Source organism: Rhopalosiphum padi, chromosome 3 (genome assembly GCF_020882245.1).
Source record: "Rhopalosiphum padi isolate XX-2018 chromosome 3, ASM2088224v1, whole genome shotgun sequence".
NCBI classification, from domain to species: Eukaryota; Metazoa; Arthropoda; class Insecta; order Hemiptera; family Aphididae; genus Rhopalosiphum; species Rhopalosiphum padi.
Genome location: NC_083599.1, coordinates 17,994,518 through 18,066,606, shown reverse-complemented (window position 1 = coordinate 18,066,606; position 72,089 = coordinate 17,994,518). Strand labels below are relative to the sequence as shown.

Genomic DNA, 72,089 nt, shown 5'->3' with positions numbered 1-72,089 from the left:
CCACAGATGTCAACCGTTTTACAATGCCTTTTGCAGCGGCAGCAGGGTTTAGTCTTTTTAGTAGCACTGCATTTGTTTGTTATTTTTTTGAATTTACAACAAACATGACAATTGTTCGATTCTTGACTTTCCGATGATATTTTACAACATTGCAATATTTGATTTTCTTCATGCATTTTGTCACGTATTGGAATGATCTTATCTGATGACCCTTCAATAACAAATGTGAATGTCAAATTGTTATTAAGATGATTATCGTTATCCTTTCGACGAAGACATAGTATATTTTTCAAGTATCCAAATATACCAAGGATATATCTAATAAGTGAGTGATACATACACGCGCAATTCATCTTTTTGATATTCTTTGTTGAATTTTGGTTAATTTCTTTTAAATTTTTAGATTTTTCGCAATTTTTACAACTCATATTATAATTATGATTTAAATCTAATGTGTTTTTATAAACTTTATAGAATTTAGTATGTTATTTTTAAATTTTAATGGTTACCTAGAAACCACTTATAATATTATGATAAAAATAATATTAGAAATTTACTTAAAATCTATTTAAATAAAAAATCAACCCATGTACTGAATAGGTACCATAGCATATTATATTGTATTATTGTTTTATGAAATAAAAATACAGATTTACTATGGGATACATTTATTTTATATGATCGGACAAGTTCCTGTAATCATACAATTCTACATTTTTGTCGATAGTACTCGGTACTGATTAATACGAGTACACTCTAAAAATTTTATGCCTTTATACTACTATACTGTCTATACTAGTATGTTACAACTTTACAAGTAATTTCTGTTAAATATTGCAGTATAGTTTTCACCATTGTTATAGTATAGTGTTTTTTTTTAAACTATGGAAAATTGTCAAATTATACTAATAAATAACCAACACTATACTATATACATTATAGTATTTAAATACAATTAGTTATCACTATAGAGGAAAAAAATATAAATTTAAATGTTTATGCGTTTGGTTTTTGCCAAAATTAACCAACTAACCTTTGGAATTATTGATTTATTAGTTCATTATTGAAGTACTTAGTTTCAATTTTTACAATCTTAAAATTATAAAACTAACATATATATAGAACATTTATTAGGAAATAATCTATTCAGGGTTGCTTGGTTTTTTGATTTGCTGACTTTGTGTGAGATGCATGGCTCTTACGAAATGATTTTTGGAATTATATATCTATATATGATGAAAAGTATTTCAATATTCAAGTTATTTCATTGCTTATGTTATAATTTAATACATTTCGAGAAATAAGGATTTCAGCCTAATTAACTAAAAAGTCTATTTAACCTGTTAAAAATTACAAAACCAAACACTTTAAAAACAAATATATTTTTTTAATTTTTTTTTTTTGCTTTTTGAAAATAATGACAATGCATAGAATGGAGTTCAAACATTATTATTTTAGTCCAGTTGTAATAACATGGCAACTTGAACAGGATTATTATGTGTAATTTAGAATGATAAATTAACTATATATATACAATTTAATATAGTGTCTGAAAATAAAAAACTGCATTAATTACATTTTTTGATTTTAAGGTGGAGATAACCACGGATGTGATAGTGCACCTCCTGGTAGAGGCAAAGATCCTGAAATGGGTGATCATTATTGGAAAAACACGCGTTTCTTTGTTGTTATTTAATAACTGTTTTATAAGAAAAAACATTTTTCTTTCATTACTTCTGAAGTACCAATTATAACTTACCAAAAGCCACAGCAGCACACAATCAATAAATGTAGAAAAATATATATATAATGTATAAGTAGACTTTTACTTGGCCAAGTTATCAATTATTATAAATACACATTGTGTTTTTGAATGTAAACCTTTCAACTTTAATGTAGAAGTGCAACACAAATTATACCTAAACATCCATTCTGTGTATATAATACACTATAGGAATTTCACTGCATTTTCTTTGTTCACAGATTAAGTTAGGTTTTACCTAATTATTAGTACATACTATTTGACTAAGTGTCATACCTACTCAAAAAATTGTTTACTCACCTATAAGGCTATAACCTACGTATAATAATAATATAATTATAATATTTTATAAATTTTTATACTGCCAAGTACTTGTCTAGTGTCTACCCATAATTATAATATATGCCACAAATGACATAAATATACTTCTTTCTGAAGATTTTAATGGCCAAAATATGTATTACTATTAGAGTAATATTCGTTGATATTTTATTCGACTAATTTGTCAATTGTTAAAAAATTATAATTATAATTTAACATAGTGTAGTTTTCCTTTTAATACATTTATGTATTAAATCCATAAATATTATTTATGTATTTCAAAAATTTACCCCATCTGAATAGCGAACAATCTCGGTCACCAAAATTGCGTCCGCCATTCATAGGTTTCAATGTTATAAATGTTATAATTTGGAAAGATTGATTTTAATTTTTTTGGTTTTAATTAAAAATTTTATGACTATTGACTATAGACTTGAAATTTTCAATAAAATATTAATTGAAGCATTAACTATAGTCTATAGATAAGATAAAATTTTCAAAATATTTTATATATTTTTATACTATTTGGAATGTCCAATTTTTTTAATTATTCTCGATTTATACACGTGTGATTTTGACTTAATATTTTGGTTTTTGAGTAAAAAAAAAGATTAATAAAAGATTTCTCATAAGCTGTTCTTACGGAAACCTATAGAAATCTTATTTAAATTTCTAATATTAATGATATACATTATTTAAACGTAATTTTATTGTTATTCCAAAAAAATTATTCATTCAGAGACTTTTCTTGCCACCACGTATATTATTATTTACTTGACAGTTGAGACTTGAGACACTATGACAATTTTAAAATATTTACTATAATAACAACTAATAACAATATAAGATAAAAATAGAAAATATAATATCCTTTCTAACATCGTTATTTAATTGTGTCTATATCGTTAATCGAAATAATGTTATATGTTGACATTTTAAGCTGGTGCACTATTTTAAAATATCAGTTTTGATAAACAATTTGAATGATTATTAAATTAATTGTAAATTGTACTAGATATTGAACCATAAATTTATGTGAATAATAAAATTATTTATATGACTCCTATACTTTATAATTAAGATTTCGATATAGGCGGTTCTAGTATTACCTATATTATAAAAATATCAATAATTTAACGTCATAATTAAAATATTAAAATAATATGCTGGATATATCATCACAATATTATTTAAGTATAAATATTTATATAGACTGTAATAATTAGGGGTGGGATTTTAATGCCCTTAAAAAATGCATTTAAATTATATTAATTATCATACATCAATTATATTACAGTAGTGTATTTTTTTTGTTTTTTTTTTTTTTTTTTATAGTATATTGTACGATGGACGTACTAATTGGTTACTAATTCAGTAATACTTGTATGTTGCATGTATATTATATGGTGTAATAAAAATAATAATATATAATAGGTATATAACGGAGATAATTTTCGGGGAAAAGCCTAGCTATGATAAAATTGTTATCGACGATACTATATGTCTATATATAATTTAATATTCGTATCGTCGGCAGTTTGCCGAATGTCTCTTGTGAATCGCAACAATTTTCGTTAATTTTATGAAAAAATTGTGAAAAATGCTTTATATAAGAATATAAGATTGTTAAAGACTATTGCTAAGATTTAGCAAATGATTTTTGAGTTAATTAAAAAAATCCTAGAATAATACTTGAATCTTGAAATCATTAGTCTAGACCGCGGATTATATGCAGTGAAAATACTTTATTATATGCATGCAAATATGCAGCATAAAATACAGAAATATCCATAGACTATGTCAAAATATGCACTAAAAATTAAATTAAAAAAAATATGAAAAAATTATGATGATGAAATTTATCAACAAAAAATAATTATTATATTACATTTATGTATATTTATTTAGAACTATAGTGTTCGTAGCAGTATATTACTAAATGTCGCTCCAAGTAGTCGGTCCATTGTAAAACTATGGCGCTTTTTATCCAAAATAATTTTAAAATGTTTAAATGCAAAAAATGACCAAAAATGTTCAACATCACAGGACAGTATCTAAACTTAAAATATGTATTTATATATATATACACTAGTATATTACGTAGTACGCAGGGAATCAAAGTTGTACAGAATTTAATTTAATATAATATTACTCATAAAGTCATCAGAGTACTTTCATAATATTATATCTGTCTATAAAAATATTTTTAATACAATAGGTATACCTAGGTACGTCCTACACGTTAGGTTATTTTGTACCGGCCCACTGCACAGTAGCACTGTACCCCAGTCCGCCTATGGTGTACTCTTGTACTTACGACCTACCTAAAATCTCGCAAAACGATTAACATTTACGTAAAATGTAATCGTACAAAATCCATTTGAATTATTAATGAACGCTTTGTCGCTTTGATCAAAATAATATTCTGTGAAATGTTTTATAGCCTTATAAGTTATATGTATGGTATTCTATCACGGGCATTGAAAGATAATAATAAATTATATTGTAATGTAGAATACAGATATTGTATTTCTACGTTGGCATTCAGCAGTTATTATTATTGGGGTTGTCCCAATAATGTACGTCCGCAGCTGCTTGAACCATCTATTAATATTAGCAATATCAGTGTTTTCTTAGTATGGAGATAGACACAGATATATATAATATAATATTATGGCATAATGATAATAATATCATATTTGTAATCTTATCATTGATTTACAAAATAGAAATCAGAGGTTTCAAATTATTATGATATTATTAAACCAAACCTCGGCACTTCGCCACGGCCGGTCGACTACGACGTTTCGCACATCGCACACCAAACGGTTTCTTGACATTCAAAGTATTTAGTTTCATTGTGACTTATGTGACTTGTGAGTTCTGCGTTTTGACTGCAAAAGCAAGTACTTTTATTTTTTTTCTTTCCGTATAATAGGTATTAGTGTATTACTTCAATAGACAATACGTTCCTTTCAATTTAATTTCGCAAGACATTCAAGACAGTTATTGGTAAGTAAAAAAACATAAAAAATAATTAGATAATCTTCATCGTTTAAGTTAATGTTAATAGCATGGTATTATAATAATAAACTGCTTTTAATTATATTATATTTACCATAAAATAGGTATATTTTAAGGTACATACCTAAATATTATATACATACTACATACATAAAAATGTAGGCGTTTAAAATAGTTTTATAGAATTCTAAATGTTATTTAAATATTTCCTAAAATGTATACATGAGTACATAACCTACTCAATTAAAAATATTATATATTCTGTATTGATTAATATAGCAGTACCTATAGTTATATGTGAATAATTATAATTATTTAAAATTAAAAATTAAATAGATATTATGCTTGTATAGTAAACTTGTACATTTTGAATTATCACCCATGATTTATTATCATATTAAATAGTAATAATAAATTTAAATTTAAACCAAAATCAACTACAAAATGCTTTGAAACTAACCAAAGAAACAATTTATGAATCTGATGATGATGAAATAAAATATTTATCATCTGAAACTGATGAAAATGATGATAAACATTTATGGAACACAGAAAATGAAATATCTTTTATAATGCCCTTAATAGCATAATGGGCCATTATATTTAATATTCCTCAAAATGCTTTAAGTAAATTATTATTTATACTAAGACAACAATAATTCAAATATTCAAATAGTTGTGATAATTGACGAATTGCAACTATTTAAAAATAATTCTGTACAGTTTGAGCCGATACTAGCTTACATATATCTTTACAATGATTAAAATAATGTATTGTAAAATATATATTGTGAAAAAGAAAAACCAAAGGATAACAATGATTTTATCAAAGATTTCATTGATGAATCTAAATTTCTAATAGAACACGGTATTCATATTGATAATAAAAATTAAAAAGTATATTATTTCTATTCAAACTATGTGTTGTGTTGCTCGTGAAAATCATCTTAAAAATAAAAAGTCATTCACGGTTTTATTCCTGCTTAAAATGTGAAATTGAAGGAGAATATTTGTGTCAATAGAATTTGTTTCCCCCAAACGCCACCCACAAGATGTTCTTAAGGATAATTTTCATCAATTTTTTGTTAAAAACTCCTTTTTTATCCAATTGTATTTTTAATTAAATATATAATATTTAATAATACCTTTGGTATCAAATTTTTATTCAACTATTATTTTTTGAAAAATGGGCATTTTTTAAAGTTTTCAAAATAAATTAAAATTTCAACAATTTCAACTGCTATTAATATATATATTTTTTAATTCCATAGAATATGTTGAAAAAAAATGTGGTTGCCATTTAAATTTAGAAGTTAATACTCCAAAGCCTAGTACGTAAAATAATGGGTGTGGAAGATATTTTGAAAAGCATTCTTAGGTATAAATTTGTATGGTCATATTCAATCATAATTCATAAATATACATATAGGTATTATATTATGCAATATAATAAAATGTTTATACTATTTTATGATATAATCATTAATTTTTCTTAACGGATAGCTTAGACTAGCATTTGCAAAGGTTATTAATACAATAATGCTGTATCCATCGATACCATATTTATTTATAGATATTAGATATTATACATGATCACACTACACACACACAAACACATATTACATATATATAAACTTATAAGAAATTATAATTAATTATTATAATATACTATTCATATCATAACTGTTATATTTTAATATGTCAACCTTTTATGCCTACTACCTTACAGTATATTTATAAATAAAACATACAAATTTTAAGATAATTACACATTGAATAATACTCGATATAAATTAACGCAAATGTACTTGAGCAGAATTTAGAACTTTATAATCCAAAAAAAAAAATATGTTAATTGTTAAAACTTGGTATTATTTTACGTTTTTATGTAATTGTGTAAATAAACAATAAAATGTCATCTATTTGTATAAGTAACGTTCCCATTATCCAAAAGAATTTATCTGTATAATTTAAGAGTTTGGTTCTATGCCAACCTAATTGTCATGATTATATTTTATAAATGAGCAACAACTAAACATTTAAATGTGATGTTGCAGACCTATAATCTATTAAATTACTTGTAATATATTTATCATATATGTATATTTAAAGAAATATACAATATATTCATTATTATTGTTTTTCCAAAAAATGTCATCAAAATTCATTGAAAACCGTATAATCCATAAATCACTGGACCTCCCGAAAGGTAGGCAAACATATTAACATTAATGTAAAAATAATAAAAAAGATGAATTTTAGAGTGTAAAGGAACCGGAACAATAAAAAAAAAAAATTGATACTATTGAAAAACTATTGCTATTTTGCTGAATACTGAATTTGAATTCATTTATTAATCACAATAACATACCAAATAATATTCTAAAAATCGAAGCTATAAATCTAAAAGTCTATTGGAATGTCATCACTAATCACTGATTATTGTTAACAATTATAATGATTGCTTGTAGATTTACAATAAATACTCATTTTCACTATGTTAAACCTTCATTCTTTACAGTATCAGGCACAACCAAATATTTATTTATGTGAATGTATGGATTGGTTCTCGGTGCAAATAATAAGTTATTCTTAAAATTAAAACATTAAATGCTTAAAAAAGATGCTTGTATAAGAGAAATAACAAGGAAAGTATAATATTAAATTGTTTTTTAGATACAACTTCTTGAGTGTCTTCCTTAAGTGTCCCAATGAAATAAGGTACAAATATTTAAAAAAAAAATAAAACAATATTTTTCTAATTATTTATAGAATTAAATTCTATAAATAGGATATATTTTTTTTTTTTTTAAGCTAGAAAATTGTACAATCTGTAAAATAATTATTTTAAGCACAAGTGATTAAAGAGTTAACATAGAAAAAACAAAATAACATAATATAAAGTAACAAAGTTACAAATCGTAATAAGTTAAATAGGGTATTTAAATTCAGAATTTTTAAATTGTAATATTTTTCATACTCAAAGCCTGTATAAAAATTGAAGTATCATAACAACTCAAAGTACAAACACAGAATATGATTTTAAGTTTATGTATGATATTTCATAATTTACTCCAAAATTAAAGCTTACAACACTAGATTTGTTTTGTTAACAAAAATATCTGTAATAGTTATTTAAATTTTCCCATCTAATGAAAACCAATCATAGAGCGGGATTCATTCATGGGTTTTATTTTGTATGCAGAATGGTAATGTGGTGCTACCTGTTTGTACTAACAGATCGGAATTTTAAAGACACTATTGTATAAAATGGTATTCGGACAATTGACACCCGACGGTTTTGCCGATATCGGACTTTTTGCACACATTTTTAATTTATCATATTCGATGTTAAGAGTCGAAGAGCAACCAGTTACACCCGTTACAGTGGATTTAAACGAGACATTTAGACTAATAGATGAAATAATTAGCGACACAATGTATGGAACTTAAATACATTATACCTATAATTCTTTTTAATTCATAGTATTTGGTGTTTAGACGTGATGAGCAAGTGTCGCCACCATCACGGCAGTAATTAATTTAAAACTAATTAATGCAGCCGGGTATCCGAAATGGAGAACTACATATTATACACGACTCTGTACTCTAACCAACAAAGAATTTATAATGTAAAATATTTCTATTTTTGTACTTATGACATTGAAAATATTTTTTACTAATGAAGACGATGGTGACTATGACAAAGGAATGTCTAAAATATTTTCGCCGGATTTCGACTTTATAAATGTGTTTTTGTTATTGATAACGAGTAATAAATTTAAACTTTTTATTACTAAAATATATACTGTTTTAATTTTATAATATATTATACTTACAATTAATCAGACTGAGTTTAAAAAAAATTTTTTGCTTTGCACATTATCTTCGCTCCAAAGTAACCAGTCCAACGCTTCAACTTGTGACACATATCTCATCATTAACTTCTGTATCTTTACCGTTCCACATGGTTTCAAATATCTGCAATAGCATATACAACGAAACCTGTGGATCTTGGAATGCTCTAATTATATTAAGATGCACATCACGGGATCTAATACTCATATCAAAATCATAGTAGGCGGGTGGACAAAGTTCTCCAAAGAAACATTCAACGATTTAATAAAAAGTATATTAGGTGCTATTATTAAGTTTAAGAAGAATATACTATTACATAATGGATTATAAAAAAAAATTAAGCCAAAATAAACAAAATCGCAATCTCATGTCTGGTTTTCAATACCAAGATGTTTTTTAAAAATTGTAAACTGATAACCTGATCATTAAACCGATATCTATTTATTGTATTTGGAATCTAAAATAAATCAAAATATCTAGTTAAAATACAATAAGAATAATAAAAAATACCAGCCATAATAGTAAAATTAAGTAACAAAAAATTTTAAATATTACAAAAATGATGTATTTTGTTACTTGTATTATTAAAATATTCATTGGATGTAATAAAAATAAAAATAAAACAACATATTAAATTTTCCATTTTTAGAGAATAAATTTTAAGAAAGAAATAGTTCATTAAATGTATTTATATTTACATATTTTGGTAGAAACTATACTTAATAATTGTTGAATTAAAACAATTTATAATTTTATGATATTCAATATTTTTGTTAACTTAATTTTAAGAGATTATAGCAAAAAAAAGTTATCCCACATTTTTATATTGTGTAATTTGTATAGTTTACTTTGGAGATAATATTGACTGCATTAACAATATTACTCGACTTTCTTAAAGAAATCATAGCTTCTAACACACTATGAATATTTGCTGGTTGTGTTGTATTGGTTATCGGTCTTCGATTACTTATATATAACTGTAGAAGCATTTAAATCTCATTCATCATTTTTTCATACATAACTGTCATTTCATCAAGTTGGATTTTATAATTTAAACAAAACCACAATATGTTAAAATTATATAATGAATTTAAAACTGTAAACATATTTTAATAAAAAAAAATGTTACGGTTTTTGACATAAAAAATGATACAGTTTTTCTGCCATGTGGTAAGAATAAGGGATATTTCTAGTAAAATCTTCATATATTTCAATCGTTTGTAGTATTGGTAACCCTATTTATATAAAGAGAATCTGGTAGATATTAAGCTTGGTCAATCATTACCACTGGATCACAATAGTGTTATCCTTCCATTATTTATAAATTACGTCTTTTAAATTCTTATATTGTTGATAATAATAATTTTTTTTAATTATTATTGCTTTTAAAAATGTTAATAATTATAATTTTAAATAAATATAAATAGTACATACAATATCAGTTTTTTGTACAAAAGCATAAACTAACTCTAAATTATCATATACTTACATTGTACAAGCCTGATCAATAATTAGTTTTTGATTTGGGGTATGTATCTAAATTCAGTATAAAAAAAATTACAAAAACTTAAAATTGTTTTAATCATTATTGTTAAGCATACCATCAAGGCACTTAAAAAATATTGTTTAAAGTTGGTTGTTAGTAATTGTGCAACTTGTTCTCTGCATGTTGTCATTACTAAGCCAGAAGTCAAATTTCTAATCATACAATGAGCTGCTTTTGGCAAACGAGATTTGTATAATTATATGGGTCCATACCAAAATCCTAAAAATTAATTTTATATTAAGTTGTTTATCTTATAAAATTAATGAGTAAATATACATTATTGACAATATTTTCTAATGTAGTAGTTTTTACTTTTACATATCTATCCACAACAGGATTTAACCAATCTTTATTTGAACATTCAATGGCATAGGGACATAGGGTACATAATTCCTTAATGCCAGTTGATTAGCAAATGATGGAATCTAAACAATAAAATATATAACTTGTAATAATTCGATCATAGTTAAGTTAACTAATAAATACACGAATATGTTTAATAAGTATAAACCATCAAATAGAATATCAATATTTTTTCAATAAATATTTTTAAAAATGTAATTTTTGTTTAACAGTAAATTTAAAATATTTTAAGATATAAACAATGGACACCGCTTATAAACTCACTTTGAAACCAGCATTAAGTGAGTCTTATAACCGAATAAATCTTATTTTACTACACATCTTGCTTTAATTTAAATGTACTTTAATACATATAAGATATTAAATATTTATTATTGAATAAATTTAAAAATTCTGGTAAAAAGATCATAATACATATTATAAAAATTATTAAAATAGATATGAAGAAAAAAAATTTATAATTTTGGTTTGTTTTGAGTTATAAACTAATATTAAAACCAATTTATTTCTAAATTTTAACCAAAAATGGTTATTTTTTACCTTTTCTTTATTATTAAAAAAATTGAGTTATAAACGAAGTGGTGTACGTACCGTTCCAGACAATTATGAGTCTAATAATATTCTAAATCTTATATCCGTTAGTCTTATAGGTAGGGTCCACTGTATATAACAAAAAGAAAGCTCAGTCTAAAATATCATATTATATATTGTAAATATTTTCTATGTACTAGAAAATACTAACTACTTGAAAATTTATGACAATAACAGACATTATTTGTACTGAATTTTGTATAATAATACAACAATTAACAATAATGTATACTTTTATAATAAATGGAAATGCTTTGATTTTAGTAAAATAATTTTATCTTGTTTGGAGATTAATTTAGCTTAAATTATTAAATATGAATGCAATCGGATCTTGTACATTTTCTGGTGGTACTGAATGTAGTATATATTGTAGTGTATATTATAATTTACTAAGGTATTACTGTATTGAATATTTCATTTGCTATTTAGTTGCACCCCATACTTTTGTGAGCCATTTCCGAGATGGTCCACTTTCCATTTTCATAGCTGGATTTAAAAATATTGTGTCATTTTCAAAAATTCAATTAAATAAATTTCAGCTTTTAGCTAGCTATATTACATTTGTGATTAGATGTAATAAACGGTATAAAATAAACATATATTATTGCCACATTACAAATTATATAATTTAGATAATTAACTATATAAATGCACTAAAGAATGGCCCTTAGCGTTTTACTCAATTTATAGTACTGTGAGTTTGGTAAAGAATTAAAAAGATTCTCGGTCCACAGTAAAGTAGATCATAAAACGACGTTTATTAGTTGCAAAATAAATACTTAATTAATAAATTGTAATAAATATAATTCAAGTAAATAAAATCATAGGGCTCAAATAAAACAACAATTGTATTAATTTTTATTTGTACTAAGAATATCAATAAAGTTAAGGCTCATATGCACAGTTATTATTTTCCCAATCCTCTAGTTCATCATACAGTTTATCTAGTTTAGTTTGTATATGTATTTCGCTTCTAGTAAAAAGATAAATGTTTAAAATGTTCTGTTTTTCATATTTCAGTTTTACAATTTCTTCTAGGTTTAATTCAGTTTCTTTAAATAGTTTCCGAATCTTTCGGTTTATAATTCTTAAATCGTTTTTTTTTTGTTTTGATTTTCATCATTTTTCTGGTATTCGTTGTGTTGTTGCACTAGAATCAATAAATCTTCGATCTCGGATTGTATGCTTCTCATTTGGGGCCATTTCATTTTTTAATTCTGTAAATTAAAGGTAAATATTTATTTTTCTGGTTACATATAAATTAGGATTATCATCAGTAATAAAAAACAGTTATGAAAATTTGAACATAAATAATTACTGTTTATTGAATAATTTATAAAAAATTTATAAATATAATTAATTATATTTTATTAATTTTTAATTTTTTTTTTTTAAATAAACTTTAAGTCTGTAAAAATACTATCATTATACAAAATACATTATATCACTGGGTTTTCTCAAAACCACTAATTAAAAAACATTTAATTTATATTCATTAATAAAACAGAAAATATTTAATTAAAATATACTCATAAAAAAAAAAAAAATGAATTACAAATTATTTATTAACACTTAATGCTATATATACTGACTCTGATACTTATAAAAGTTTCCTTGTTTATTAAAAAATTAAATTTTTCATTATTAAGACAGCCCAAAAAATTAGGGTATAATGAATGGATGTTAAACTCAAAACTGATTCTTTTCATGACTAAATACTAGAACCACATTAAATACTTAATAATTGTATATGATTTCTCAAATTTAGTCGGGATGTAATATAATATTATTATTTAGCATATTATAATGTATACTTTTATAATAAATGGATATGCTTTGATTTTAGTAAAATAATTTTATCTTGTTTGGAGATTAATTTAGCTTAAATTATTAAATATGAATGCAATCGGATCTTGTACATTTTCTGGTGGTACTGAATGTAGTATATATTGTAGTGTATATTATAATTTACTAAGGTATTACTGTATTGAATATTTCATTTGCTATTTAGTTGCACCCCATACTTTTGTGAGCCATTTCCGAGATGGTCCACTTTCCATTTTCATAGCTGGATTTAAAAATATTGTGTCATTTTCAAAAATTCAATTAAATAAATTTCAGCTTTTAGCTAGCTATATTACATTTGTGATTAGATGTAATAAACGGTATAAAATAAACATATATTATTGCCACATTACAAATTATATAATTTAGATAATTAACTATATAAATGCACTAAAGAATGGCCCTTAGCGTTTTACTCAATTTATAGTACTGTGAGTTTGGTAAAGAATTAAAAAGATTCTCGGTCCACAGTAAAGTAGATCATAAAACGACGTTTATTAGTTGCAAAATAAATACTTAATTAATAAATTGTAATAAATATAATTCAAGTAAATAAAATCATAGGGCTCAAATAAAACAACAATTGTATTAATTTTTATTTGTACTAAGAATATCAATAAAGTTAAGGCTCATATGCACAGTTATTATTTTCCCAATCCTCTAGTTCATCATACAGTTTATCTAGTTTAGTTTGTATATGTATTTCGCTTCTAGTAAAAAGATAAATGTTTAAAATGTTCTGTTTTTCATATTTCAGTTTTACAATTTCTTCTAGGTTTAATTCAGTTTCTTTAAATAGTTTCCGAATCTTTCGGTTTATAATTCTTAAATCGTTTTTTTTTTGTTTTGATTTTCATCATTTTTCTGGTATTCGTTGTGTTGTTGCACTAGAATCAATAAATCTTCGATCTCGGATTGTATGCTTCTCATTTGGGGCCATTTCATTTTTTAATTCTGTAAATTAAAGGTAAATATTTATTTTTCTGGTTACATATAAATTAGGATTATCATCAGTAATAAAAAACAGTTATGAAAATTTGAACATAAATAATTACTGTTTATTGAATAATTTATAAAAAATTTATAAATATAATTAATTATATTTTATTAATTTTTAATTTTTTTTTTTTAAATAAACTTTAAGTCTGTAAAAATACTATCATTATACAAAATACATTATATCACTGGGTTTTCTCAAAACCACTAATTAAAAAACATTTAATTTATATTCATTAATAAAACAGAAAATATTTAATTAAAATATACTCATAAAAAAAAAAAAAATGAATTACAAATTATTTATTAACACTTAATGCTATATATACTGACTCTGATACTTATAAAAGTTTCCTTGTTTATTAAAAAATTAAATTTTTCATTATTAAGACAGCCCAAAAAATTAGGGTATAATGAATGGATGTTAAACTCAAAACTGATTCTTTTCATGACTAAATACTAGAACCACATTAAATACTTAATAATTGTATATGATTTCTCAAATTTAGTCGGGATGTAATATAATATTATTATTTAGCATATTATAATGTATACTTTTATAATAAATGGATATGCTTTGATTTTAGTAAAATAATTTTATCTTGTTTGGAGATTAATTTAGCTTAAATTATTAAATATGAATGCAATCGGATCTTGTACATTTTCTGGTGGTACTGAATGTAGTATATATTGTAGTGTATATTATAATTTACTAAGGTATTACTGTATTGAATATTTCATTTGCTATTTAGTTGCACCCCATACTTTTGTGAGCCATTTCCGAGATGGTCCACTTTCCATTTTCATAGCTGGATTTAAAAATATTGTGTCATTTTCAAAAATTCAATTAAATAAATTTCAGCTTTTAGCTAGCTATATTACATTTGTGATTAGATGTAATAAACGGTATAAAATAAACATATATTATTGCCACATTACAAATTATATAATTTAGATAATTAACTATATAAATGCACTAAAGAATGGCCCTTAGCGTTTTACTCAATTTATAGTACTGTGAGTTTGGTAAAGAATTAAAAAGATTCTCGGTCCACAGTAAAGTAGATCATAAAACGACGTTTATTAGTTGCAAAATAAATACTTAATTAATAAATTGTAATAAATATAATTCAAGTAAATAAAATCATAGGGCTCAAATAAAACAACAATTGTATTAATTTTTATTTGTACTAAGAATATCAATAAAGTTAAGGCTCATATGCACAGTTATTATTTTCCCAATCCTCTAGTTCATCATACAGTTTATCTAGTTTAGTTTGTATATGTATTTCGCTTCTAGTAAAAAGATAAATGTTTAAAATGTTCTGTTTTTCATATTTCAGTTTTACAATTTCTTCTAGGTTTAATTCAGTTTCTTTAAATAGTTTCCGAATCTTTCGGTTTATAATTCTTAAATCGTTTTTTTTTTGTTTTGATTTTCATCATTTTTCTGGTATTCGTTGTGTTGTTGCACTAGAATCAATAAATCTTCGATCTCGGATTGTATGCTTCTCATTTGGGGCCATTTCATTTTTTAATTCTGTAAATTAAAGGTAAATATTTATTTTTCTGGTTACATATAAATTAGGATTATCATCAGTAATAAAAAACAGTTATGAAAATTTGAACATAAATAATTACTGTTTATTGAATAATTTATAAAAAATTTATAAATATAATTAATTATATTTTATTAATTTTTAATTTTTTTTTTTTAAATAAACTTTAAGTCTGTAAAAATACTATCATTATACAAAATACATTATATCACTGGGTTTTCTCAAAACCACTAATTAAAAAACATTTAATTTATATTCATTAATAAAACAGAAAATATTTAATTAAAATATACTCATAAAATAAAAATTAATTTTCAAAAATACTAACTATAACTTTTATCAGATAATTTTAATATTCTTTATATGCAATAAAAATCTATAAAATATGCAGATTCATTTCATAAATATACAAACTTATTTTTCACAAACTAATAAACTATATGGAAAAAGTAATAATAAACACACTCCGCGTCAGACACTAGACTTACACATATCTTACGTTATGGGTGGACCCAGGGATGTATTTGTGAGTTCGATCCATAGTTTTTTTTCTCAGTCAAATGTGCCCTTTCAAAATTACAAACTAATAATAATTTCTAAAATGTACACAGAGTCTAAAAATATATAATTATAAATGTAAAAATATATTATAAAGTATAGAAAGATGTGAAGACTGGGTATTGAAGTATAAATATTGTGTATGAAATCGTGCAGTCGGCGCATATCAACAAATAATATACCTAAAAAACATGTGTACCGTACGCAAGGCTTCCTTAGTCTATCCAAAACATACACACGCTGTTGTTTATATAAATATACAAGTAACATTATGCACGGTGAAAATAATTTAGGAAATATTATTGAGTGCTGATGAAAATTTTTAATGTAATACATACTTTGTTATTTTGGATTCTTTTACAATTACGCTGAAATATCGTTTTGAAGATTTCAATAACACTGTTAAAAAATTTTAAGTACTAAATCCAAATAAAACTTAATTTTATATATACTTATATATTAATAATTTAGTAGTGTTTAAGTGGCGGTTTTATGTAATACCCTAAATTCATGAATGCATTCTTACCTATCATAAAAACTAATATTACCGATATTGGTATATAATTATAGTTATAGGTAATATTATAATATCTTAATATCGAATAAACACTGTACTGTACAATGTACTGGTACAATTTATTTATTATATTTTTCAGCTACAACCAGTAAGTTTTCTATTTTTATACTATTTGCAATTGAAGGCTGCAAATATAGTAAAAAGTTAATAAAATATTATAAAAAAGCATTATGTAAACTTATTCTGTAAATTGTAATGTATTATATTATGCACAATATGGACGTTTAGGTATAATTTGCGTTGCACTTTTACATTAAAGTTGAAAGGTTTATATTTAAAAACACAATGTGTATTTATAATAATTGATAACTTGGCCAAGTAAAGTCTACTTATATATATATTTTTTTCGGTATTTATTGGTTGTGTGCATTTTTTTAACTTTCATATTATAAATAGTTTTTACATTGTAATCACCACTTTCTCCTCTATTTGCTGGATGGTGGTGGACCTCTTTGATTTCCACGATAGCTATTCTGTTTACGCGGCTGGCGGTAACGTCTTGGTTGTTCTACTTCATTTTTAGTTTCTTCTTTGTCACCTATACAATATGATTTTAAAAATCACATAAATGAAGGAATTAGTTAAAATAAACGATTATATATATTAATTATTAATGATATAGTACTGGTACATACCACTTGGACTACTATCTCTTTGTCAGGGCCGGCCCTAGTGATTTTTTATACGTAGGCAAAACTCAATTTTGCCGCCCCTGTGGTCTAATCATTTTTCTTCCAAATAAATAGGTGACAATTTTTTTTTCTTAATCATAACTAAAGTAAAACTTTTATAGTGTATACAACTACATAATAGTAGGTATATTTATTAGGTAAAAATAGTAAAATTACACATATTTAAAATAAAATGTTTATTCATTTAACATCAACTTAAAAATTTGATTTTCGTGCTTTTAAAGCTGCAAAATCTTTTACGAGATCATCAATGTCCAAGTCGTCAGCGATTTCATGTTTAATTGAAATTGTTGCTAGTCCTACCAAACGGTCTTGTGAAATTGTTGAACGTAAATAGTTCTTAATAATTTTCAATGTAGAAAAGCTTTTCTCTGCTGAAGCTGCAGTTACTGGTATAGTTAGCAATTTCATCAGTACGATACTCTTGAAAAAATTGTTTAGTTTTGTTCAATTGATAAATTCGATTGTACTAAAAATATGCCTATTATATAACTAACACTATGCGTCGCAATAATAATTATTTGTCGTATATAACCAATTTATATATAATTTATAATTTTGATGATTTTATGTTTTATACATGATTTAAGATATAGTACTATTTTAAATAACTCTCCACTACTGTGATAATTTATGTGATTACTGATAATAAACGTTATACTAATACAAGGTTTATAGATTATAATATACATTATTATATAAAATATGGCAATTCATGTGTATTATGTATTAAAATACGGAACTATCTGGATAGTACTATAGTAGTCGAGATAACAGAATTGAGAGTCGTGGTAGTAGGGATAACAGAATAGTACCGAATTTTTTTTATATATTAATTAGGTAATATTTTCAATTTTTTTCATAACGATGTCAAAAAATGCAGCCTTTTTAAAAAGTGTTCTTAATGCCGCCGTATGCCTGGGCCTACGTCGCCTACGCCTTAAGCCGCCCCTGCTCTTTGTAGGGTATTAGGACGGCGTCCATAAGACCATTGACCATGGTTATTCTTCTTTTTATCAGCTGCATAAGGTGATTCTTTTACTGCATCCCCATTAGGACCAGTAACATTTGCTGCTTCATAACCTGTTTTACTTTGTACAACGTCAAATTCTACGGTTTCTCCAATAGCAAGACTCCGTACAATTTTGTTTGGATTGTTTTTGATTATAGCAGACTACAATAAATTAGAGTATAAATTTGAGAAAACATTTTTATAATAATACTTCAAATTTAATTTTATTAATAATATCATAAAGTTAAAACAATATAGAAAAAAAAACTTAAACCTGATAGCAATACATAGTTTCTAAGTAACTAAAATCAAAATACCATTCATCAATACTTTGATCTAATAAAATTTCTTTTTTTGTTATATAAGAAATCAGTAATTACTAATTAAATGAATTAAATATATTTTGCTATTCAGTATTTTTTGTAAATAACACTAATTTAGATTTAAAGAAAAATAGGTTAGGTAATAGGAGGCGCCTACGTTTATATATCAAGTACATATATTGGTGATTGGCGGGCGGCGAGCAGACAAATACAAACAACAATCATCCCAGGACGCGCGTCGGCAGTAGGGGGATAACTTTATTATCATTACTTAATCAAACTTAAAATATATAATAAATAAATTTACCTTTAGGATCTTTCCAATTCTTTGCAATATACCTACAGTTGCTATAATATACATATAAAATGTTAGTTATAATTAAATTATATTTAATACTAAGAATCTAAAGAAAGTGTTGTTTTAACTTACCCAGTAATGGTGCGTTAGCAATTTAATATTATAACTAGGTAGTTACTGATGACAAATTAGTACATTAGTATAATTAATATTTTCTTTTTTAGCTGGTTATCTAATAAGTTGAGGTTTTGTTGAATAATACATTTTTATAATTATTTTATTACTAAATAAACAATAACTAAAGTATACTATTGTAAAACACACCCGTACCAATAAACTTAACACAAGCTGATACAAATCCTTCACATTGTTCAAGCTTCAAAAAATTCAAAAAGTGAGTTCCGCTTAATGTGATTACTGGTTTATAGAATCAACCGTTTATTAGAATCAAAATTGAAAAGCCCAAACCAGATTTTATGATATTAATGTTAAATTAACCTTTTATTAGAATCACCAAATACCGGGTAATTGAATCATTTTTAAGAACATCCTTATCGTTTTAATAGTATTTCAAACATTCACTAAAAAGAAACAAAAATTGTTTTGAAAAAGTTAAAAGGAGCTATTCAAAAATATATTGAAAACGATACTTTTCAGTTGTTTCAAAAGTTATAGGTACAATGCACATACATTATTATTTATTTAATTTTAAATAATTAAAAATCATGTATATATTATATTATCTGATTATGGATTTTAATTGCAGGCTAATATGAAAATGAAATTAGTAGATTCTCAAGTACAATCAAAAATAGATAGTTTCTTTACTTTATTTTAATTTAATTTTAAACTTACATATAAATATAAACTCATCAGTAAAAAAAAAAAAAATGTTTTATGGAAACAACCGGTTAATAGAATCATAACTATCTGAACCAACGTGATCACATTAAGCGAAACTCACTATAGTACTATTAGTACTATAGCGAGGCAAAAAGTAAAATCGTGATCGTCCGGGATAGTCGAATTGCACTTATTACCTACAAAGAAATGGTCGAATTGCACTTGGATTAAAAAAGGTTATGGTCGAACTGTACTCGGTAAAAAAAAGAGTTAAAATGGAAAAACATGGAAACTTGTTACGAGTCGAACGTGTATAGTGGAAACCCGTTAAAAATATTACGAATCTTATATTTACAAACGCTACGGACTACCTATTTAAGAGCATTAAATATTAGTTCATTAATACCATTAAGATGACGCAGTCATGCAGATAATATTATTGTCGCCAAAAATCGACAAAAGAATTTTACCTAACTGGATAATAAATAGTTATCAATAAACATATAAGATTAATACTTATATTTTATACCGTGTACTATTTAGACTTAAACTACAATTTTATTAGTACACAATTACGTCGCTGTGTAAATATAAATAATTTAAAAATTATTAAAAGCGAATGAGTCCGTGACTTAATTGTGTATCAAAGTTATACATTTTACAAAAAAAAACATGTAAGTGATGGTGTTAAATGGCGTTGTACCCATCGTGGTTGTCTTTCAAAACTATATCCGGATGAATATTCTACAGTTATTTTTCGGCGTGAGTTAATCAGAGACGGATTTACACAATTACCGCCCCTAGGCAAATTATATTTTGCCGCCCCATTAAACTTATTAACGAGAAAACATATTTTTTAGTACTTATTTAACATAACTACTAAAAAATAAATCATTAATACTGATACTAAACAATTAGTAATGTTAATAAACTGTTATAATCAAGTAAATAGTACCAATACAATATTTTTATTAAAATTTAATATATCACCATGTTTTTGAATAAATTTGCTCTACCAATTATATATAATTATTATATAGATATAATTAAGTTCCTTCAACAAACTAACGTGTACAATCAAATTTAAATTATATTATTATAAAAAACAATAGCAAATAATCAAACTTAAAAATTCATACTTTTTATTATACAACATACAAATAATGAGAAAAAATAAACTATTTAATTTGTTTGCGTCTTGCTTTTAGTACGTACGAATATATTATAAAAAAATATTCATAGTGACTGGTTTATAATTAGATTATCGTTCCAATACGAACCGACCATCACCCATATTCGTATAAAATATATCATTTATGTATGTATTGTGCGTGTAGTGAGTACGCAATGTGATCGAACGATCCACGACCGATTATTAATAATTTTTACGAATTAGTAAAAAAAAACAAAATAACAAAATATGTTATCTATGGTTTGTATTTAGATAATAGATATACTTTTTGGCAGTCGTTCGATAATTTACTTGGACGTTTATAGTTTATTGTTATGTATTATAAAATAAAGAAGAAATGTTAATTATATTAACAAAAATAATATGTTATACTTAAATATTAAACATTTTTATTTCCCATCCTTCAAAGGTAATCAGTAATCACCCTACATTAGAAAATCAAAAAAAACCTAGTATACTTAATAAAATATTGGTCTAAAATAGCCGCCCTAGGCAACTGCCTACTTTGCCTGACACTAAATCCACCACTGGAGTTAATACATAACCTTGAAGAACCACTTACCTCGGAAAATGATTTAGCCCAAGTGCAGCCCAAGACCACTACCTGTTTTTACCCGAGTGCAGTTCGACCATACCTTTTTTAAAACCAAGTGCAATTCAACTAAAATAAGTGCAATTCGATCATACCCGTGATCGTCACGCACTCAACCGCCCTTTTATATTTTTTTCAGTGAATTTTGGGTGTTATATGAACATTTCTGACGCGCATTTTTATTAGTACTACGTATATTGACAATTCATTAGTAAATAGTAATTCGTCGCATTTTGTGAATACATTTTCGTTATCTAATACTATTATTATTTAAGCATGTATCCAAAATAAAAACTTCGTATTTTTAATTAGTTATGTTATTTAATCGGTGACTTACGGTACCTAAGTAACCTAACCTATAGTAACTATATACGACAATAATAGAGTACAATTTATGTAGGTAGTAAAACTAAAATATATATACTTATTAATGTAAGTAGATATTAAATGCAATAGGAACTATAATAATTATGATTGGTTATGAATTTATTTAAAAATTAATCTTACAAAATTCTTATTTATGGAATTAAGGAAATATGTAAATTGTCTAAATATTCTAGTCACTAATAGGAAATTTTTAAGATAACTTAAATTTCTATTAAGAAAGTGGGTAATACTAAAAAAAAATTGCCTCAAAATATCCTTTTTATTCACTGGTATTTACATTTTGTAGTATTCTTGTTTAACCCACAGAGGCGGTACTGAGTTAAATATAATATAAAACTGTTAAAAACATTATGGGTAAATAATAATAAGAATAACTAATAATAAATAAAGAACAAAAATAATATTATTTTGCAGTGTTTAGATATACATTACAATTACTTATAGTGGTCAGTCGTTAGTTGTCACATTGCTGGAGAACTTATTACTATTTTAATAAAGATTATTTAAATTTCATTAAACTCCTCAAACAAAATTGGGCTTATGGAATTTAGCTATAGAGAGCAATAAACTGGTTTACCATCATTAATAAAATCCAAATATTCCAATGAAAATGTCAAATAATACTTATAAATGGATACTTTCAATAAATTCTATTCTAACAGCTAGGTAAGCAGTTCAAAATATTGCACAACTCTTTTCATAAATTCCTATTATTATTTTTGTATTAACCTAATAATCATTATTTTAGTTTATTGTAAAAATGTATAATTACTGCAGATTTTTAATTTTTAAATAAAACCTAAAATAATTTATTGATTAAATGCAATATTATGGCAGTATTACTATTATTATTCTTCATACTGTAGGTATGTTGTCATATAATTCTAATGAGTATCATTAGCATCATTACTCATTAGTAGGTATATAATGAGTTGATTCAGTAGAAATAATTTTAATTTAGGAGTTTTAAATATTTGAGAATATTTATCGTTGGAACTTACAATTTGTATGTATATTATATTATTAATGCGATTTATTGTACATATTGATACAATTGATTTATCTTAAGATATTATTATCTATTCATACTATGAATTTATTTTTACTGTTTTACGGTAAGGTAAGAAATATTATTAAATGTTGCATTATATAAGTTGAAATATTATGGTATAAATATTTATTATTTTGATATTTTAATTACCGTTTATCATTACTCGTATTATTTAAAATTAAGCAAGGTTTGATACAATGTCTTCTTGACAGATTATGATGATATAGTTTTTTTACGTTATAATATGTGTATAATTTATGTAAACTGATAAATATTTAGTTTGAATATTGATATTTGATTTGATTTTTTTACATAAACATTGTATTATTTTTATAAAATGTTATGTCTTATTTAATTTTCAATAGAAATTTAACTACTACGTATACGTGGGTGGCGGGTACACCTAATCGTCAACAAATTGAACATATGCAATTGCGCTGAAAATCGTAGGTAATGATAAAAAAATACGGGATAGAAAAAAAGGTATATCTATACCTTATACCTATATTATCTATTGTGCCGATAGACATTCGGATGTAATACTTTATTGTACTATTTCAATTGCACCGATCGATTCCTAAAAATGTATATTTTGTATATAGTATATGATATTATTATCCATTAATATTGATTTTGGAACTTATGAATCTGTGTTGGATTTTATAGTTTTATCTAATCTACGGCGTTGTGCTCGTAAGTTGAAAACCATTATTTTTATCATCATATTAGTTTATTATTTGATGATGATAAAATATAATATGGACGAATAGGTACTATCCGTTTATAATATAAATCCGAAATATTTTTCAGTATAATTACAGGCGTTGTACGTATAATTGTTGTAGCTTATGCTTTTATTTATTACGGAAATAGTAAGTGAACGTTGTAAAACATTAATTGTTTACCAAAATTATAAATTTTCTTGTAAAGAATTTACCAAAAAAGGCGTAAATGGCGATGCGTAAAAATTATTTACATTTTTATTTTTTAGAAAAGTAAAAAATTGACACTACAATAGAAGTTGCTATCATTTTGTAACGTATTAACTATTAAATTATTAAAAACAAACTAAATAAGACTATTTTTATATTTTTAATAAAAAAATAATTGTTGGTGTAATTGGTGTATAACTTTTTTGTACTGGCGCAATAGATGTCGGTTATACAGATAGTGTTCCAAAAATGACGCAATAGACAAACACCCAACAAATTTCCAAATTTTCAGTTTTAACCTAATGTAAAATATAATTTTACTGGTAGGTATCACTCTTTAAATAACTCAAAAACCAAATAAAACTTATTGAATAGTCCATAAGAAAACTTAAAATAAAACAATTATTTGTTGAATATTTTTTAAATTTTTTTAATAAACCTACATATATAACCTACATATTTTATTAGTGCATATATACTCATAAATATATTTACCAATACACCACTTCGGCTATTTATATTTTTAAAATTGCTCAATAGATAAAAGTGCAATTATTCGACATGATATAAATGATTATTTTATATAATTTTTGAAATTAATAACTAATAAGATACCTACTATTGAGAGTTATTTACAAGCAAATATATCCCGAATAAGTTTATTTGCAGCTTGTATAAGAAACTGTCACAACAGGATATAAAAATTAATAGTTATTGTATATAATATGATTTTAAAACATTTATTTATAATATTTATATAAACATCATTCATTATAAAAAATATATTAAATTAGCGATTGACAATTAAATAGATATCAAAGATCATTATTTCGTGTATTTGAATAAAGATATTTTCCAGTCTTATTAAATTCTAACGATGAAATTCGCTACAAAGTACAAAATAACATATGATTCAATAGGTAGATATGATATTTTAATTTTGTATATAATTAAGATTTGGTAGTTATATTTTAGCATGGTTATATAAGTTTTTTTTTTAATTTTAACCTAATTTAAAAGTTGTTAGGAGCATAAGAAACCACGTCCGTGAATTTGTCCCCCCCTCCATTTTAACCCAGTAACTTTAAACCTTCTTAGAATTTGCATGGCTTCGGATTCCCCAGAAAAAAATTTTCCTTGGAGGGGGGGGGGGCAACTTAACTGTAGCCTTCCTTATTAACCCAGTAACTTCAAACTACTTTATAGAAAAATTGCTACTAACTTTTTATTCTTTTGAAGTTTTATATTCAAATTACAATTTTATAATTACAATATAGATTTTTGTCCTTAACTTAACTTTTTTTTAACCAAATAAGATTTTCATTTTATGGACGTCTTTTATTCCAGTTATTAGATTGTTTTATTTAATATAGAATCATTTTTTTATTTATTCAATTAACAATAATTTATCAAACATAGATTTTTATCTAATTAGAATAAAAAAACTAAATAAATCTAGAAATAGTTAAATAAAAAATTCCAAATTTAATAAAAATTCTAAATTAATAAGTTTATAATTTATAAAAAAATTGTATTAATTGAATAAAAAGCTTAAATTAATAAAAATAAGTCTAAAATACATAAAAAAAACAATCTTTATGGAAAAAAAACCAAGTTTGGGCAAGTTAATAATTTTTTTTATCTCGGTTAAGTTCAGTTAAAAACTGAAAAAGTAGATCAAAATAGAACGTTTAATAAAAAATCGAATTTATAATTAAATATTATTTTTATGAAATAAAAAGCCTCAATAATTAAAATATTCATTATTTCATAAAAAGTTCAAATTAATAAAAAATGTAATATAAATAAAGTGTATATTCATAAAAAATATTCTTTATTGATTAAAAAATTCAAAATAAATAGAAAATACTAATTTCCATGAAAAATATTCTTGACGTCAGGGCTAGAACCGAAATTAAAAATACCGGTATTTTAACCTAAACTTTTTGAAAATATTGGAATCGGAATCGTACCGTAACCCTTTTTGAATTTTCTTAGGACCGAAACCGATATTTGTCTGCGGCGATTTTTTTTAGGTATTTTTCGGTTCCAAATATTTCAATTAAATATTAAACTATTTTATATATTTAGGTAATAAATAATAATTGTCAATTTATTAAATGCTGGTGATGTTGTAAATGTATATGTGTATTTATGATTTTGTATTTCTATAACCTAATAGTTTCAGAAAAAGATAAAATATGTGTAGTTACCAAAATAAAAATGTATACGTATAAAGTTATAACTAATAATTATTATCGTTATTCATCGCCTCACCAGTTTATTATTCAATTATTCGTTTTGCATGTCGGATGTCTAAATTTAATATTTATGACCACAGCGTTTGTTTTCAACATCGTTATGAAAAACGCGGATTTGCAGGTTTGTAACGGTAAGCGTCGTCGTTCGTGCCTCGATAGTATGAGATTCGGGACAGTGTGAATCAGTGTGAACCAATACAAAAAAAAATATTAGGTGATTCGGATCACCTCGGTTCCGTGATCTGGATCATCTCGTTCAATACTTTGACCCGTTCGTTCGCGAACGACAAATCTCTACCCGATGCGGCGCGGCCGTGGACAATTGCTATCGGCCTGCCCCGCAGCCGTACACACGCACCGGCAACTCGCCTCGCGATAAAAGTGTGAAGTTACACGCACGGCGATGTAACGGGTCGTGCGCTGTCGGCATCGTCGGCTCGGCTCGGCGGGCCAGCTGCAGTCACCGCCGACCACCATCAAAAGCCGTCAGTGGAGTACAACGACAAAGAAGATGAACATTGCACGCAGGAATTTACGTTGGGGTAATTTTTTTCAATCTTTTACATCATAGTTCGGGCTGCCGTCGTTTTAACATCTAAATGGCGGAACAAGTCGGCGAGAGGAGCACTGGACGGCCGCCGCAAAAGCCCATGGCCCAAAAGCCATCATATTATGATGTGAGTAAGCTACCGCGCGCGCACTCTCTCCACCGGTTGGGGGGGGGGGAATCGTATAATATTCATATCCACGAGGTGTTGCCAATTGCGCATTATGAGCAACGAGGTAACGGTCAGCGAGTGTAATCGGAGGTGTCTGATGACTACTCTCAGCCCGACCACGGACCGTTACCTCGTTGCTCACAAGGCGAAATCGCCAATACGCGTTCACATCCCCCGCGTTATCGGAAGCGTCTTAATTTTGAAGTGACGACTTCAATAAAGTTTGACTTTGAAATCAATTGTACTTTTATGTCCGGCGTTTGTTGTCGTTTCCGCCTAGTAGTACTCGTATATTATTATATCGTACACCCGCCGCATATCGACATCGCGTGGACATGCGAACCTCCACCCACACCTTGATCCGGCCACTGTCGCCAATATCAGCGGTGATTGGGTTATTGATGGTGTTTGTTTGCCCGTCTAATCGATAGATGAAAGTTTTCATACGTATTACGAATGTACGCGGTCGGTCGTTGTTATATCTATTACCTTTGTTGTCGTAATGTTGACGTTGACAATGACGACGATGTTGATATGATGATGATCATAATAATAATAAATATCACCCGACAACATACCCTCATCTCGGTAACCGATAAATGATAATGACGGACGTATTTTTAGCCGAATCGTTCGTTATTATGACGGATCACTGACAGGACTTACAATTTCTCCGTCCATAAATAAATGCGAGAGATAATAATATTCCAATACCCCTTTCCCCTTCGTGAATTAATAACCTCTTTCACCTAGATCGTATTTACGACATATATTGTACTTTTTTAACCGACAATCGCGCAATTCTTGAATTCTTATATTAAATGTGGGCATTTTTATATTTTTAATTTTAGCCGTGAAAGTCGCCGTCGTAGTTATGTGGTTCAACGTCAAAAATGGTTATGGTTTTATTAACCGGTAAGTATTAATTTAGATTGTTGATGTTTAGATAAAATCAAAAACACAAGAACTCGGGTTATTCTATTTTTTTATTAATATTTTTATAATTGTTTATTCATCAAACTTTATAAACATTTATTTAAATTAAATTTATACATTAAAAACATTAATATATTTATATTTTTATGATTAATAATGCATAGTACATACATTTATTAATTATCTGTGTTATGTTATTTTTAGTAATGATACGAAAGAAGATGTATTTGTACATCAAGTAATAACATAACTATGAATATTTATTATTATTTAATCATTTATAAAACTAAAAATGTGCAAAAATACAGTAAAGATACACTTAATTGTACAATTTAGCTTCTAGTCATTTATTTTAATAAATATATACTGTTTTATTAGTATTTAGTATATAAATATATTTATACAGGTGTATCTGAATAATTAAAAAAATAACTAGATTATACAATTTGCAAATAATTCAAATACCTTTTAATATACATAATTATTTTAAATATATAATAATTTATACATAATCTCAATCTGCGCAATTTATGAATATTCTATTTATTTTTTGTTGTAAATGTTAAAATTATAATTTTATACACATTTACAGTTAATCTCTAACCTAACCTAACATAGGTTACCTATTTTTCTTCAAGTCCAAATTAGTGTTAATAACAATAAAATAATCAATAGCAAATTATATTTAATTATTACTGATTTTTTATATAACCAAAAAAAAAATGTTAATAGATCAAAGTATTGATGAGTAGTATTTTGATTTTTAGTTTTTTAGTAACTATGTATTGTTATCAGATTTGAGTTTTATTTTGTATGTTGTCTTAACTTTATGATATTATAAATAAAATTAAGTTTGAAGTATAATCATAAAAATGTTCTCAAATATATACTCTAATTGTAGTCTACTGTAATCAAAAACAATCAGAACAAAATTTTACGCAGTCTTGCTACTGAAGAAACGGTAGAATTTAATGTGGTTCAAGTTGATAAAGGTCATGAAGCAGCAAATATTACTGTTCCTCTTGGAGAAGCAGTAAAAGCATCACCTTATGCAGCTGAAAAAAAGAAAAATGACCATGGCCAGTGGTCTTATGGACGCCGTCCTAATACCCTTCCAAGAAATGGTGGTCAACCTCCAAGAGATAGTAGTCCAAGTGGTATATACCAATACTATCATTAACGTATATAATCATTTATTTTAACTATTTCCTTCATTTATGTGATTTTTAAAATTATATTGTATAGGTGACAAGGAAGATAGTAAAAATGAAGTAGGAAAACAACCAAGACGTTACCGCCAGCCGTGTCAATCGAATTGGTAGAATAGCTATCGTGGAAATCAAAGGGGTTCACCACTAAATAGAGGAGAAGATGGTGATTACAATGTAAGAAATATTTATAATATGATAATTAATAAAATACTTATTATTTCTATTTAAAAGTATGATGCAAATATGATGACTGTTTAATGAGAAAAAACCGTTTTTCTTTCATTACTTCTTAAGTACCAATTATAATTTAGCAAAAGCCACATCAGCACACAACCAATAAATGTTAAAAGATATATATATATAAGTAGACTTTTACTTGGCCAAGTTATCAATTATTATAAATACACATTGCCTTTTTGAATATAAACCTTTTAACTTTAATGTAGAAATGCAACACAAATTATACTTATATGTCTATATTGTGCATATTTAATACATTATAGGAATTTCCCTGCATTTTCTTTGTACACAGATTAAGTTAGATTTTACCTACTTATTAGTGCATACTATGGTTTTACTAAGTGTCATAGCTACTCAAAAAATTGTTTACTAACCTATAATCCACATATAATAATAATATAATTATAATATTTTTTAGTAAATAAAACCTACGTAATATTACCTAGTACCTGTCTACCCATAATAATTATAATATATGCTACAAATGACCTAAATAGACTTCTTTAATTTTAATGACCAAATGTCGTAGTTACCTTCTTAGGGATATCTTACTAGTGTTTAAAGTGTAAATTTTGAAATTCTAATGGAATAAACAATAACTTGGATTTGATCCGGTTTAGGAATTATTTAAGTAAATAACTTATTTGTGTTATCATTACGAGTAAAAATACTAAAAACATATATACATAAGTTATATATTACATAAATACACGTATATGCAAATTTTAAATGGAATTAGGAACAGTGTTTTTGTTTAATTTGTCTTTTTAAGCTAAATGGAAATTGAACTAAAATGTATTTTATTATATCTTCCTTTTCATTGAGCGGAGTAATTCTGAATTTGGTTTGCTTTTGAATTGCATCTAAAAATAAATATATAATGCAATATTTAAGTTAATTCATAATATATAATATTAAATATTATGCATGCACATTATATAGATAATTATAATATTGTGTAAAAATCATAAACAAATGAAAAAAAAAGAGTCAATATATTTTTAGGTATCAAAACCACATGGAAATAAAATAAACATAAATTATGAAAAATAGTTTATTTTTGGTATATTATGAATTAATTCAACTTTGATTGGGGTAGTAGAATATAACACTATATATATATTAATTACTATACTTCAATTCATGTTGAGAAAGAGCTTTGGTGGCTGATTTGAGTGCAGGGGCTTTGTTTTTTTGAGTGTTAAGTGGTGGGGCAAACTTGTGTTGTCTGACTTCGACCTGATAAAAATTGGTTGCCACCTAAGTTCTTTCTTAATATAAATGGAGTTGTATTTAATTGCATAATATGTAATTTTATTTGAAAATATATATATATTATATTATAATGAATAACACTAATATAATTATTGAATACTCACCAAAAATAACAGAACCTATGAATAAACTTAAAAAATTGTTTTCCTTTTTTACCAGTATAGGAGAACTGATAGCAAACTGTCAGGAAAAAGTTTTGACATAAGTTTTTTGACTACTGATTTTACATTTCTTCCTCCTGTATGAGAAAGGTCAATTTGAAAATAATAATTAATTGTGCTATTATAAACTTTATTTTAAATACTTAATGCGCATACAGTACTTATAATAAGCTCAAAACAAAAAGTTCTTTTATCTGGGATATATATAATTAAAGCAACTTTAAAAATACCATTATATGCAATATGACGTATTATTGTAACATAATTTTAAAAAGTATTAAAGTTTTAAGTTTTTAATATTTTAGACCTAGTTGCACTAATGGTTTATAGACCCAACTTAGTACTTACCTACTACCTTTTTTTATCCAGGACTCAACTTACCGCTTTCAAAATGGACAAAAATTATTGCGGACCCAATTTACCTAGTGCCTTATAGATAATAGAAGACGTATTAATAAAATTAATTACAAAAAATTAATATTATAGCCTTATCAGCGGTCATCAAACTATTCTAAAAATGCACGTTCCCACAAACAGTCAAACACCATATTATAAAAATTACATGAACACAAAAATTTAAATAAATTAATTGTTATACAAACATATTAACTGTACTGCTTAAAATAAATACGTTGTGTAGAAAAAATGATTTAAGTTAAATATGTCTAAAAACATATTAAATGGCATATAAATGTGTAAAATATCACTAAAAACAAAAAGAACTCAAAATATGCATTTATATGCAAAATAAAATTCTGATTACAAGTAATTTGTATTCTGATTATTTATGACTGTGCAAAACAAATACACAAATGCTACAAGTTCTCTGTCCTACTTATTATGAAACTAGACGCTGGTTAAGTACTTTTTTAATTCAGTAAATTAAAAAATGTTACTAAGCATAAAATTCAATTTTAAAATTGGTTATTTATTTATAATTGTATTAAAATATATATTGACACTGAAATTAAGTATGAAATATAAAAATAAAAGTATTAGGAGAACTTGGCATCCACATATATTATGTTGTCTCCGTCTTACACATGTACGAAATTTAAGCACTTACAAAAATGAGAATGGTCTTTTGGCCAAATTATAAATTAAAACTGTGTTCGTAGCATTTCAGGCGTCCTCACACGAGTACTAGTCACTCGTCAGTTCACGTATTTATCGTTTACCGTTATTGTCCAGTCTGCACTACGTATAACATTAAATATTATCTATACTGTGAGTATTATATTAGTATTTATCTTCATTATTATTATCACTAAATTATTTACTTATTATCCGAAAATCGGCTTATAAAATATTGCAATTACATTACATGTCATTGGACATGGTCCGCAATTATTTAGTTGTATATTGTTAATAATAAAATTATATCATTCTAATCCATATACATGATCAAATTTTTTATGCTATGATCAAATTATGTTTTTTTTTTATTAATTTTATTACCTACCGTATTGTATAATAGTATTTTAACAATATATTATATAATATAAATTTAAACATTTTAAGCGGTATTAATTAAATTATTTAAATATAAAAATAAAATCACAATATTAAAAAAATATAATTTTTGTTAATAATTAATAAGCAAAAAAAAAAATGTACATATACTTAAATAAATACCTATGGTTTTAATATTGTTGATAATTAAAATAAAGAAAATTCTAAAGATTTTAAAAATTATTACTATAAAATGCTCATAAGTCATATTTTAGTAGGTTACACTCGAGACTATAGTACCTATATTGTACATATCAATATTTTGCGATATACTCGTAATATATATTTAAGGTTGTTTTTTGCCTGAATATCGTAAGAACGTGTAGGTACATAGGACATTATACAAGTATATTATATTATTATTATTATTATTATTATTATTATAATGGGTACACAGTAGAAATTACTTAACGCTATGTGCACACTCGTAAGAAGGACCACGTTATAGAATTGTCTTGTCACATTGACCGATACCGAGGAGGCGAAGAATTTCTTTTATTAAATCTAAATTCATAAAGTTTGTCCGTAAGACGGGTCTACAACATTGTTGTTCGAGTCCTGTCGACCACTCGGTCGGTGTTGTCATCTCCTATAAGTACAACTGTACAAATATGTGTTGTCTCGAAAGCACGATTTATTCAGATAATTATTCACAGTAAGAAAAACGTTAGCAATAAGTGTCGACCTTCTTAAAAATTTGAGACCACTCGAAGTGTTCAAGCGATTTTATAAAAATGTATTGTAAAAGTGGCTATGGGGTTTATTATATGTAGATATAAAAATATCTAGACTTCACGTTCACATAATATTCATTCTACCAATTTTCTCATTTTAAAAATGGAAATTTTTTCTTTTGAAAATATTAACGTTTAACATTATCTTATTGATAACAATATAAGTATTCAATTTATTGTTTAGTATTTTGATTACTGATTTATTTATTGTTACATCGTGTGTAACATATGCTATCAATGATAAATTAGTTTAAAATTAAAATTTCTATAATTACTCTTTTTTAAGTTACTACAAAAAACTAAATTTGTTTTAATAAATTCTTGTATACGTAAAAATGCTTATTTGATTTTTAATATATTGAATATAACTTAAATAATATTGAAATAGTCATTGGATCTCTTAGATAATTTATAGTTTATCTCTAGCCCTTTCTCGTTCACTATTTTTAACACCAATAATAATAATGACTAATAATATAATATTAAATTACCCATATTTTATTAGTATAAATCTATTAATAGTTGAAATTAAAGTTTCGTAATATTGTATTTAATTATTATTTATTCATATTTATTTGCAATCGGTTACAAAATTATTTTTTGAAATAATAAACATAATTATTATTACCATATATTATGTATTATCTATTATTTTATTTATTTAGTAAACTATCCATTGGTTATTTATCCCATTTACTAGTCAATTTGGCGGTGTATTGTAGTATAGATGTGCCAGAACACTCAAAACTAGTTAAAATACATACTTCTTTTTTTAAATAGTGCATAATGATATGGTGAATATGTATGACCAAACTATTTTTGAATCAAATAGTCAGAATTAAGGGCCGCGTCACACAATCGCGGTTCCGCCGCGCGGCAAACGCCGCGTTGAATTTGCCGCGCGGTTGATTGCTCTCACATTGTGCGGTAAAAACGCACTCAGTTTGCACTTTTGTGGTCAACAGATATGTTGTGCTATGCATAAATTTGCATATTAACAATTTTTGTAAAATACAAATTTTTTAATTAGTATATTTTAAGATTTTCTAAAAAAGCTTCTAGGTAAGTAATTAAATAATACAAACCAATATTTAAATATACATATATATATATGTGTGTGTGTGTGTGTGTGTGTGTGTGTGTGTGTGTGTGTGTGTGTGTGTGTGTGTGTGTGTGTATATAGTTATTTATTGTTAAAAAACTTAAATTGTACTTAAATACCAGCTTATTTATATTATGTATAGATGTCCCCACTAATATAGGCATCAAAAAATATTGACAAATATTAGTGATATCGGTAGCAGATTCCTATGGGTATTTAAATTCTCCTAGGAGAGAAAAAGAATTTTGGGTTCATCCTTTTAATAAAAATAGAGAAGAAAAGGAACGGTTCATTAATTTCTACACTGACATCAGAAAATACCCTCAAAAGTTTTTTGAATATTATAGGATGTCAATTACATCTTTTGACGAACTTTTGGAACAACTACGACCACATATTACCAAAAAAATTACAACATTTCGAAATCCGATTTCAGCTGAAGAAAGACTCACTCTTACAATAAGGTAGGTAATAGGTGTAATATACATGTTGAATACAAAATTAAAAAAATAATATACAATATTATGCAGTGTATATATTGTTACCTCAGTTCAAAACGGCAACAACTCCAAAAAACCATTATTGAGAAATGACAGTTTTAAAAGACCTAATATTTTAGAATAATTATACATAATTTTTGTTTATACTCGTGGATAGAAAATTCAAATTTGTAATGTTACTATAAAAGCTAAACCTACTTATAATATAACTTTTAAGTATCATTAATTTACAAAGAGTACTTAAGCACATATATCAGTATTGAATCAAAATACTACAAAATTTTTGAAATAACTAGACATATTGCAACATTGAACTGAAACGCTAAAAATATTACATATTTAACTAAGATAATAAATTTAAACTAGGTGGGTATTTTATAAATAATAAATATTTTTAATTATTTAAAATTTAAAATAAAGTAATAAATTGTAGAAATAAAAACATAACATAATCTGTGAAATGTATCTTTGTAATCATAAATAGCATAATTATACAAATTTATATTTACATTTTATAATATTATATTATTATAGCCTGTATTATTTTCTTTAAAAACTTAAAATATGTTAAATTAAAATTTAAGTCTGCATAACTTTTAAAAATCATAGATAAGAAAAAAACATTATAAAATATAAAATGTATAATCAATTTTAAAACTTCATAATTATAAGGTTCAAATATTAAAATAACTAAAAATAAATGATATTATTAATAATAATAATAATACTTGAAATATAAAAAAAAGTTTTTTAATTTTATTTTAACATGAATTTTCACCAAATGATGAATTAGATACTTGTGGAATATGAATATCAGTTTGGTTATTCGGTATAAATTGTTGATGAGATGTATTTGATGGAGATTGATAAGTTGGTAGAAACGAACTATTATATGTTTGAGCTGTTTGAGGGAGGCCAGATTGAAAATTTGTAAGAAACTGTTGATAATAATATGGATTTTGTGTATTCGTTGAATTAGAAATATAATCATTTTGATTATTAAAATTACGATGTTCGACCGGTATAGGTTGAGACGAGGGTTTCAAAATACGTTTAACTAATTGGGAAAATTCAATTTTAAAATCCAATTTTTGATTTTCATTCATCTTTTTAAATTCTGCTAAAAAAGAAAGAAGAAAATATTTATCAGGATCATCGTCTTCGGGTTTTTGTATCAGTGGAGGATTTTTCATTAAATCGAGCAAACTAGCTTGAAAATTTGTTATTTTTTCTTTATTTTTTGGTTTATCTTTTTGAAAAGCGTGCTCTGTATTACTACTAAGATTATGAAACTCGTTTTTTTGGCTTGAAAAATCTTCTTCGACAAGGCTGTCATCCACAGAAATGAAAGCGTCAGTAGAATACATAGGTACACCATCGTTTGTAATATTTCCGGTAGTTCTAAAATTAATATAATTATTAAGGCTATTGTATAATTACTGCAGGATAAAATTATTTTTCTAAATCTATTCAATAACATGTATTCGATTATTTAAGTTTAATAAAATATACAATACCTACTTGCAAGTGAGCCTGCAAGCTAAAATCCTACCCAGGACAAAATAAATAACTAATAATAATTTACTATATAATGCTTTGTAATTTTAAAAAATATTAAAAACTGATAGATCAACATTAAAAAAAGAATCACGGGTAGGTAAAAATAGCTAGGTTCCAATGGAAAATCGTATGTGGTAAACTTAAAATGTACACTACTATACAACATACATACTTCCTTTTCTTGACGACAGGTTGCAAAAAAGATAGTACGTCAAAGTATGCGTATTTTTTTGCATTTTTTGCTTCTGAACCACTTGCAATTTTTCTCGTTTCATTGATAACCCTCGCGTAGTTATCTCTACAATGTTTCCATTTTTTTTCAGTTCTTCGACTAATATAAATTATTGCAAAATAATATAACATATTATATTTATATTTATCATATTATATTGTATATACAATATAAAAATTATAATTAATAAATAGGTAAAATAAATTAAAAATTAAATTACCTAATTAATTTCTTTTATTTATAGTTAAAAATTATACATCCTTATTGTTAAAATTAATAATTAAAAAAAATGTTAAATTAAGAATATAAATTCCGCGGATGAAAATCAAATCAAGTATAATATGAAAATAGATAACTTATTATCTTATTTACTTCATTCAAAATGGTTTTTAAACAAATTATAAAAAATTGCAAAAATCAAAAATTAATTAATACATTTTAGATATCTGATCCAGTAGAGATCTACTGGAACCAATTTTGTTGCGTTGCAATACGAATTTTTTTTTGGGCGAAGTACAATTGGAACAATAATACAAGAAACGTGTCGAGTTTTATGGACCATTTTACAGCCCAAAGAAATGCCAGCCCCAACTAGTCAAGAGCAATGGACAGATATAGCAAACAAGTTTTATAAAAAAACAAATTTTCCAAACTGCATCGGGGCTGTAGACGGAAAGCATATCAGATGTGTGAATCCAAGAAATGCGGGGTCTATATTTTTTAATTATAAAAAATATTTTTCTATTATTTTAATGGGTGTAGTAGATGCAGAATATTGTTTCACGACCATTGATGTCGGTGCTTATGGAAAAGAGGCTGATTCTGCCGTTTTTAAAGAATGTCCGTTTGGTAGAAAACTTTATTCCGGAGAACTAAATCTTCCTACACCAACTTGCCTACCAAATACTACAGATTCACCGCAACCCTTTGTCTTAGTGGCTGACGAAGCGTTTGGGTTACATAAAAATATGTTGAGACCGTACCCAGGACGTGGACTCGATGAAAAACGAAAAATTTTCAACTATAGATTGTCGAGGGCCAGACGATATGTTGAATGCGCATTTGGCATTTTGTCCAATAAATGGAGAGTCTTACACACCCCTATATTAGTTGAACCTGATTTTACAGATTGTATTGTAAAAGCATGCTGTATTTTACATAACTATGTACGAAGGAGAGACGGATACCAATTTGAAGATACTTTTTTTAATGATTTGGATGATATTCAAAACTATGGTAACGCCAGTGTTCGTTATGAAGGAATTGATGTACGTGAATATTTTGCAAACTATTTTGTAAATGAAGGGTCAGTTCCTTTTCAGTATCGTTATAGTAATTAAGTAAGATCACTACTTTTATTAAAATATCATATTATACTCCTTAATAATTAGTTAATATATAAGTTTTATTAATTTTTACATATAAAACAATACAAACTATTAAAAATAATGTTTAACTTTTTTTAATTATATATTATAATTATAATTTTATATATTTGTATGAATTAAAAAAAAATTCGATATTATTATACTCATAATTTAATAATTAATTAATTATATTATTTATATTACCTATAGGTACATAATGTAAGTTTCTAATTTTTACTTTTATTCTTATTATTTTATACAAAAATCTACGTAAATTTTTTATATTTATTAATTAATTAATTTCAATGTATCTATTTATTAATTATTATATGATAATAGTAATAATACACTTTGTTAGGTGACTACAATTAATAATGTCGAAATAAAAATATTTTCGTAATTTTTTTAACAGGCAAAACTTACTTTTTAGTTCTTGTTCTTCCTTGTACCCTTCCCATTCATCAAATAATTTTGAAGCTATATTTACCCAGGCCTTGGCCTTAGCATAGCGATCAACAATATATTCTTTAGAATTAGTTTTCCATAAACATTCTTCTTTTTCGATTTCTAATATAAAAAGTTCAGTATCGAAAACACTCATTTTAAAAAAAAATGCAAATGGTAAATAATAATTTTTATGTTTTATCTCAAAAACGTGCGTTGTAACCGCTGTAATGTGACACGCTTCATTGAAAATCGTTGGTTTTACTTCAGAGCGGTCAAAAATATTAAGTGGCATGCCGCGACAAAACCGCAACATGTCGCGATTTGAAGCGGCGAGTTTTGGTAAAACGCGGCGGAAACGCTATAGTATGTCGCAGTCCATATATAAATAAAGGTTTAAAATTTGCGGTCTTGCCGCGCGGCGGAACCGCGATAGTGTGACGCGACCCTAAGAGGACGTTATACCCGCATGCAGGGTCGGCGCTAAGTATTTTGCCGCCCTGTGCAGTTAATAAAATGCCGCCCCCTGGTTTGAGTGTTAGTTCTTTAACATGTTTTAAAAGAATTTGCCAACGAATAGTTGAGGCAGAAAAAAAGTTGAATACTTTTTGAATTATATCAAAAAACGCTACAGCTTCTTTTGAAGATTTTGCGGCATCATTTACAACAAGATTTAAGGAATGCGCACTACAAGGAACAAAAAATGCACGTGGATTAATATTTCGAATGTGCCGTTGGACTCCGGAGTGCACACCTTTCATATTGGCTCCATTGTCATATCCTTGTCCTCGCATATTACTCAAAGGTATATTCAGCTCACGTAATATATTTAAAAGTACATCGCATAGATTTTCTCCAGTACTATTTTCAACTGAAATAAAACCAAGAAAATGTTCACGTATGGTAACTTTTGAATCTTCAATTGACACAAAACGAATAATAATAGTCATGAGCTCCGAGTGACTTATATCAGGAGTACAATCTAGTATAATACTATAATACTTCGCTTCGCTAACTATAGTAACTATGCGAGACTTAATAGACTGAGCTAATAAATTAATCATCTCATTTTGAATATCTTTTCCTAAATAATGGCTTATATTTTTTTTACTATTAATTATTCTTCTTACATGTTCAGCCATCACAGAATCATACTTAGCCATAAGTTCAATTAATTTTAAAAAATTTCCATTATTATGTTTGAATAACTGATCAGATGATCCACGAAAAGCTAAATTTTGATGACCGAGAAATTGTACTACCGACATGATACGTTGTAAAACTTCATTCCAATGCCTACACTCAGATTCTAAAATACGTTGGTTTACGTCATCAATTGTTTTTGTTTTTTTTAACCTCAATGACAATTCTAACCATGTACTATATGCGGTCAAATGATTTTTTGATGTTTCATGTCCTTTTAACATTTGTGTACAATGCCTCCAGTCATTATACCCTTCTAAAGCCAACTTAGAGTTTGAATTATCAAATAGTTTACAGCAAAAACAAAATATTACGTCATTGGAAATAGAGTATACAAGCCATGTTCTTGTGACATTTTCTCCATTACTCATACTTCGTTTGTAATGAAATTGTGTGAATTTTCGTCCTTGATCATCTGAAGGAAATACAAAATTTGCATTTAACGGAGCAGGAGGGCCTTTTTCAACCAACAATGTTTTAAAGTCGTTATTAATAATTAAAGGCCATTCCGCAGGGTCTGTACTGATAACATTTTCTGTTGAACTTTTGGCTACTGTAGTTTCAGAAGGTACAGTGGCATCTATAACTGAGAAAGAGTCAACAACTTCACTAGGTTGTACAACTACAGCATTTGAAATATTTAATGAAGAGGAAGAACCCGTTAAAAATTTTTTGATAGAATTAGACTGTTTTTTAATTACAGCTTCTTTTTCACGTTTTCTTTTCCTATATTCTGCACCTGAAAGTCGCTGTCTACCATCCGACATATTGGCGCTTTCTTAACTTTTTACTACATAAATAAAAAATATAATTTGTTAAAAATAAGCATGTCACTAAAACATGGATAAATGATCTTTGAGTCTGTATTTAATATTTTTGCCGAGAAACATGAAAATTGACACTTGTCATTTTCTAACAAAAATCATCTCAAATTTCTTTAAAAAAAAAATGTAATAGTTTTAAAAAAAGGGTAACTTACTAAAATTTTTTTAAATATATGTTGACGTATGTATACGGTTGAATTACATAAAATGAGAACACAATGTATGAAAATAATACAGTTTTTCAAAACCCCAAACAAACAATACAATTATTATTATTGACTATCCTAATTCCTAGAGTCAACCCAAATAATAAAATAATAATATAGCTAATAGGTTTTTAATTTTGAAAATTAAAAATTCACTTCCTAAATATATTAGGAATATATAAATACATTCAAAATTTAAAATCAGATATCGGGATGTATTCTTTTTTCTTAATTTTTCATTGTATTTACATAAATTACCTACTTAATATTAATAATATTACAATTATTTAAAATAAAAAAAATACTCACCAAATTATTAATATTAAAATATGACGTGTTGAATGTTGAATGTTGATCGACTAAATAATATGCACAATGCACAGCACTCTATAATCGTTGACACTACGACTCGTTAACAAATGACATTATACTAGGTACGTATAGTTCGATAGTTGTCAATCGTCATAAGTAAACTAGTTTGTATCGCTGACAATAAATTACGAGTATTGATTATTGTATATACGATTTTGGGGATCTTTATCATGATTTGATTCGGTTCATGTTTACTAATTGGAAACCATAAAGATATTAGATAATCGCGAAACACGCCGAGCGACAATGCTAGCGGCTTGCCCGCACATTATATTATACCTAATTATCTACTAATAGCTCTTACTTAGGTACTACATACAATGACACAGTTCCAGTCAAAATAATATAATGAGCATTATTTTTATTTTAGATTTACAGTGAGTAGTGGTGAAAAATACATATTTTTATTTATAAACAATGCCGCCCCTAAAATTCTAAAAAAATTGCCGCCCTGTGCGATCGCACAGGTCGCACGTGCCTTCCGCCGGCCCTGCCCGCATGTGTTATCTCTGTCTTACTAATGTAGAATATCATAGCAAATTTTCGTTCAGCAGAACACATTTTGTGATGTAAACTTTAATATTAGAGTAAATTTACCTATTATCAAATTTAAAGGTAAGAATATTATCCAGGGCATCTCATAAGCTTTTATTGATATCTTAATTTTTAAGTGAGTTATGGTTATGTAAAATATTAAAATTTTAAAATGCTCGTAACTCGCTTAAAAATTAAAATACCAATAAAAGCCTATGAGATGCCCTGGATAACATTATTACCTTTAAGTTTGATAATAGGTAAATTAACTCTAATATTAAAGCTAACATCACAAAATGTGTTCTGCAGCACAAAAATTTGCTATGATCTACATTAATAAGACAGAAACAACACATGCGGGTATAACGTCCTCTTAACGCCGCGTCCTAACTGAATCCGTGCGTTGCGGCTATACGTTCGGCCGCAACGCAACGCACGCAACGCAACGCAACGTATTGTTGGCAAAATTGACGTCGATTAATTCATACGTGCAAAAGGTTGTGAACTTATAAAATTACAGTACAGTCGAAAAGATGCCGTTAACCACCGAACAACGTAAAATGTTACTATCAGAAAGTTTGGCTGTTAAACTATTTTTTTTGAATAAAAAACGCAAACGTAATCCAGTACACTTAACAGTGGCGGCTCGTGTGTATGTGCACAAGTGCACGTGCACTACCTACCTAAACTCAAGAAAAATTGAAAACAAATCATAATAATACAACTAAGTACCTGTAATGTAATAAGAATTATTTTCAAAATATAAAAATATAAATTCAGAGTATTATGAAAATAATAATATTATAATATTATGTATTTATGTTTAATATTTGGATTGGGTTATTTCGACTGCTAAATGGCTGTCCGCGACGGAACGGTATCGGCGTGTATTATTATAGTAGTGCAGTTGTGCACACAATCATTGTGCACATTTGTACAGTGTAAAAATTGAAGCAAGTCGATACACGCAGCCCACGTTGTAATGGAGTTGGTGTGCACATTTGTTTGTGTGCACATAACCAATTAAATTATTTTCAGCGAATTATTTTCGACGTCGCCGCGTCGCTGAGCGTCGTCATCGGCATTATTATGTTATTATAGTTTATTTTTACTCTCATTAATTTATTATATTATTTCGATTATCAGCTGATAATATTAGCTAGTCGATCATTATCGGAAATTCAAAACATTATTAATCGTGACCATCGTGTTTCTGTTTATTATCGACGACCGACATTAACGTATATTAATATATTATTACTCGTGTATTTGTTTTCAATTTTTAAAATGAACTCAGTACAGCAATTAATACTGCAATGTAATTTTTCATCAATCTCGTTGGAGAAAAAGATGGAAATAAAAAATAAAGGTAGGCCTACTCCAGATTTAAATATTAAACAAATTACTAAATGTAAAACGAGAGATTATGTAAGACAATTTAAAAATGATATATATAAAACTAATGACTGGATTTGTGGTTGTTCAGAAACAAATCGTTTGTATTGTTTTCCCTGTCTACTTTTTGGTCAAAAATCTAATGATGCCGCTTGGGTAAAGAATGGAATAAACGATTTAATTCATTTAACTTCTAAAATCAAAACACACGAAAAATCAATGACACACATAAATTCTCAATTAAATTTAAAACTATTAGGGAAACAAGACATAAGACAACAACTTTCTAGTGCATATCGGTTGAATATCAAACAATACAATGAAAAAATAAGTCATAATCGTTATATATTGAATAAAATCATAAATTGTATTAAATTTTGTGGAGCATTTGAGCTTGCACTCCGAGGTCACGATGAAAAATCAAATTCAGAGAATCCCGGCGTATTTCGAGGTCTTATAAACTTTAGTTCAGAGTTAGATTCGGTACTAAAATGTCATATTGAGAACTCTTCGGTATTTAAAGGTTTATCCAAATCAATCCAAAATGATTTACTAGAATGTTGTTTAGCTGTATGTCAACAAAGAATTAAAAATGAAATAAAACAAGCAGAATATATTTCTGTAATGGCTGACGAAACAACTGACGTATCTGCTCAGTTTCAATTGTCAATAATATTTAGATATTTACTATCGGATGGAACACCAGGAGAAAGATTTTGGGGATTTTTCAATCCTACTGGACACGATGCGAAATCGTTGTCTGAATGTATAATATTTAATTTGGAAAAAGTCCTAAAGTCACTAGATATGTTGATTTGTCAGAGTTACGACGGCGCAAACGTGATGAGTGGACGTCTCAATGGTGTACAAAAAATAATAAACAATAGCTATAAAAATGCACATTTCATACATTGTTATGCTCATCAGCTTAATTTAATTTTAATTCAAGCAACTTCACAAAATCGTGAGATAAGAATTTTTTTTTCAAACCTAACTGATATAACCAATTTTTTTTCCAACAGTCCGCAGCGGGTTACGGTTTTAGATAAAATTGTTAAACACAGAGTTCCTCGATCATCTAATACTAGATGGAATTTTAAAAGTCGAATAGTAAATACTGTGTATGAGAATCTTGAGTCGTTAATTGAATGTATGAAAGAAATTGAATCAACATTCAATCAAACCATACCAATTAATCAAGCTGGAGCTTTGCATCGGATGTTAATTGACGATAGATTTATATTTTGGTTAAGAGTGTTTCATTCTTTAATGCCTCATGTTGATATTTTATATAATCAACTACAAAAACCAACTATGGATCCTGTAGAACTTTCAAAGGCAATTTTTCGGTTCGAAGAAAATATATTAAAAGAAAGACAGAATATTGATAACATCTTTGAAACTTCTCAAAATCATCCAACGAAAAAACGAAAACATGATGATACTATTGAAACAAGAAAAATCGCTGCAAAAGAAGTATGTGACATTTTTATTGTCAACGTTAAAGAACGGTTTGATTATAAAAACCACTTAAATGCTTCGCACCTATTTTTATCTACCAAATTTCTTATGTACGAAAATAACTTCCCAGGTGACCATTTTAATAAAACAATTGAAGCATATCCTTTTTTGGATGTTACTAAACTTAAAACTGAACTACAACTGTTCTACAAAAGAACCGATTTCCGTGATATCAATTCATCAGTTCATTTATTGAAATTTATAATTGAAAATAATTTAATACATATATTTTCTGAAAGCTACAAACTTTTAAAAATAATTTCAACTATTCCAATGACTACAGCTGAAGCCGAAAGGTCGTTTTCTACATTGAAACGTATTAAAACATTTTTGAGAAATTCAATGACAGAAGATCGACTTACAGCACTAGCTATGTTATCGATCGAAAAACGGATGATCAACAACATTCCAAACTTCAACGAAGAAGTAATAAACAGATTTGCAGAAAAAAAAGAGAGGAGAATCGATTTAACATATAAATATGTACCTGAAATATAATAATTTGTATCTACTTTGTCATAGTTTTTTACTTGAAAATGTATTATTACTATTATTATTATTATGTATTTACTATTATTATAGGTACTTGACACTTGTAAAAATAGGTATAAGCAAAAGAAAAAGTAATTTGTAAATAACTAAAATTTGTAAACAATATTATTTAATACAATTTATAATATATATATATATATATATATATATATATATATATTATATTGGTTATATTTTTTTTGGATGTGCACTACTTCATTAAAAACCCACGAGCCGCCACTGACACTTAATATATAAAGATAGGTTTGAATTTGGCGAGTTTCATCATTTGTATACACAGTTACGTGCTGATGATAATTTATTCCGTTCTTATACACGAATGACTAGAAGTACTTTTGACTATATAAAAGAGGCAATTGAACATGAATGTTATCATATAACAACTAACTTTAAAGTACCAATTTCTGTAGAAGAGAGTCTACTTATTACTTTAAGGTAAGCATATTATTTTAATCAATAACAAATTAAAATTAATAGTTTTTATATATTAACAATAACATAATATATCAGAATAAAATGTATAATGTTAGATAATTTAATAAAATAATAAGATTTCTGTATTGTATACCTTTTAGTATATTATAATATTAACGTTAAAGTGATAAAATAAAAAAACTCCTTTTAACTTTTAAAATAACAAATTATAAAAAATAACGAATGAATAATGAGTGGAAACATTTTAATTTTAAATATTGGAATGTGTGTCGTCTGAATACTGGAAATTTTGTGAAGATGATGGCATGGAACTGTATGTCGGATGTACCGTAGAAACTGATGGAAGAATATAATGTTGGTTATGAGTATTTGCTGAGCCTAAGTATTGCTGTGGAGGTAAACTTTCACGTATCAAAATATTTTGTATTTCATTACTAATACGTAATTTCTGAATGGGGCTCATATTTTTAAAATATGGAAGAATTGATTTAAAAAAATGCATATCTTCATCATCTGGAGCTGCAGTTGGTTCGGTTAATGCAGCTAGTTTTCTTGTTTCGAGATCGATCAACTGTTGCTCGAAATTACGGCTGGTGTCTTGTTTTTTTGTTCTTTTATTTTTTGTTTGTGTCGTAAATGAAGTTGATGGAGGTGAAGAAATGTTATAAGTTGATGTAGATGTCAGATCAAGGTCATCGATTTCATCTGGTTCCTCGCTCTCTTCATCTACGTCTACGTTTACATCCGAAACATTTCCATCGCTTACTCTTGGAACGGCAGTATCCTTTAAAAACAGCATTGCGTTGAAATAGCTCCATTTGCCTTTATATAGCGCAGCATATTCTTGACTACTACCAGAAAGACTTGTAGAAACTTTTTTTATTTCTTTTAAAAATTGATCGCGAAGACTTCTCCACTTTTTTTTAGCGTCGTCTTCTATAGAAATTAAATTGAAATATTGTATAAAATATCCAATGTTGGGAAATGTCTAGATAAATTTATCTAGATATAAATTATTTATCTTTTATCTTATCTAGATAATTTTTAATTCATTTAGTCATTTATAGTTATATTTATCTAGATAAAATTCTAGCTATCTACGAGTACCTATCTAGATAATTTATTTTAATAGACTAAACAAAAAAAAAATTAAAAATTAAAAATATTATTTAATTTATATTTTTTTAATTTTTTTAAATGATAACATTTTTTACTTAATACATATAGGTCAGTGACGTACACAGAAAAAAGTTTTGGGAGGTGTTTTTAAAAATCATTTATTGAAAAGTAGAACTTTTTTTAATTAATATACAAAAATAATTTATGAAAATTAGGTATACTTAATATACTTTTTTAAATATAAACATTGTTATAAAAAAATTAACATTAAAATTAAATAAGTAAATAATCATGCAAAAACGCCAAAAACCCAAGTATTTCTGTGTACGTCCCTCCTATAGGTACTAATATCACTGAATATTTGCAAAATTAAAAGTGGAATTATCTGGTATTTAACTAGATAAAAAAGTATTAATTTTTATCTTTATCTAGATAAATTATTAGTTATCTATTCCTAACACTGAAAATATGAAAACCAATTATTGGAAAAAAATTATTCAATTAAATTTAATAATTATAATAATTAAATTTAAATATGTTTAATAGGTTAAAATTTAATAATTTATTTTTATATTATAATTATTAATTTCAACAGTTTTTAAGATTTAATAATATAATACTGTACTTTTTTAAAAAAATATTTAAGGAAAGTATTTTTAATTAGGTACCTACTTTTTATAATTAAAGTATTTTTTTAAGAAGCTTATTATTTTTCAAACTAATGAGCCTTAGAAAATTTTTTAAAAAAAATCATAAAAATGAACCACTTCACTTTTAAATTTTCTAAAAACTAGATTAAAAAATTGGTTTTTTTGTATTTTTGAATTTTTAGTATTAAAAATAAAAATAAAAATGTTTCATATATTATACTTACGTGTAATGCAATAGTTAATAAATTATAACGTTATAAATTAAATTAATAATTATAAATAAATATAAATTATAATAATATGTAAAAAAAAATTATTGATTACAAAAAAAAAAACGTCTGGGATATGTAAAATGTATATTATAATTATAATAATAAAATATAAATACTGTACAACACTATACAACATTAAAAAAATATTTATGTTGTGTACATTTAAAATTATTTTATTTTTTTCAACACAGATATCTTGCTACTGGTTTAGCTTTTAGGCAAATTGCTTTAACATTTAGAATTTCAAAAACAGCAGTTTCTTCAATTGTTATTGAAGTTTGTAAAGCAATTTGGAAGATTTTGAAAGAAAAACATATGCCCACACCAACGGTTGCTGATTTTGAAAATATTGCACAAGAGTTTTATGAAAATTGGAATTTTCCCAATTGTTTTGGTAGTCTTGACGGCAAACACATTCGGATAAAATGTCCAAAAAACTCTGGTAGTATGTTTTTCAATTATAAACAGTTTTTTTCTATTGTTTTAATGGCTGTGGCAGATGCAAATTATAAATTTATTATGATTGATGTTGGAGCTTATGGGAAAGATAGTGACGGAGGTATACTATCAAACTCGAATATTTTAAAACGTCTTGAAAATAAAACTTTAAAACTACCTTATCCTAAAAAATTACCAAATTCTAACGTAACTGGTCCATATACTTTCATTGCTGATGAAGCATTTCCTCTGCGAACATACATAATGCGACCATACCCAAGGAGGTTATTGAATGATGAAAATAAAAGTTATTTCAATTATAGACTTTCCAGAGCACGAATGACAATAGAATGTGCTTTCGGTATAGCATCAGCAAAATTTAGAATTTTGCAGAAGTCAATGCAGAAGTGGAAATAACAATGCCGAGAGTTATAGGAAGACAAGTACATAGAATGAATATTCAAGCAAAATCTACCGAAGAGTATTACCGTATATCCATATTTAATCCGTACATGGATTCTTACATAACTGAACTTGAACAAAGGTTTGTCAATCATAAGATTAAGCTTAACAATTTTCAGTCACTGTTTGATACAGAAGAAAATGAAGATAAATTTATTCAATTAGCCGATGATTACAAAGATGATCTGGAGTTCACAAATCATTCGTTATTATCAACTGAATATAAATTATGGCAAAGAAGATTAAAAAACATGGGAAAAAAGCCAGAAAACGCACTCCAAGCAATGACAGTTTGCAATAAAGAAATGTACCCAAGTGTCTTCAAACTCCTTCAGATCGTTGCTACTATACCAGTTTCCACTGCATCAAATGAGCGCTCCTTTTCAAATTTGAAAAGAATCAAAATATATCTACGAAAATCTATGACCGAGGTAAGAATAAATAATCAAATATTATGCAAAATATTAATATTAATATTATACGTCAATAAAAATTTTTTTTGATTTCAGGCTAGACTAAACGGCTTGGCAATGATGTCGATTCATAGGGATGAGCAATGCTTAACAGTTGACGCAGTCTTGGCAGAACTAGGCAAAACTAAAAGAAGATTAGAATTTATTTTGTAAATTTTTGAATTTTAGAATATAATTTTCTGTTTCTCCTAACTAAATCCTACCTCACCGATCGATACTTCCAAATTCGCATTGGAACATGTACTTCACAAATGGCTATGATAAATGCAGGCGTACCCCAAGGTGGTATCCTATCTCCATTATTGTTTAACATCTATGCCTCTGATCAACCCGTCACTGAAAACACCATTGTTGCTGATTACGCTGATGACAAAGTTTTAATCTCAATTCACGAAAATCCCCTAATAGCCTCTGGTAATTTACAAACTCATCTTAATCTTATTTCATCTTGGTACACCAAGTGGAGAATAAAACTGAATCACGCCAAGTCAATACATACCACCTTCACCCTGAAACATGGCCTCTGTCCTCCAGTTTCATTGGATAACATACCTATACCCACTTCCGATACAGTAAAATATTTAGGCCTTATCTTAGATAAAAGATTGACTTGGAATCCACACATCAGATCCAAAAGACTAATTCTAAACTCTCGTTCTCGTATGCTCAAAACCTTGTTATCAAAAAATAAATGTTCAAGCCTAAAAAATAAACTAATAATTTACAAATCATTTCTAAAACCAATCTGGACTTATGGTCTACAACTTTGGGGTGCGGCAAAGAAATCGAATCTTAATAAAATTCAATCTTATCAGAATATCACTCTACGTCAGCTCACTAACGCTCCACCATACATTTCTAATTTAACACTCCACACAACGATCTACATGTCAAAACGATTGAAGAGGAGTCGGTTATATATTACAAGCGATTCTTCTCACGTCTGGCAAACCATATCAACCCTTTAATTAGGAACCTAAATACCTTAACACTTCCCGACAATCCTCGCCGTCGACTGAAAAGGAGATGGTGCAGAGATCGTTTACTATAATCATTAATCACTCCCTCTCTTTCTCTCTCTCTCTTTAAAAAAAAAAAATAATAATAATAATTATAATTAAAAAATAAAAATTCTATTCCTTTCCTCCCAAATCTTCCATCACGCAAAGAGTCACTAGTGGGCGACTTCTTAATCACGCTTTATCATGTTTAGTTTTTGTCACTTGTCACTTATACTTATTATGCTATAAAGTATAGATTGTATAATCATTATAAAGAAAAAAAAAAAAAAAGAATATAATTTTTTACATCTTTTAATATTTTTTTTTATAATTTTTTTTTTGAATATAGTATTTATACTGCATAAACATAATATAATATAACACATTTGTTTTTATAAAAATAAAAATAAAACATTTGAAATACATATTATTTTTTAGGACCCCCCCCCCCCAGAAAAAATTTAAAAATCCGCCACTGATTGACATGAGGTTTAATAATTCACCAGAAATTCTCAAAGATTTAAGCTTACTTACTCCAGAACGTATGTTATCCATCAAAACCAAAATACAATTGCCTGATAATACCTTTGAACAGTTATCAAGTTGGATAAACATTGATGTAAATAATTTACAAAATGAATACTTAACATTCAGTAACAGCCTAAATGATCTCTCTAATGACATTAATCCAAGCCAACCAAATAAACATGTAAACAAAAAAAATGAAGGAACTGTTGATCAACAACCTGATACTAATTCAGAAATTAGCGATGATTCTGAAATTGAAGAAACAAGTACAATAAATATGTCTAGTTTAGACATTTTGAGTTTTTTATCAAGCCACAACTTAATTGCAGCTTTTCCAAATCTGTACTTGGCATATAAGGCGTTGTGTATCATCCCTGCATCATCTGCATCTGCTGAACGGAGCTTTTCTAAAGTAAATTTTGATTATAATTTCATAATAATAGAACAATAAATAAATAAAATAAATATAACCATTATAGACTAGTAGAATTTTCATATTTGTCTAACACAAAAAATTACAAGGTATGAAGCAAGTAAATTTCATGTTAGGTATAGCAAAGCTGTGAATGTAATTATATTTTACATTTGCATATTTAATGGCTTTTAAGGAATCTACTTTTTTTTTTTCAATAAGTAAGTTATTTATCAATTTTGAAAATTTCGTAAAATATAGATTAAAATAATTATTATGAGAATACTACACTCATATATTATGTTGGCTTTGCTTATTCAGTAGAACATATTTTGTGTTGAAAGTATTAAAATAATATTAAAGTGTTTATTATTAGTAGCCATTATAAAATATAAAGGTAATAAATAATAGTATTATCTAGTGCACCTCATAAGTTTTATTGATGTTTTCATTTTAAAGCGAGTTATAACTTATAAGTATTTTAAAGTAGTGATATTTTACTTTGTTGTAAGTTGTAACCCACTTTAAAATTTAAAAAATATTTATAGCCTATGAGATGCACTAAATAATATTATTACCTTTATATTTGATACTACTAGGTAAATTCACTTTTAATACTAATATTAACAACATAAAGTATTTCTACAATGTGTATGTTTGTAAGACGGAGACAACACTTGGGTGTGTAACAACTCTTAACTATATTATTTCATATTTTTACTAATCAATTATTGTATTTTTTTTAAAACACAAATTGTCATAATAATGATTTCAGGTAAAACTAGTTAAATCTAGACTTCGGTCAAATATTGGGCAGAATCGGCTGGAAAGTCTACTGATATTAAGCTCTGAAAAAGATATTGAAATCAATCGTGATGAAGCAATTAATATATTTGCTAGGTCCTCAGATCTTTTAATGAAAAGTTTATTGTTTAAATAAAATATCAAGTGATATTGTAATTGTAGTATAACTCATGTTACCCTATTTATTTAAATATACAAAGCAGAGTAATCTATTAAAAATATTGTCTCATTTCATGGTGTTTAAATTAATCTTATAATTATTATCTGTATGGTTTAAAAATTGTCTGTGAAATGCAATAACCCCCCCCCCCCCCCAAATAAATATTTTTTATAGGAAAATTTTTAATTGAGAGACAAAATTTTGGTTGATGGGTAGGTGGGTTGGTGCGTATCGCAAAATATACTTGCCTCTGAAAATATTCGAGTTCACCACGCCACTGGTGGTCGTAATAAACCTGTTCGGTTATACAGGTAGACGTGTAGTAAAAGGGATTCACTCACACTAATAATCATTTACACTACTACATACACACAATATCGTGTGAGGCCTTAACAATATGAGACTTAGGTTGCCAATAATTTGCTCCTTAATAAATAGCCGGCACCGGGGGCCTTAATTGAAATTGTAGTAAATGTTTTCCTTATTAGACAATACTAGTAGGTTAATCATAATAATAGACCAAAGATGTTATTTGTTCAAATTTCGTTATTTCAATCATTATAATTTATAATAAATTCAATTTATTCCTCAATTTATAATGCTTTATGACTCCATTATATCGTACAAATTTGTGTCAGAACACTCAAAACTAGTTAAAATACAACACTAATAGGTACATGTATAAATAACCTACGGAAAAATACTTCATTTCAATTACTAGAAGCTGAATTGACGTTTTCCCAAAATGCCAAAAAATTTTAATAACATATAAATAATGTTGATATATATTTAATTTGGAGTAATTTAAATCTATAGTTAATAAGTATTATTAAGAAGACGTCGTACCCGCATACGTTGTATTACTAAAGCATACCATACCAGATTATATACGTTCAGTAATTCCAATTTTTTGTTTTTAGCATAAATATTAAAGTGAAATGACCTATTATCAAACTTAAAAGTAAGTACATTGTCTGCGTTCTCTCATCGATTTTTTAGGATACTTTAATTTTTGAGTGATTTATAAGCATTAAAAACATTAATATTTTACATACTCATAACTTGCTTAAAAATTTAAATATTGTAAAATACCGACGAGAAAACATAGATAATATTCTTACCTTAAACTTTGATAATAGGTCATTTTATTCCAATACTTACTTAACCTAAATACACAAAATTGGAAATTTTGACGGAGACAACGTGTGAACTTTAATATAAGAACGTGTATTTTTTTTATACATACCTAGGTATCTTTTATTACTATTAGAAATCGAGAAATATTGTATTACCATGTTTTTTTTTCTTTGTTAGGTACTTATTGAGTTTTTCTATACAATATTTTTATATTATCTTTAGCTCTTAATGATAAACTATAAAATGTAGCTGTTTTAAAAACATCAGATGCTTTGAAAAATTCTTATTTAAACATTTTTTTATTTTTTGTAAAATTTAGAAGAAGGTATATATTATATTGACTGTTTTAAGGTCGATACTAAATTTAAGAATATTTATAATAAGTATATATTTTATTTATTTTTGTTTAAAATAACTAATTAAAATTTTTTATTCTATAGATATATCAGACTAGACCTTGTTATTGACATTCAATTATCTTAAATTCCTTCAAATTTAAATGTAAGTGATTTACAAATTCATATTTAATTTATTTATAACTAAGTTTTCTTGGTTAGACTATTTCAATGTAAAAGCACATTATAAATAAGAGATATTCTAAAATAGTTGTAGCCCTGAATTTACCAGTTAAATATTTAATTATTATTAATTTTAATCAGAATATCTTAAAAGTAGACTCTTATATGCTTGTAATTAATTTTCTAGACTAAAAAATGTATTTGTCAATATCTGTTTATAATTTTAATTTTTAATTTTTGTAAGTCTAAAATTTTTTTCAAATTTATCAGTGATAAGTTTTTTAGGCGTACATAAAAATAAAAAATAATAACACAACAATTATTTTAACTTATTCAAAAATTACAAAAATAATTTCATCATTTCTAATTTATCCATTTAACTTTGTCTATAAACTTGGAGTCCTTGAAAAATCAAGTCTTATCATGTATATTCAATTTTTATGTTTAGTAGTAGTCAAGATATGGATGTAACAAATTACAATTTTATGATTGATGGTCAAGATACAGATAAAAATCTTATTTTAGAAGTAATCGACCTTGACATCGATGATAATTTATGTTGAAATAAATTCTGCAAGAACTAGCCTACCTACAAATTTAAAAAAAATCAATTTAAATAGAATAAACTATATTCGATCGTATCATAAAAATATATTTCCAGGATACAACAGAAAGGTTTATACAGAACTAATAAATTTTATTTCTAGTAAACAAAAAACTGATTTACTACATTCTTCACGTGTTGTGATTGTAAAATGGAAAAGTTATTATATGTATTTAATCCACGAGCATGGTTAAATGATCGTATGATTGAACATTATTTTACGCTTTTGACCAAAAGTCGTAAGGACCAATTAATAGTGAGCTTGGATCCATTTTTTTTTAAAATTGTTTTGCAATCTATGGAGTTGAAAAAGCTACCAAATTAATAAGACACAGTAAAAATTGTATTTGATTGTGATAAACTTATAATTCCCAGAAACCTGGAAGATATTCACTGGACCTTCACTGTGGTGAATATTTAGAAACGTACCATAACTTTGTATGATAGTAATAGCCTAAAAGAAAATTTTTATGAAACAGATATATGTATATTACTTGATTATTTAAATGATGCATATAATATAATTAAGAAGTTTGGTACTCTACAGTCTCTTTATAGCTTTGTGGGAGCTTCATAAAAACAAAATGCAGTCTTCAAATCCATTTATTTGGCAAATACACAACATAATGTACCAATAACTTTAAAAAGCTTAAGTGAAACAAGGCGGAGTTGTCGTGCAGAAGCATTAAAAGCAGTTTTATTAAATTTTGGTACTTTAATAAATACATTAGAAGAAATATCTGAAAATAATATTAACTCTGGAGCAGAAGCCACTTAATTACCTGGTAATATTCAGAATTTGTATTTTGTTTGATAATTTTTCAAGAAATAATGGAATATACTAACGTGTTATCCAATTATTTACAATCTATAAATATTAACTATATTACTGTAATTGAAATGTGCAAACAAACAGTTAATATTTTAAAAAATATGAGAAGTGATACTGAATTCCATAAAAGATGATTTCAAGTAATTAAAGTGACTGAAGAAAATAATATTGTACCAACTAAATTACCCAGAAAAAAAATATACCACAAAAATATGGTGGAGGTGAAAATGAACCCTCAAAATGTTCCAGTTGAACATTATTATCGAATAAATATATAATACACAGTGTTAGATATAATAATCAGAGAAATGGAAGAACGTTAAAAGGAAAATCAACTCCAAGTTTTAAATACACTGAAGAATTTAATTATTAAGAAAATATGTTAACATTAGTAGGTATGTAACACATATATGTTAGATATACAACCATTAAAAAATGAACTCAACATTTTTAATAAAATGTTTGCAGCCAAATACCCTAATATATTTGGAAAAAGTATTATATTTAAAAAAAAAAGTGAATACATTGCAGCCCATGAAATAAGATCTGGATTTCCTTTAATATATCCAATTATTAAAACATTTTTAACAATTCTTACGATTACTATCTTGTGAAAGAAGCTTTTTGTGTTTACGGCGTTTAAAAACATATCTGCAGATAACAATGGGCCAAGAACGTCTCAGTAGTTTATTTTTATTACAAATTGAAAAAGACAAAAAATTGACGTAGAATAAATTATTGACAAATTCAACAGCAGTGTCAGTTTCTGGATGCCGCTTAGCTTTAACTTAATTTATAATTTTTCAAAATAATAAAAACTTCATGTGTAAAATCTAAGAATAATAAATAAAGTTTTATTACTCATCTAATATATTACCTAGTTATTGTTATGTTATGTTTATGCTTGCACCCGGGGGAGCTCCAAGACTTGGTTGGAACTGTCATATTTTTCACAAAACTTTATAACTAAAAATATAATATATATTATATGTTCTTATCATACATATGGGGGGGGCTGGAGCCACGCCTGTTTGCACCTGCTGACATTTAGTGGAATTATGCCAATGTATATAGTGTTATAATAAAACTTAAAAAGAAAAAAAAGAAAATTTGATAAATAACATAAATTAACGAAGCAATAAAATCACTTAGAGATGATGGACTCCATAAAGTATCATTAATTTTTTATTGACATATTTTATCTTTTTTTTTAGGATTTAATGTAATTTCATATTTTTGGTTTCAGACTTTTTAGATGGTGTGTCATTATTTGTTGATAAGTCAGACGTTTACTCTGCCTTTTTAGCTTTCTCTCTAGCTAAAGTATAATAATTATCTAAATAAAAATAAATATATAATAATATAATCATCAAGACTACAGAAAATATAGGTCATATACTCATATAATGAATAATTTCAATCATATGTTCAAAGTTATAAAGTAAGTTATAGTATATACCTCTATCTTTTCCCAATTTATGAGCCTTTAAAAAGTCAAACTCAATTTCATTTGGTTTGACTTTTTTTTGGCCAAGCACATTTGTTCTTATTTAGCCAGTGTCTACCGGTGTAGACCGGTACTACTTCAACTGATCGGTCATCAATAAATTCTACAACTGACCACATTTCAAATAGCCAAATAGGTATACTAAAACCAAGCACAATACACAAAAATAAATAAGAATATTATTAATTAAATATTGAACACTTATAAAAAATGAAAATAGTCTACTTTAGATGAAAACTATAAAATTAAGTAGATATATACTATATATAGACTTATTATTTTTATTACAAGACAAAAAAAAGCAAAATAAACACATATTATGTAAATATAGATAATAATTATACACATGGGTACATTATTAAATTATGATTAATATTAAAATATGGGCTAAATTTTAAATATATAATAGCAATTGGCATAGTAAGTATTTAAAAAATAATTTAATACAGTATAATATAATAATATAATGATAACTTTTTTTTAAATTCTTTAACATCTTAAAATTTTAAGATGAATGAATAATTGGTAATACAATTAAGTTTAAGTCATTGTTATTAGATGGTAAAAGAATCTTTTTTTTTTTTAAATCTTTAATATTAAACTTATAAAGTTAATTAAATTTTTAACAACATAAATATCTAATTCGCTAGATTTTATAGGTTTGATAAATAACTCATTTTTTTTGTCAAATATTTTACAAATAAGGATTACTTCTTCTGAATTTTCTTTCTGAATAATGTTGAAGAAAACTTTTACTATTTTTTTTTCTTGAGTCAAAAAGTATGAATCTCTTTCCAGATGTGTTTTAAAATAGTCATGCTTTTTAATATCAAAGTGGTAAACTGTTTTCCTTTTATCAAACCTGATAATGTAGGACCACGGGTATAAAGTCCAGAAAAATAAGAAGTACAATTTTTAGGTTTAACGTTAGACTTTAGTAAACAAATTTCTCAAGTTTATGTGGTTTTCTTAGCATTCTCTTTAAGGAACCCATGTAATTTTCAAAGGGGAATGCTGAACAATTATCTAATGGCCCGAATTGTCATAATCATCACCTAAGTGTGTTAAACCATGAATGTTATGCGAAATGACCATAAATTATCTCAAATCTTTCACAAAACTGTCTAATAATTTATGTGCAACATCTAAGTACATCAAATGATCAGGACTTATAAAATAATCATTGAAATACTTAAATTAAAAAAATGATTCCAGTGTTGATCGTTTAATGACTGTTTAGTGACTATTATACCATAATATAGTAAGAACATACAAAATTTTGTTGCTTTCCTCCTATTTATTTCATCTAGATTCCTAGGTTTTCTAGCAAGCTCACGAGGCATTTTGTTTTTAATAATTTTAATGTAACTAGATATTTCTTTTATCTTCCAAGATGGATAATAAACTTCAAGAAGCCCTTTCATCCATAATAGTATTAGTTTCCGAACAGTTCCTAGACATACCAAGTGCATATAATGAAGACAGATCCCAGTCGTTATATTAAAATTGGGCAAATTTACTAAAATAGAGACATTTCCAATATGATATTCCTCTTAGTTTGCAATACATAATCATCATGAGTTCGCTTGGGTGGACAGTTAGACAGCAAAGTATATGGAAAACAAATTCTATTTGATAAATATTGTCCTTCATGCTCACGCCTAGAGCAAGAAAAAAAACCTGAATGTCCTTTAGTTTTTAAAATAAAATATTTTTCAAGCACATCACAACAAAAAGCATCTATAGAAAAAATATACTTCTTATTATTTATATAAATACCACTTTCACTTAATATTTTTGCCTCATCTACAAACTTTTTCAGGAAATCATTACTATCAATGGATTTTACTTGTCCACAATAAATCCCAATTGGAAATACTTGATTGTTATTTGGTCAGATATAGGTACACAAGAATGGGCAAACAGGACTACTTTTAAAAATGCAAGGGGCAGGGAGGGACGAAGGACATGTCCCCCCCTGGAAAATATTGGAAAATTGTTTACTGTGATCAGAGTCTATTTATTTATTTAGATGGAATTTAAAAATTTAATTTAATATACGAAAATCCATGATTTGTTCATGAAAAATCAGTTTACTTACTGTGGGTTGTGGCAAATAACAACACGCTTTTTCGTTTTTATTCTATGGATAATAATTAACCTACGACATGTACTGTAGAACGATCAGTGAAGATAGACTTAATGGATTATTTTATGATAAGTGTACATAGGGAAAAAATTGATGATACAAATAATGAATATCTAGAACAAGTAATATTTGGTGTTAAAAAAAGAAATTTACAATTTTTATTTGTAAATTAGCATTTTAAAAACATAATTTATGTTATTAATTAAATACAAATTCAATAAATTACTTTCGTGGTTAATTGGTTAAATAATTTTTATTTCATAATTTTCCAGTTTGATATGTATAATGTTAAATTGTAAGTCCCTTCCTATCTCATAGCCATTCGTATTTATAAATGGATTGATAAATTAAAATGTCCCCCCTTGAAAACTTTCCTATGGGCGCTATTGCTCCTCTTGCACCCTTCTTCTTTTTGACCTGTTACTTAGGCAATACTCTTTTTTAGACACCCTAACCTACACAATTAATGAAAGTAAATCAAAATGAGTACCTACTATTACTACTATTGAATGAGCCACATAATAAATATCAAAATTAATTATTATAAATTATAATACACTTTTAATCTTCAATCTCAATTCTCAATGTATTACATTCTGGCCATTTGAGAGGTTTAAAAAATAAAATAGAAAATAATATTATTAATATTCATATTATATAATACATTATATTATACTTTTCAAGTAGATTAATATTTTTTATTCTAATTTATATTATAGGCGCCTACTACCTCCTATACCTATACCTATACCCAAGAACTATATAAAAATAAATTACTGTACATACAGGATACAGGAAGGTATTTAATTCAATATGATATGGCTTACATAGTTTATAAAATAAAATAATATAAAATACACAGTTATATATTAATATATAAACTTTATATAATATATAACTATGTAATTTGTAGTCCTTTTTATTTAATTGTCACCAAAATGATACTGTATTAACATGATATATTAGATACTTCTAATTAAAATTGAATACAAATTTAAATTATATACATACATGTATTATTATTATTTACATACTTAAGTATGTACTATTTCGGTGATTCTGTGAACATTTATGAGCTACCTATTTATAATAATAAGATATAAGCAATGCGAATGAATTATTTTAACATACCTATTATTAGGTATATGTTATAATATTTATGTGTACATAATATGCTGTTTAGTAAGTTAATGTATATATTAGGATAGGTATATACGATATATATATATCGTACTTGACGTACTTTAATATAATTGTATACGGGGGATTTTATACATATTTAATATTTTAAATAAAATAAGTAGATACCTACATATTAACATATTTATTTATTGATGATTAATATTAGGTATAGTGCGTGTTATAATTAGCCATTAAGTAGGCATAACAGTGTACTAATCAATTTATTTTACTATAACATTTTACAGATTGTAGGTACTTACTAAATTATAATACATTTTATTTAAATATACATATCATAAAATTAAAAATTTTAAATAATCAAATAAAATTACTTACCAAGCAAACGAAATACAAACAATATGTTAGGCAATTGCCAATTTCACAATTGCACAGATAGCTGATGAGCAGACAAAATAATTAAAATTATTAAAATCACCAGTTGAACCGTTGAACGGTACGTCAAACGGGCAAACCCGCAAATGGCAGAGTCATTGTGGTCTGTGGAAGTAAAGTAAGTAATTATACCTACTTATTTTATGTGCATCTGTGCAAGAAATTATATTTATTTTATTCCACTATAGCAGCGTTTCTCAACTTTTTTTCATGTACGTACCCCTTGACCTATCACCACTGCTTTACGTACCCCCAAATGCCAATTTATCGTATATTCACATACAATACAAATAAGATATTATGAAATAAGTTTTTTTTCACGGACTCCCTCATACCTTCTTATGTACCCCCAGATGTACGCGTACCACTGGTTGAGAAACGCTGCACTATAGGTACTACTATACCAATATATTCCAAGAAGTAAGTTTTTAATATGACCTCATTTATGATATAAATAATTGTAATAATTAGAAATCTAATATATTATTAAACAGTAAAATATTTAAAAGTTAATACAATTGACATATTATATGATATATTTGTGCATTTAGTTTCAAGTGTAAAAACAACGAAAATCCTAATGTATAATACACAAATTTATCATTTAATACATACTCTATTTTTAGAGCAAGACTCAAGGACTTAAGCAATAAATGGATATCCTTTGTATAATAAACTTCAACCAGTAGCATTTTTAAATTAATATCATCATTTAGAAGTGGTTTATTTTTGGATAGTGTGATCATACCAAGCCAGTGACCTAAATTTTTTTTATAACAATCTATTCGAAAAATGTTCAATTCCTTTATCATCATATAATAATATCTACAACATCAAAAAAAAAAGAAAATGAATCACAAATTATTTATTAACACATAATGCTATATATACTAATTCTGATACTTCTTAAAGTTTCTTTATGTTGGCGCCGCGTCAATGATGCTCCAGGGCCTAAAATTGTGTGCAGCGTAGCACACACTATGTGCAGTAGCTAATATTAAATGTGCAGTAGCAAATTTAAAAGTGTGCAGTATTTTTTTGGATTTTATAAATTTTTATTTTATTCATCAATATTGATTATTGAAAATTATTAATTAGTAGAGCACGGATGTTGTAGTACTAAAAAATAGTAAAATTGATTGCAGTATTACACTAAAAATACCAAAAATTACACTTAAAAGTTAAAATATTAAAAATTGCATTAAAAAATAATAGCATTTTGTTATAAATCTTTTAAATATACTGTTATTATCTAAAATTCTAACTCCACATTACCACCGCGTAAGTCCGCCAGCAACTATCCGTTATGTGAGAGGCCGCCCAGGTCGTCAGTCTTCGGTACCTAGTTGTTTCAGTTATTTTAAGTATTGTCCCTAGTTTGTTAGCTCTGTGGTCATTGCATCAGACCGGATCGACAACAGAGACCCCCTCCCCATTATTAACTTGTACCATCAGACTTCCCAAAATAGCACTTTCCCGTTTCTTGGTGTCGTCGCGTACATGTAGTTGCCTATCCAGCAAATATAAGGGGTAAATATTAATAGACAATCGGCAATAGTGTAGTCATTGGCCAAGTAACGTTAGTTTATTGTTCGGGTACCACACTCCAACAGTCCGTGTATTCCCTAATCTTGGGCGCGTACAACTTATTTATTAAAAAATTTAATTTTTCATTATTAAGCCAGTCCAAAAATTGGGGTATAATGAATGGATATTAAACTCAATGCTGACTTTTTTCATGACTAAATACTGTGAAAGCCACAGTAAATAGTTATTGTTGATGATTTCTCAAATTTCGTCGCACTGTAATATAATATTATTAGTAAGCATATTAAATTATATGCTTTTATTATAAATAGAAAAGCTTTGGTTTTAATAAAATCATTTTACCTTAGTTTGGAGATTAATTTGGCTTAAATTATTAAATATGAATGCAATCTGATCTTGTACATTTTCTGGTGGTACAGTTAATTTATCATATTTTTCAGCTACAACCAGTAAATTATCCATAGTTATAGTAGTTGCAATTGAAGGCTGCAAATATAGTAAAAAGTTAATAAAATATTATAAAAAATCATTATGTGAGACATTTGTATGTAAACTTATTTTAGATGTTAAAAAAGAGTTTGTGGCTATGAGTTTAAATGATGTACATGTCATAGGAGTAAGTAATTTAAATAAATCTATTTGAAACAGATTTGATACAAAATATTTATGATTATTATTAAAAATAAAAATGTATTATTTACTATAGTTTTAAAAAAACTAATCATCTTTTTTTGTATATTTTAAGATAATATAATTTTTAATATTATGTATGTAAGCCATGAACTAATAATTATTTTTACCTATATTTTACTTACTAATAATTTTAAGTATTAAATATTGAAAATTTTTCCTTTTTTAAATATTGAAATAAATATAAATAATTTTAGAAAGCTTACTCTACAAGTGTGCTAAAATCTAAGTTTCTAAATGTACTTTAAAATGTTAACTTCAATTCTATATATACATTTATAGTTTTAAAATAATTTAGTAATCTAGTATATACATATGGGTAGAAACCTAAATAAATATTAAAAAATTTATTTCTAAATAATTGGCTGGATATTTAAAAAATTTTTAAACCTATTTTTTAAAATTATCTACCTAGAACGAATTATAATGAATATTATTATATTATAACATACTACAATAAGATGTTGAGGTAAAATTGTTGAAAGTTGTTAATACGCTGAAAATAACTATTTGTTTCTTCCTCAATATTTTTAGGAATGAAGACTGCCATATTACCTTCCATAAATTAACTGTTATCAACTAAAAAAAAAATATGTACATAATTGATTATTTTTTAAATTAAGTAAATATTTAATACTTATGTACTAATTTGTACTTAATTCCTAAACAAAATAATTCGTTTTAATAAAATACAAATGATATTTGTTTAACTTTATTGCTTAATCAAACTTAAAAAATAGAATACATAAAATAAATAAATTTACTCTTGGGGACTTTCCAATTCATTTGCAATATAAAATTGCTTTAATATACCTATAAAATGTTAGTTATAATTAAATTATATTTAATACTAAAGAATTTAAAGAAAGTGTTGTTTTAACTTGCCCAGTAATGGTACGTTAGCAATTTAATATTATAACTAGTTACTGATAACAAATTAGTATAATTAGTATTTTTTTCTTTAGCTGTTGATCCAAATGATCCAATAAGTTGAGGTTTTATTGAATAATACATTTTTATAATTATTTTATTAATAAATACACAATAATTAAAGTACCCCTATACTACCTATACTATGAAAAATACACCTGTACCTATAAACTTAACACAAGCTAGTTCAAATCCTTCACCTTGTTCAAGCTTCAAAAAATTCAAAATATTATTTGAAAAATTTCGTTGAACTATCTTAATAAATTAACAGTGATTAATGTAACAATAAATTAAAAAAATTATGCGCTGCGTTGCGGTCACAGAATAGATTTATTTGTCGTATTTGTCTGGCATTTATTGATATAGTACTTATTATTCTGTATAATAGTACAAGTACTATAGCGAGGCGAAAAGTGAAATCGTGATCGTCACGCACTCAACCGCCTCTTTATGTTTTTTTTTCAGTGAATTTTGGGTGATATGGGAACATTGCTGACGCGCATTTTTATTAGTACTATATTGAAAATTCATTACATTTGTTAATACATTTTCGTTATTTGTCCATCTAATACTATTATTATTATAAGTAGTTTAAGTATTAATAAAAGTTGTTAAAATAGGTATCTAATCTCATTGTCATTACATCGTTTGAAATTATTTTAGGTGGAAACAGTTGGAGCCCCGATGAAAAACTCCACTTGGCGTGTGACGATCATTTTTCGCCTCACTTACTACACTATAGTAGGTACCCACTACACAATAAGAGCATAACCATTGACGTCAAACAATTAACAATGTTTATATTAAGTAGGGCTGGGATTTCGATGCACTTTTTGTTTTTTTCCAGAGGTTGTTGTACGATGGTCGCCTGGTGACAAAACCGTAACGTGTACTTTTGAATGAGAATAAGAAAATTTATTTTGCATTTTTAGACAATTTTCAATTTTAATGTCATTTTCTTCATTTTTTGGGCATTATATTGGAGTTTTTGGACCCAAAATTCTAACTTGTTATTTCACTTTAAGATTTTATACGCTAACTCAGGTTTTATATAAATGTATAAAATGTGTATAATGTTTATAGGTATATATTTTTTTTGAAACCTAGGTAGTAGATACCTAGGTACTATCAAAATAGTTAAAAAAAAATGTAAGGAAATAATTGTTTTTTTTTTTCAGATTAAAATAAATCCAAGTGAAGTTTAGTTTATAGAAAAATTATTTTAACTACTTTTATTTAATTCAATCAAATATTATTTTAAATTTATATTAAATTTATTAGGGCATTACATTCCCAGCCCTATTAATAAGTAATAAACAAACAATAATTAACATTATCAATGCTTCGGAATTTTGTACAAGTATATGGACTCAGGTGTTCAGTAGGTACCGACGTCACGTCTTATTATTGCGCGAAAATACAATTTACAGCTGTTCACTCATTATGTTAGTTAAAGATATTTATTTAAGTATATGTTATGTTGAATCAACCACAAATTGTTATTTAATAAAGATGTTATTGTTATGGCAAACAATGAAAATGTCCAATGCCATAAGTTGGAAGTGATATGATTAATGACGTAAGTGACTGAGGAGAGTGGTAAAAAATTGTAAGAATTACCATTGATTATTAAAATACTAGTATTTTTAATCAATGATAATAGTTATGATTCAAGAACTAGTAATAGAACAATACCACAGTTAAAAATTTATACTTATCTAATATTCTAATTCTAATACATCATTGAATAAATGATTCCTTAAAATATATATTGTTATGTTTCTTTTAAATATTGTAGTGAGCCAGCAACTGGTCGTCGAAATATTATAAAGTGTCGTTTATTAAATTAATTAAAAATATTCTAAGTCCAAATGACAGATTTCTGGTGTAGACAGACGTGAAGCTGTTTGCGCTAACTCTGGTAAATCACGTCTGCAGGAGTCCTCTCCAAGGCCACCTTATATAGTCAGTGTCCCCTGATCTACTACCCATGTCCCTTCTGACCTATTCCTAAATGCGTCATTGTTCTCACGCTATTCGCGTTTCAGGAGGCACGTGCGATGATGTATATTATGACATCCGGCGACGCTTGCCCACGCGCTGTGGTTGGCCTTGCTCGAAATTCGCAGAACTCGAAATTAATTGTAAATTATTACTACCAATGCAATTATATGGTTTTTACATTATATTCTTGTGATTGGGTTAGGTCAGTACATCGTAGGGTGCATCCCCGCAATGCCGGTTTAAGTCAATGCGGGTTTTACTGTTGTTATTATTATTATTGTTCTTTTTAGGACTAGGGCAATACCGTTTTGGTACGATGGCTACCCTCCTCTCCTTACTCGGTAGTGTGTTTATTTCTACGTCGTAGTACCTTATTAGATGTTTTTATTACCTCAATATATTACTAATCGTTATTCTAATACGTATGCCTACGTCGCAATACCCCCTTTATGTATTATGTATGGGACATCAGAGCACGTAGCAATATAAAAACATGTTAATTAATATCATAAGAAAATACTGTTATTCAGTTGTTTGTAAATAACATATGGCTTATAATTTTTTTTAGAAGAATTATCAATAAATATTTAAAACTAGTGCCAGCTGTTGGTATAAGGACGCTCGTATGAGAATGTCAGCGCACTACCTATTTGTTTTCTCACTCTGACCCAAACGTAGCATATCAAATTTTACGTTCGCAATAATGACTATAACGTAACGTCTATAACCATATTAATTTCTAAAATTAGAGTAAAATGACCTCTTATAAAATTTAAAATTAAGAACATTAACTAGGGTATCTCATAAGCGTTTTATTATATTTTTATTTTAAAGCGAGTTATGAGTATTTTAAAATTGTAAATTTATTACACATCTTAAAAGCTCATAACTCGATTTAAAATTAAAATATAATAAAACACTTATGAGATGCCATAGATAATATTCTTAACTTCAAATTTTATAAGAGATCCTTTCCACTCTAAATTGAGAAATGTATATGGTTGCGTAGTCATTATTGTGAACGTATAATTTATTGCTATGTTGCGCGTAGATTAGAGTATCTCTCTCTAACAAATATTACGCCAACATCCTTATAAGCTTATGAAAAATAAAAAAAAGTTATGAACATAAAATATACAATAAAATAAATGTATTAATAAATTATAAGTTTATAACATATTTCTAAACTGTCATCAAGTAAAAAAAAGTGGGCAAGTGGGTATCGCTCTGCTGTATAGTAGAGATGGAGAGTAGGTCACTGGTCACTATAATGGATGTGTTAAATTTGAATGCAATGACGGGTATCATTGTATACGAAAAACGATTCTGAACGGAGATGATTGTCAGTCAATGATAATTAGTTGGATATATTATATTATTACCTATATTTAAATTGTAATATATCGTTATTTTACGCGATTTCGTAAAAAATTAAATTTCATACGCTCATAAAATGTTTTCTCTGTGGCTCTTTCCTTTCGACATCTATCTTTTTCCAAGTTTTGTATGGAAAGTTTTCTGTGTCGCTTATACGATTTGGTTTTATGGAAACATCTAGTGTAGTATATTATATTATTATATATTATTATTTTAGTTATTTAGGTCGGCAATATTCCACAGGCCTACACGCAGAAAACATGTAATAAATACGCCACTGGTTATTATAATTTATTATTGGTTGTGCCAGCCAAATCGGCAATTTAGTTAATCTTATTATATTAAATTTTTACTTGATGAACCCAAAAGTGCCTTAATCTAATTACTATTTTATTATACTATATTTTTACTATCAATATTTGCCATTGAGTTACCATTAAAAGATTCTGAACGGAGTTTCATTTATTTTTATATTTATAAACAATTTAGTGGACCTATAGGTACTTTATATATTATTGTGTATGAATATTTAAAAGAATAAAATAGATAAAAAATATTATTACAAATAAATTAATTGATAAAAAATACATAGGTACATGAAGTTTACATAAAATTAGAATTAGCTTATATTTCACTATCTTTTAAAAATAACATAGCTTAATACTTAAAACTATCACAAGTAGAAGAAAGAAAATCTAATGAATCTAACCAAGAGGAAATGTTATTAGCTATATTTAACGCACGCAGGAAAAATGAATCAGCACCAGACTTTTTTAGATAGTAGGGAATAATAAATAATTCTTTACTTCTAAAAAAATATGATGGAACGCTAATGCTTAATTTTTCCAATAAATAGGGACAATCAATATTTCCATTCAATAAATCAAATATAAATAATACATCTGCTAATTTTCTTCTTTAAATTAAAAACTGGACTGTATCAAATGATTCTCTTGATATAAGAATATTATTAATATATGCAACTCTTTTCAAAAATTTGTATTGAACAATTTGATGTTCATTAAAATAAATCGATAAATTCTGTGACCAAATTAATGAGCCAAATTCCAATGAAGAACGTACAAGAGAACAGTACACATTTTTCAAGCAAAATACATTTTTCAATTGTTGCGTATTTCTATTTATGAACCTAGCCCCTTGGAAGATTTATTTAAAACTATCTTGTGATTAATTTTAAATGACAAATCGTGTTTAAAATTAATACCCAGATATTTTATAGCATAAACTCTATTTAGTATATTATTGTAGATTTTTATTTTAAAAAAATTGTATTTTTGGAGCGAGTAAAGGAAATAACCTGACATTTAGTGATATTTAGAGGTATGTGATTAGTGTTACACCAGGCAAAAAGTAAATCTAAGTTTATCTATAATAGTTCAGAGTCTGCAATAAAATTAATTGGATAATACATTTTAGCATCGTAAAGCAAGATTTTTATGGGATTATAAAAATAATTGAGGTAGGTCGTTAATAACAATTAAAAACAATAAAGGACCTAAATGTAAACCTTGGGGGACACCGGAGGTTACAGAAAACTCATGTAAAGTATGAAAAAAAATCCTTTACAACCTGAAACCGATAAGAGATAAGATGATAACCATAAGAAACATTACATTAAAACCAAGTGATTTTAATCTGTGTAAAAGAATAACATGATTTACTTTGTCGAACGCTTTCTGAAAGTCTACATATATATGCACTTAAAAATAAATTGGCTCTTTTTTCATTTATTTATTATTTTTACACGATGTAATAATTATCTATGCAATATGCATGCATAATTTTTAATATTATTTACAATGAATTAACTTGAATATTGATTTGTATATTTTTAGATGCAATTCAAAAGTAAATCAAATTCAAAACTACTCCACTCCAATAAAGTTGAAGATATAATATCAAAATAATCAAAATTCACACTTTAGACACTAGTAAGATATCCCTAAAAAGGTACCTACTACATTTGGTCATTAAAATGAAAGAAGTATATTTATGTCATTTGTGGCATATATTATAATTATGGGTAGACACTAGACAAGTACTAGGTAATATTATCTAAGTTTTATTAACTAAAAAATATTATAATTTATATTATTATTATTATATATATGTAGGTTATAGGTTAGTAAACAATTTTTTGAGTAGGTATGACACTTAGTCAAAGCATAGTATGTACTAATAATTAGGTAAAACCTAACTTAATGTGAACAAAGAAAATGCAGTGAAATTCTTATAGTGTATTATATACACAGAATGGATGTTTAGGTATAATTTGTGTTGCATTTCTACATTAAAGTTGAAAGGTTTACATTCAAAAACACAATGTGTATTTATAATATTTGATAACTTGGCCAAGTAAAAATCTACTTATATATTATTTGTATATTTTTCTACATTTATTGATTGTGTGCTGCTGTGGCTTTTTGTAAGTTATAATTGATATATAAGAAGTAATGAAAGAAAAATGTTTTTTCTCATAAAACAGTCTTCAACCTCATTTGAAAAAAATGTATTTTTTTTTTTTATAATAATTAAATAACAACAAAGAAACGCGTGTTTTTCCAATAATGATCACCCATTCCAGGATCTCTGCCTCTACTAGGAGGTGAACTATCACATCTGTGGATGTCTCCACCCTAAAATCAAAACATGTAATAAATGCAGTTTTTTATTTTCAGACACTATATTAAATTTTATATATATATATATATAGTTAATTTATCATTCTAAATTACACATAATAATCCTATTTAAGTTGCCATGTTATTACAACTGGACTAAAATAATAATGTTTGAACTCCATTCTATGCATTGTCATAATGTCATTATTTCAAAAAGCAAAAAAAAAAATAAAATAAATGTATCTGTTTTTTAAAGTTTTTAGTTTTGTAATTTAAAACAAGTTAAATAGACTTTTTAGTTAATTAGGCTGAAATCCTTATTTCTCGAAATGTATTAAATTATAACATAAGCAATGAAATAACTTGAATATTAAAATATTTTTCATCATATGTAGATATATAATTCCAAAAATCCTTTCGTAAGAGCCATGCATCTCACACAAAGTCAGCAAATAAAAAAACCAAGCAGCCCTGAATATATAATTTCCTAATAAATGTTCAATATATGTTAGTTTTATAATTTTAAGATTGTAAACATTGAAACTAGGTACTTCAATAATGAACTAATAAATCAATAATTCATAAGACATAAATTTACATTATACTTTATAAATAGAAATAATAAGCAATTTATTAATTATCATATTATAAATAGTTCTTACATTGTAATCACCACCTTCTCCTTTATTTGGTGGTGGACCTCTTTGGTTTCTACGATAGCGGTAATGTCTTTGTTGGTTTCCTACTTCATTTTTAATTTCTTCTTTGTCACCTATACAATATAATTTTAAATATCACATAAATGAAGGAATTAGTTAAAATAAATGATTATATACATTAATGATAGTATTGGTACATACCACTTGGACTACTATCTCTTTGTAGGGTATTAGGATGGCGTCCATAAGACCACTGGCCATGGTTATTGTTCTTTTTTCAGCTGCATAAGGTGATCCTTTTACTGCATCCCCATTAGGACCAGTAACATTTGCTGCTTCATAACCTTTCTTACCTTCTATAACATCAAATTCTACGGTTTCTCCAATAACAAGACAAAAGAAATTTTGTTTGGATTGTCTTTGATTATAGCAGACTACAATAAATTAGAGTATATGTTTGAGAAAACATTTTTATAATAATACTTCAAACTTAATTTTATTAATAATATCATAAAGTTAAGACAATATAGAAAAAAAAACTTAAACCTGATAGCAATACATAGTTTCTAAGTAACTAAAATCAAAATACCATTCATCAATATTTTGATCTAATACAATTTCTTTTTTGATTTTATAAGAAATCAGTAATCACTAAATGAAAACCAATCATAGAGCGAGATTCATTCATGGGTTTTATTTTGTATGCAGAATAGTAATGTGCTGCCTGGTTGTACTAACAGATCGAAATTTTAAAGACACTATTGTATAAAATGAATATAAAAAAGATTGATTTAAAATTAACTTTTTTTTTTTATGAAACTTAAATAATATAAGAGTAACTTCATTGAAACTAAAGTCATTTCTTTTGTACTTGAGTAACTAACAATTAATTAGTTACCTATTTTATTTTGTAACTTGTAACATAACTAAGTTCTTTTAAAAAGTAACTTACCCAACACTAACTAAAATAGTGGTATAATGGTCAGTACAGGAGGATATTTTGGATGTTCAAACATCCCCCTACCACCGAAATACTTGGGTTTTTATATGGATATTTACTTATTCAATTTTAATGTTAATTTTATTATACCAATGATTATGTTTAAAAAAAGTTATACTTTTCAATAATTGATTTTCAAAAACACACCCCCTCCCCAAAACTTTTTTCTGCATACGTCTCCGGGGATGATAATAATATATGTCACCTCACTAAAAAAGTTTAACCAAAACCACCACTACTCTGGACTATAGATTCTCATGGAGAATTCAATATGGGATTCATAGAAGGTGAATATTTCTTATGAAGTAGTTTTAGACAAAATAATTTAATTTTTGTGTGTCATAAAGATTTATATCGATGTCGGTGCGAGATGCCGCAGCCTTTGATCGTAATTAAACTGTAGATTGCAGAATAACTAATATAATAATATATGTATCACATGTAATTACGTCAAATATTCTTAATGATTATTGTCGGATATTTTTTTATTATTATCAAATTACATCCATTACGAGATATTATTTCGTATAATAATTAGTGTAGTGTTTTTAACAAATATCGGTTATTCTTACGAAATGTAATGTCTAATTTATTTTCTCGAATTAAAATGTAATCTAATGTCCTAATCTGTAGCCAATTGTGTGTGTGTAATTACACATCAATTCAAAATATCCATTAAGCTGCCGCTATCGTTGTGAATATTTTTTCGACAAATAATATTATCTTTAGGTCAGTATATAAAATATTGTAGATTTAAAACGACGTGTCGACGTTTACATAATGTATAATTTAGCAGCAGTTTATTTTTATTTTTTTATTAATACCAGGGAATTTTCAAGACATAGAAAAAACGAAAATGAATTCATTACACAAAATCATAATGATATACTTGAAATGTAAGTTTAATATTTATTATTTTTATTATTATTTTTAATTTATCATATTCGATGTTTAGTGTCGAAGAGCAACCAGTTACACCA

The 72,089-nt window shown here is 26.3% G+C and overlaps 6 protein-coding genes and 1 pseudogene across 6 annotated transcripts; 6 read left to right on the top strand and 1 right to left on the bottom strand.

Annotated features, from left to right (window-relative positions):
• Positions 1-26,668: 26,668 nt before the first annotated feature.
• Positions 26,669-29,707, top strand: LOC132924845 (Y-box-binding protein 2-like). Its single transcript, XM_060989286.1, is given in 6 exon segments — positions 26,669-27,264; positions 28,154-28,217; positions 28,443-28,476; positions 29,140-29,395; positions 29,484-29,623; positions 29,681-29,707. Coding segments are annotated over 6 exon segments (603 nt in total). The 5' UTR covers positions 26,669-27,182.
• A 4,464-nt stretch (positions 29,708-34,171) lies between these two features.
• LOC132924844 (uncharacterized) lies at positions 34,172-38,105 on the top strand (annotated as a pseudogene).
• Positions 38,106-38,486: 381 nt separating this feature from the next.
• LOC132924843 (zinc finger MYM-type protein 1-like) lies at positions 38,487-40,546 on the bottom strand. Its single transcript, XM_060989285.1, has 3 exons — positions 39,042-40,546; positions 38,556-38,728; positions 38,487-38,494 (listed from the first exon to the last, which is right to left on the bottom strand). Exons 1-3 carry the CDS (start codon positions 40,544-40,546, stop codon positions 38,487-38,489), a joined length of 1,686 nt encoding a protein of 561 aa, XP_060845268.1.
• Positions 40,547-43,065: 2,519 nt separating this feature from the next.
• LOC132924842 (zinc finger MYM-type protein 1-like) lies at positions 43,066-45,129 on the top strand. The gene is made up of 3 exons (XM_060989284.1): positions 43,066-43,399; positions 43,496-44,797; positions 44,915-45,129. Exons 1-3 carry the CDS (start codon positions 43,066-43,068, stop codon positions 45,127-45,129), a joined length of 1,851 nt encoding a protein of 616 aa, XP_060845267.1.
• Positions 45,130-47,028: 1,899 nt separating this feature from the next.
• On the top strand, positions 47,029-48,514 carry LOC132924841 (uncharacterized). The gene is made up of 2 exons (XM_060989283.1): positions 47,029-47,051; positions 47,851-48,514. Exons 1-2 carry the CDS (start codon positions 47,029-47,031, stop codon positions 48,512-48,514), a joined length of 687 nt encoding a protein of 228 aa, XP_060845266.1.
• Positions 48,515-48,810: 296 nt separating this feature from the next.
• On the top strand, positions 48,811-49,185 carry LOC132924512 (uncharacterized). The gene is made up of 2 exons (XM_060988878.1): positions 48,811-48,990; positions 49,069-49,185. The coding sequence occupies exons 1-2, from the start codon at positions 48,811-48,813 to the stop codon at positions 49,183-49,185; spliced, it is 297 nt and encodes a 98-aa protein (XP_060844861.1).
• Positions 49,186-50,517: 1,332 nt separating this feature from the next.
• Positions 50,518-51,913, top strand: LOC132924840 (uncharacterized). The gene is made up of 2 exons (XM_060989281.1): positions 50,518-50,973; positions 51,749-51,913. The coding sequence occupies exons 1-2, from the start codon at positions 50,518-50,520 to the stop codon at positions 51,911-51,913; spliced, it is 621 nt and encodes a 206-aa protein (XP_060845264.1).
• The last annotated feature ends 20,176 nt before the right edge of the window (positions 51,914-72,089 follow it).

Bases quoted from the DNA above. Each gene is read 5' to 3' on its own strand.
- LOC132924843 (XM_060989285.1), bottom strand. From the start codon at position 40,546: ATGTCGGATGGTAGACAGCGACTTTCAGGTGCAGAATATAGGAAAAGA. The intron at 38,729-39,041 runs GTATAACGTCCT...TTTTAAAATGAG, and splicing joins AGCGCCGACCCTGCATGCGG to TGTTTTCGATACTGAACTTT.
- LOC132924842 (XM_060989284.1), top strand. From the start codon at position 43,066: ATGGAAATAAAAAATAAAGGTAGGCCTACTCCAGATTTAAATATTAAA. The intron at 43,400-43,495 runs GTGCATATCGGT...AATTTTGTGGAG, and splicing joins CATAAGACAACAACTTTCTA to CATTTGAGCTTGCACTCCGA. The intron at 44,798-44,914 runs GTGATATCAATT...CAATGACTACAG, and splicing joins CTACAAAAGAACCGATTTCC to CTGAAGCCGAAAGGTCGTTT.
- LOC132924841 (XM_060989283.1), top strand. From the start codon at position 47,029: ATGCAAAAACGCCAAAAACCCAA. The intron at 47,052-47,850 runs GTATTTCTGTGT...TTTTCAACACAG, and splicing joins CAAAAACGCCAAAAACCCAA to ATATCTTGCTACTGGTTTAG.
- LOC132924512 (XM_060988878.1), top strand. From the start codon at position 48,811: ATGGGAAAAAAGCCAGAAAACGCACTCCAAGCAATGACAGTTTGCAAT. The intron at 48,991-49,068 runs GTAAGAATAAAT...TTTTGATTTCAG, and splicing joins TACGAAAATCTATGACCGAG to GCTAGACTAAACGGCTTGGC.
- LOC132924840 (XM_060989281.1), top strand. From the start codon at position 50,518: ATGAGGTTTAATAATTCACCAGAAATTCTCAAAGATTTAAGCTTACTT. The intron at 50,974-51,748 runs GTAAATTTTGAT...TAATGATTTCAG, and splicing joins CTGAACGGAGCTTTTCTAAA to GTAAAACTAGTTAAATCTAG.